Genomic DNA, 72,089 nt, shown 5'->3' with positions numbered 1-72,089 from the left:
TGCCCATGTGTGTAACAATACATCCAAGAGTGTTACAAAAAAATGTGATGACCCAACCTTAAGTGGCAGGAGTAGGGAGAGGAAGAAATCACAGCAGAGGTGTGGACTCCAGTTACATGACATGGACTAGAGTCTGACTCATCACAAATTTGATAACTTGAGACTCAACTTGATAGAAAATAAAATAACTTGAGACTTGAAGACTCAGGACTTTGACTTGATACTGATGACTTGAAATGATTTGTGGATTACTCTCCACGCAGCCAGATACTGTAGCCGCAGCATCGCATTTGCAAATAGTTTTTTTTGCAACAGATTCGCGAGTGAAACGCACACTCGGCCCTCTGATTGGACCAGCAAACTGTCAATCAACACAGGTCGGGTGAGCTAGCGAAGATTGCTGATTGGATCGGGTGCAGAGCAAACGCCAAATTGTAGGGAGAGAGGATTGCCATAAATAAATATGCAGCTCTATAAATTGTTTGGGGATCAATAATATGAACTGTTCACTTTGCAAGCTCACCAGAAATGGGTCATCAAGCAACAATTACTGGTCTTTTGGTATGTCAAAATTGCTTGAAATGTATAATTTACTTATGAAGCATTTGGAATTTGTTGTTAAAATTAATTATTGAAATGTGTTGTAAACCAAATAATGAAAAGGGCTGTATGGTAGCCTTAATAAATAGACAAATATTTGTAGTCATTGCACATATAGATTTTTTTTCTTACTTCACTTGAGACTTCACTTGATAAAAACGTGTGACTCGACTCGACTTGCTCTTAGAATGCACGACTTGGATTTAACTCAAAGTTCGACCCATTCTACTTGGGATTCAAACTGAAATTATAGTGGCAGGCAGGAAGAGGCATATGAACGTCAAAGACATTGGCTGCTGTGGACATACAGTATGTTATATTATGCTTGGCCTGCCAGTCCTCAACATGAAACAAAGCTCTGCAAATCTGTTCCCCGTGTGCCCATTATTCACCTCTCTCTCTCATTTCCCCCTCCTCACGTTGTCTGCCAGCTACACACCACTCCTGTATAATTTGTTATTTTCTTCATATTATTGTCAGAGAAGTGAGAGCAAGAGAGTGAGCTGCCAGGAGAGGCAACATTTCAAAGGCACGATGCGAGAAAAAAAATATCACATTATCTAGCTGCTATCTTATTCCATTGTTGGAAAACCACCAGTATCTTTACACCCAGACAAGCACCCGATTCTCACAAACACCTTTAGTGGCACAGAAAAGTCTTTCCGTCCGTCTGTCCGAGGTAGATTATGTCCTGTGAGATGTGAGTAGACAGGGCTTGGAGGAGCATCCGTCTGTGCTGTGGCATTATTGCTCTCCTCCAGTGCTTTTATCATCTCTATAAATCTCCACTGTCTGAGCCTCAGCCTCCCCATAAAGAGCCAACCTGTGAGTATCACCAAAAGAGAGAGAGAGAGAGAGAGAGAGAGAGAGAGAGAGAGAGAGAGAGAGAGAGAGAGAGAGCAGTAGCCCGTACCCAGACACATCCATCTCACACGCCTCTGTCTGGAACAGACAGACGGACACGCCTGGTATATACTGTAAGCTACAACTGAGATTTGAACTTTATAATATTGATCAGAAACATCCAATAGTATAACATTTTAGACCCCAAAGACTCATTGTCTTGCAGAAAAGCACATTTTGATCACTTGGACTGGTTATTACAGTGCAGAATCACTGGTATGAGGATGCTACATGGCAAGCTACAGTAGTACAGTGAAAGGGAAGTAGCAGATAATAACAGAAGAGAGATGGTGGATTCATACAGGGTTCAGAGGAAGTGCATTGCCACAGGATCTCTCCAGTGTCAGTCAATCAAAAAGACTGAGCTCTCTGAAAATGAGAATCCACAGAGATAAGTGACCCAGGTGCCGCCGAAGATTGTTTCGTCTCGCACAAAGCCGAGATAACTCTTACACAACGTGAACCGCAACCAAGAACATTGGACACAATCTACACCAAACAACTGTTGAAAACTACCTATCGCTGTATTGTGTGCGTCAAATATGTCCACCTTCAGTTTAGCAAGTAGGCCTACAGGCTACTCTTAGTACAGTATCACCTTTATGGAAAAAACACATTTGAGTCAATAACTAAAATGGACCAATATTGACCTCCAATAAAGCACAATGTTAGCTTTATGTCAACAGACGACTGAGTCCTTTTACCCCGTATTCATAACACAGCCCTGATGTCACTGAGATAACCTTAAGTAACCACTGACGTGGATCTGCTAGCTAGACCAAACACAAGGCTTGAGTTGACACATAGAATGTACTTTGCCCAAAGATGGCTAACTTGAAACATCTTAAAACATTCACAACTATTTCTTCATGCCATTTTGAGTCAGTTTGAACTTTTGAACAGTGAAATATCACTGCAAATATCCCTTTTTTCCATGTCATTCTGAGTCACTTTTGACTGTTGGATTCATAGTCTTCAGTCAGTTTCTTATGATTCCCCATTCAGTTCTGCCAAGGCTATTCAACTATTCCTCTGGCAGTGACAGATGGCCAGGGAGAATCATTTGATCACTTCAACAGTATATGACATATTTCTTCATTTGGCATCTCTTTACAAGGCACATTTAACTGGACAAGGAACTAACACTGTCCGTTCTCTAGCCTCACTCCCGCTCACCCTCTCATTAAATGGTCCTCCAGACAGTGACAGCGACTGTGTCAGATTGGAGACTTGCCGTGCAGCTCATACTGAAATAAATATAATCCACTCCACCTTCCCACCTTTGAGCCTCTTTATACCCTTCAATATCATAATCACACAACAATTTTCTGACAAGCACGAGAAAACATGTTTCAAAACATTGAACAAACCCCCTTGAGGTTGCAATTTGAATATCAGCCACTTGTACAGAGATTTAGGACTCCCTAGACGGGATACCTCAGTATCTGCCCATCTAAGCTCTCATCACCATGGTGATTGTTAGGATCACCATGGTGACGATAGACTGCCCTGCTCCCATCATGCATCTGTCTACCCATCATGCCCTAGCCTTTGTCCTCTCCCCAGGAGAGATGTGGCAACACCCAGAGGAGTGGTATTAGATTGATGCATCTATTTCCAACCATCATACAAGCCCTAGTCCCAATGACTGGAGGTCAATAGTCATTGGAGCGTTTCAATGTCCCTCACCCCGGGACTAAAAAGTAACAAACAACTAAATGTGACAGGGAGCCGAAGGGAGTTGACAAGTTCACAGCTCTTTCAGAGAACATGGCTTCATACTGCTTGATGGATCCTGGGCCTACAGAGGGCAAAGACAGTAGTAGTGCACTACTTTTGACCAGAGCCCAATGGGACAAGGTCTGGGCTCATGCCTCCCCAGGCCTCTGGCCTCCATTCTCCTTCCTCTGGCTCGGCATCTAGGGTGATGTTTAATGAGAAATCTTTATTGGAGTTCTCTGGGAAGAGTTGGGCCCCATGAGGTTTCTACTCATCCCAAGTTTAATTGTGAGCTGCTTGCTTGCTTGGCCCATGGCCTATGTGAGGCTACCCAAGTTTATTATTATGTCTAAAAGGATGCCAATGATAACTTTTACAACTGTAATTAAGCTTATGAGATAGAAAATAATGTCACATCTGAAAACATTCAGTCTAAATCTTTTAATTTACTCAAAATCACTGCTGTCATTTTATCTATGAAATGATTGAAAGATTGATCAAAAATCCTCTTGGCAATTCATCAGGCCACCATCATCCATCATATATCTACTGACAAATCTACTGACCAGGCAGGTAGCCTAGCAGTTAAGAGTTTTGGGACAGTAACCGAAAAGTCACTGGTTTGAATCCCCGAGCCAGCAAGGTAGGAGGGGTGTTATCGTAAGAGTAGGGGTGTTAACCCCGGTGTCCTGGCTAAATTCCCAATCTGGCTCTCAAACCATCACGGTCACCTAATAATCCCCAGTTTACAATCGGCTCATTCATCCCCCTACTCTCCCCTGTAACTATTCCCCAGGTCGTTGCTGCAAATGAGAATGTGTTCTCAGTCAACTTACCTGGTAAAATAACGGATAAATAAATAAATAAAAAAGGTGGTGGAAAAATCTGCCGCTCTGCCCTTGAGCAAGACAATTAACCCGACAGAACATCTGCTCTCTGTGGATGTGGATTAAGGCATCCCCTGCACCTCTGATTTAGAGGGGTTGGGTTACATTTCAGCTGAACATATTCAGTTGTGCAACTGACTAGGTATCCCCTAGTGTAGCTGGTGGTTCATAGTCAAATACTCAGTGTAAAGAGGACAACAGGGTGGTTCATAGTCAAATACTCAGTGTAAAGAGGACAACGGGGTGGTTCATAGTCAAATACTCAGTGTAAAGAGGACAACAGGGTGGTTCATAGTCAAATACTCAGTGTAAAGAGGACAACAGGGTGGTTCATAGTCAAATACTCAGTGTAAAGAGGACAACAGGGTGGTTCATAGTCAAATACTCAGTGTAAAGAGGACAACGGGGTGGTTCATAGTCAAATACTCAGTGTAAAGAGGACAACAGGGTGGTTCATAGTCAAATACTCAGTGTAAAGAGGACAACGGGGTGGTTCATAGTCAAATACTCAGTGTAAAGAGGACAACGGGGTGGTTCATAGTCAAATACTCAGTGTAAAGAGGACAACAGGGTGGTTCATAGTCAAATACTCAGTGTAAAGAGGACAACGGGGTGGTTCATAGTCAAATACTCAGTGTAAAGAGGACAACGGGGTGGTTCATAGTCAAATACTCAGTGTAAAGAGGACAACAGGGTGGTTCATAGTCAAATACTCAGTGTAAAGAGGACAACGGGGTGGTTCATAGTCAAATACTCAGTGTAAAGAGGACAACAGGGTGGTTCATAGTCAAATACTCAGTGTAAAGAGGACAACGGGGTGGTTCATAGTCAAATACTCAGTGTAAAGAGGACAACGGGGTGGTTCATAGTCAAATACTCAGTGTAAAGAGGACAACAGGGTGGTTCATAGTCAAAATATGTCTGTTATGCCACAGTTACCAAACAGCATGTTGATTGTACTGAAGCCATTGCTCATCTCTACCAAACCTTAGCCAAAGGGAGGTAATGATAGACACAGCTGTCAGTACCTGAGGGGCTTTTTTCATTAACTTTCTCTGTCACGACCAAAGGAAAGACTGACTTAAGAGAATGGAAGGGTGATGAAATAATGGCAGCCGAGAAGACAGTTGGTAGAGAATGGTTTTTCTAATGCTAAGAGTTATGGGTTCGATTCCCACTGGGGGCCGTCCATATGTAAAAAATGTATGCATTGACTGTAAGTTGTTGGACAAAAGCATCAACTAAATGGCATACAGTATATAGCTGGTGCAGTAGAGTAGTAGCACCACTTGTCCCACACTTCCTAGTGCTCTTGCACCACTCTCTGCCCAGAGACAGGCTGAACATACATTTCTCATCAAAAGGTTTCTCCAAAAATGTTAGTGAACAGGCGTCATAGTTTACTATGATATTGTCACGCCCTGACCTTAGTGAGCCTTTTTATGTCTCTATTTGGTTTGGTCAGGGTGTGATTTGGGTGGGCATTCTATGTGTTGTATTTCTTTGTGTTTGGCCGAGTGTGGTTCCCAATCAGAGGCAGCTGTCTATCGTTGTCTCTGATTGGGAATCATACTTAGGTAGCCTTTTTTCCCACCTATGTTGTGGGATCTTGTCCTTGTATTGTTGCTGTTGAGCCCTACAAGGCTGTATGTTTTGTTGGTGCTCTCTTTCTTGTTTTTCTGGTTATCATTAAAGAATATGATTAACCTGCATCTTGGTCCACTTCTTGGTCCACTTCTTCAGACGATCATTACAGAAGATCCCACCACAAAAAGACCAAGCAGCATTTTCTGGAGGAGTGGACATGGGAGAAGATACTGGGAGGAGATACTGGAAGGCAAGGGACCCTGTGCGCAGGCTGGAGAATATCGCCGTCCTAAGGAGGAAATGGAAGCAGCAAAAGCGGAACGGCGAAGATACGAGGAGGAGATTGGCGGAGTCAGGTTATAGACCTGAGCCAAGTCCCCGTGTTTACCGTGGGGAGCGTGGTACTGGTCAGGCACCGTGTTATGCAGTGAAGCGCACGGTGTCTCCAGTGCGCGTTCACAGCCCGGTGCGCTACATTCTAGCTCCTCGCATTTGTCGAGCGAGAGTGGGCATTAAGCCAGGACGGATTGTGCCGGCTCAGCGCTCCTGGCCTCCGGTGCTTCTTCGGTCCAGGATATCCTGCGGCGGCTCTGTGTCTCCGGTGCGTCTCCACAGCCCAGTACATCCTGTGCCAGCGCCTCGCAGTTGCCAGGCTAGGGTGAGCAGCCAGCCAGGATGGGTTGTGCCAGCTCTGCGCTCCAGACCTCCAGTGCGTCTTCACGGCCCAGTATATCCTGTGCCAGCTCCACAAACTAAGCCTCCAGTGATGATCCATGGCACGAAGCCTCCAGTGATGATCCATGGCACGAAGCCTCCAGGGATGATCTAGGGCACGAAGCCTCCAGTGATGATCCATGGCATGAAGCCTCCAGGGATGATCCATGGCACGAAGCCTCCAGTGATGATCCATGGCACGAAGCCTTCAGTGATGATCCATGGCACGGGCCCTCCAGTGATGATCCATGGCCCGGAGCCTGCAGTGAGGATCCATGGCACGAAGCCTCTAGCGTCGGTCTCCAGTCCGGGGTCTCCAGCGACGGTCTCCAGTCCGCAACCTACGGTGACAGTCTCCAGTCCGAAGTCTCCCGCGACGGTCTCCAGTCCGGAGCCTCCGGCAACGGCCTCCAGTCCGGAGCCTCCAGCGACGGTCTCCAGTCCGGAGTCTCCGGCGACGGTCTCCAGTCCGGAGCATCCGGCGACTGTCTCCTGTCCGGAGCCTCTGGCGACCGTCCCCTATCCGGAGGCTCCGGTGACTGTCTCCTGTCCGGAGGCTCCGGCGATGGTCCCCTGTCCGGAGGCTCCGGTGACTGTCTCCAGTCCGGAGGCTCCGGCGACGGTCCCTAGTCTGGGGCCTGCGGCGAGGGTTCCCAGTCCGGGGCCTGCAGAGAGGGTTCCCAGTTCGGGGCCTGCAGCGAGGGTCCCCAGTCCGGGGCCTGCAGCGAGGGTCCCCAGCCCGGGGCCTACAATGAGGGTCCCCAGTCCGGGGCCTGCAGAGAGGGCCGCCAGTCCGGGGTCGGCGATGAGGGTCCCCGCACCAGAGGCGCCACAAAAGTGGTGGGAGCCAGAGGTGGAGCGGGGTCTGCGTCCCGCACCGGAGCCGCCACCGAGGATAGATGCCCACCTGGACCCTCCCCTATAGGTTCAGGTTCTGCGGCCGGAGTCCGCACCTTTGGGGGGGGGGAGGGGGGGGGGACTGTCACGCCCTGACCTTAGAGAGCCTTTTTATGTCTCTATTTGGTTTGGTCAGGGTGTGATTTGGGTGGGCATTCTATGTGTTGTATTTCTTTGTGTTTGGCCGAGTGTGGTTCCCAATCAGAGGCAGTGGTCTATCGTTGTCTCTGATTGGGAATCATACTTAGGTAGCCTTTTTTCCCACCTATGTTGTGGGATCTTGTCCTTGTATTGTTGCTGTTGAGCCCTACAAGGCTGTGCGTTTTGTTGGTGCTCTCTTTCTTGTTTTTCTGGTTATCATTAAAGAATATGATTAACCTGCATCTTGGTCCACTTCTTGGTCCACTTCTTCAGACGATCGTTACAGATATACTGTACCTACCTCATATCTATGTAGTAAGAGAGGGCATATCTGTTAGATAATATTGCATCCTCCGTATGTCATTGAATTTCTGTCAAAGTGTGTATTGGAAAGCTACAACCATACCCACTATGAGCTTGGATTGAACTAAACATGCCACATACCTCATTTAGGAAAGGTCCTGAAATACTATCAACGTTACTTGTTGTCTGGAAATTCATAAAGAAGTGTGTACTTCTGTGCCTTATTTAATGAGTAAATAACAAGGAGGCTATAGGGTAATGTACACAATGTTCAACTCTACCAGCACTAGCTCTCTCTCCCCCTGGTGACATATTCTGCCCCAGTTCTAGAAGCATAAATTATAAATCTGGCAACACAATGTCTGTGGGGAGGTCACCACTGACACCAACCAGTAGCAAGGCATGAAACATGCTGGGATATACCTGGGTAGTGTTCATTAGGGCACACACCGGAAAACTATTTAAAAAACGAAATTAGCATTTCTTATGGAGGTAGTCCCGCTCCTGTTTCAGTCTGTTTTCTTCCATTTGATACCGAACGAACACGACCCAGGAATTATATCTTCAATATTTGCACAGCCAGGTAAGCTGCCTAATACTATGAACAGTAAAACGACAGGTTCATTATTGTATTCTTTCTCTCTGGTGATCATAACAAGATGCTGTTTATTGCTGCAATACAATGATTTCAGGGCGAAATATTCCACTACTATGTTGAAGTTAATGTAAAATTGTGAGAATAGAATAAAATAGAATGGAATAGAATTGGAATATAACATTAAGTGTGTGAAGATAAGTAATCTTTGAAAATGGGCAATCATTCAAGGCTGCAGTATGAGTGTCAGTATGCCAACTATGATCATTTGTTTCTTGACATCTGAATGCATGGTAGTGAATCAACAAAAACAAAAATGTACTCTACACTCTTAGAAAAAAGAGTTCCAAAATGGTTCTTCAAATGTCCCCATAGCGGAACACTTTTTGGTTCCAAGTAGAACCCTTTTTGATTCCAGGTATAACTATTTGGGGTTCCAAGGGTTCTACATGGAACTCAAAAGGGTTTTATCTGAAACCAAAAGGGTTCTGCTTGGAACCAAAAAGGGTTCTTCAAAGGGTTCTCCTATGGGGACAGCTGAAGAACCCTTTTAGGTTCTAGATAGAACCTTTTTTTCTAAGAGTGTATTGAAGAAGACCAGTTTTCCCTCTTTCAATGACCACTGTCAAATAAGATTGACCAGAGCCATGTACTATATCTCTACATATTGCTCCAACCTGCACGCCCACGCCGTAGTCATTTCTCACTGATTCTTCCTTTATTAAAACCCCTTGGCTTCGATCAAGACAGCAAGACAAATCTTTCTACGGCTAAGGCTCTGGACTCCTATTCCAAGTCTCTCCAAAAAAGGGTCGCATAATATGCTGTGGAAGAATGCAGGCAGTTAAACCAGTTACAGACTACAGTAGGTGCCACTCAGCAACACTGAAGGGCATAAAGAGAGTCCACGTGTCTGTCTGCTCACCCTGTAACATTGCACAATTCTCAACCAATAAATCCTTTCCAGGACGGTGCACCCTATAACACCACATTTCCACATACAAGCAAACATGAGATGAAATAACTTTTGACTGTGCAATAACCAGGAGAAATACATGAAATGGAAACTGCTGTCACTTGCTTGAGAACCTCATAGTACTGACCTTATCAGAAGACCACGGGTTTCTCATCTCTCCTTCCTGCTCATACTTCACACCAGCTCCCTCTTGCCTTTCTTTTGAAGTTAGTCCCTCCAGATCCACTGTTTCTGAGGCAAAGTTAGTCTGTTCATTTTCTTCTCTTCATTTTCTTGCTTCTTTCAGCTGTTTTGTCTAGTCTTCCTCCCTCAGCTATCTCTCCACACCAAAACAAAAAGGGGCAAAGAAAACGAAAGGAGAGAGCTGTGCAGCGAGAGAGCATGACAGAGACAGAGAATGTGTGGCACAAAAGTCTGCTCGGACACAGTCACCTCACAACTCTCCTGTTCAAATTTAGAGGCTGGACCTGGTAGAGCAGAGCCGAGCCCCACTGAGCATGCTCAGAACTGAGAAGCACACTTTTAAATTAACATTAGTTCCTTTCCAGTCCCTGGCTTCCCCTCCCCTCTCTCCAATATCTCTCTCTCTCTCTCTCCCTACCTCCTCCCGCATGCCTCACAGTTGAACAGGAATCAGGAATGCTACTCTTATACGAGAGTCAAGCCATTTTCCTTACCTCTCTGGATCAACACGTATAGCCCCCCTCTGGCTGACAGACAGTCAGACAGACAGCGGAAGCAGTATTTAGTAATATTGGAGCAAGACATGCTCTACTTACAGGAACTCACAGCTTCAAGCAAATTTTCAATCCAGATTCCTTGCAACAATCTTTTCATCTTTCTGTGAAGTCTAGACAGGAATGAGAGTTGATTTGAGGGTTTCTTATACTAGAACCAAAATGTCCAGTGTTCCATAGGTCAAGTCAGAAATAAGGTTAGAATGATGTCACATGTGACCTTTCTCATTTCCCCAACATATCTCCACACGCAGCACCTTGTCGGTCATCACAAAAACACAATTTCTTGCAAATGCTTTATGAAAACATGAAATGTTTAAACAATCATATATCTATTTAACACTCTCTTTCTCTCTCTGGTCCCTTATATCTGGGCTTGACTGATAACAACATAATCTCTTCCTATGTGTGAGCCCCTATTTGGCATCAGACTGGTGATCCAGCAGGACTTCAGCTTACTGTTCACTGTGTCCCACACCACTATCTCCCACAGATGGGTGACTAACTCCCACCACTTTTCACTGTTCCCACACACACACACACACACACACACACACACACACACACACACACACACACACACACACACACACACACACACACACACACACACACACACACACACACACACACACACTGTTTTCAGTGCAGTGTACTTGGCTGATTGCAGAGGCTTGGGAAATGGAGAGTCATTCTGTAGAGAGTGATTATATTGCACAGTGAGAGAAGCAGCCAGTTAGATCCTGAACAGGGGTGACTAACACTGACCAGTACATATGGCACATAATGTACTGACAACAACCTAAGCATTTTATAAACATTGAGCCACCTTAACACCATTACATAAAACACTCAACATGTCTTCCAGAACAAAATTACTTAACTGTCTAATACAGCCGAAAGGTAGAAATATTGGTTATTCCTTTAAATTGTTGATCTTCTGAGACCATGTTACGCAGTTAGGTGCCTGTGTAATCTCAAGACTCCATGCTGACCCAATTCCTCTTTTTCATGGAATCTGTATGTATTGAAACCAGGCTATGCAACCAGGACAGCAGTTGGAAGACAAAAACATTCCTTATACATCTGTCCTCTGGTAGTATACAGTAGCTAGGACCACATCACAAAAACATATACACTCAAATGGCAAAGCAAAGCTATTCAATGTTTGTAACACAGAAAGGTTCACTGCTTAATTATTTGGTTCAAGATGCACTGATAGTTTTCTCTAATAAGAAAATAGTATAAATGATTTATCTTTAATTTCATAAATAGAGTTTTAAAGGAATAGGAATATAGGAATATCTGTAAAACTAAAATAAATGAAATTTCAATGTAATCTTGTCGACATTATAGCATTGAAGCAATCTCTCTGAAACCTGTCCAATGTATTGGAGCTAACCTGACTGATCATGCTCTCAACAAGCTCGCACAGTCTCACATCAGAATTAAACGTTCATCCATGTTTCTCAAACGTCAAATTTTCGAAGTTGTTCAAAAGTCACATTTCGAAGCGTTTAAGGTTAAGTTTAAGTTTTAAGGTTGGGCATTAACTCTGAATGGTTAAGGTAAGGGTTAAGGTTTAGGATAGGCATAAAACTAAAATCTCAAAAACAACTTCCCATTACTGGATTTGAACACGCAACCTCTTGCATGAGAGGCAGAAGCTCATGCCCATCCACCATCCCCATTCACAACACCATAGCAAAACCAAAGCCTACTTGAAGGTAACAGCGCTCACTCTTGCCCGTAGTTGCCGGTTTCCACATCATCTCTCGACGTCCTCAGACATGGATGGACGTCTAATACTGACTTGTATCACGGCTGACCTGGCTGACCTGGCTAAATTTGTCTCTGATTGGGCTGACCTGGCAAATAACGGGGAGCTCAGATTCAAATTCACAAAAGTCTGTTAATATGGGGGGGGGGGGGGGGGACGGACAAGATGGGGGTGAGGATCGGGGGAAGGGGGTGTCAGTCAAGCTCCAGACGGTTATGGACTGGTCCTAGAGGTCAAAGGTCAATCAAAGGTCGTGGGAAAGCACAGGTCTATATGGTGATGTCAGGGTGGTGCTCCAACTGACCAGGGAGCAGACAGACAGGCTAGGGGGGAGAAGGGTCCTAGCTACTAATTCATTACCCCCCCACCTTCATTTTTGAAGGTGCGGTTTCGAACTGCGCGTCCCCCCGCGGTGGTCTCAGAGCAGCGTCACTATGTCACAATGGGATGCTGGACTATCGCGTCTCAGTGTCTGTGGGCTATGCTTTATGCTTTAGGGATTCCTTGGGAAAGCTGTTTGGGGCATTGTGAGGTTGTTTGTGGTAATTAACCGGACATGGGGAGAGAAGGAGGCGAATCATCAACAAAGTGACTAAAGCTAAGACCCTTTAGAGATAGGGCTTGCCATGCATATCTGAGCTTTAGGAGAGCCCCAGTAGGATAGTGGCCAGTCCCTCTTAGCTCCATGCTGCCTCATTAGCTTTCTTTTACGGGGGACATGGGGGCCGGAGGCCGAACATGACCTCTGACATTGTGTGCTGACAAGCTGTGCACCGAGAACAAAGCACTGTCATTAAGAGTAGCTCAGAAGGGGCTGAGCCTTACAATGTGCAGCAGTGTCAGTCTGTAATGAAATGAAATGGGCGAATGCATTAGTTCACTCAAACGCACTGCTTGTCAACTCAAGTCTGGCACTGAAAAGGGAAGGCAGGCGGCAACAACACGCTGTTAATGGACCACACTTAACTTCCACCTGTTCCTGTGCAAATACATGTGTAAACTCTATTGTTTGTTTGTTTTGACCATCAAGTGCCCAAAAACCCCATAATCATGGTAGTCCACGGTAGTATATTTCCCCTCTCTTTAAGTCAATAAATCAAGGAAGAAGAAAAAAAAACATGTCTCAGGTGCGCAGAGAATCTAAAGCCAAGAGCCATTCTGATCTTAAGAGTTTGTGAACCAACCTAGGGCTTGTTGTCGAGAGTGGTAGAGTAGTTGACTTGAAAACATTGAGGAGAAAAACATGTTTGGCCTGCCAAAGACCACTTCTACCATTAAGAGTGGGGGGGTCAGGAAAGGTTCACTAAGGTCTGCTGTGTTTTCTATGTGGAAAGTCTCCAAGGCAATAGCAAAATGAGAGAGATGGAGAGGAAATGCGTTGCATTCTCCTGATAATAGCTACTGTATGAGGACCTAACCTCAGAGACCACTTTATGTATTGACATAGCAATTAATGGATATACAGTTAATGATATCTGTGTTATCAATTAACTGCATGTATTGACAAAGCACAAACAATACCATCACCCACAGATCTCATGTCAACTTTCCCAACTTTAAATAACATTGATGCAATATTTACTTCTGGATCGATTTTGTGTCTTAAGGAAATATTATTTGCATTACCTTGATTTGTGAAAAACCAAGCTCAATAAAAAATTATTAAGTTGTTAGTTCAGGAATACATTCTTAATGACATTTGTAAAAAATAAAAACACTTAACTTAAAACTTGTAGTTATTATGCATTATTATGCCGTTATAATGCATTGCAAGACTTGTCAAGAGCATGTATAAGCCCATGATGTAAGGGATGATCAACAAGAGGCTATGTGTTCTATGGAAAATAATGAATGAGGAACGAGGAACTAACCTTCCACGGAGTTGCATTATTTTCCCTTTTATACCATGGCTATAATTGAAAATTTGCCTAGGTAACCAAACTAGCTTGCTATTATAAAATCTTATTCAACAATGACAATAATGTTTTCAATTCGGCTGTTGCTTTCAAAAGCAGCTCAAACACAGATCATGTAAGAATTAACTATAGCCTTTGAATTCCACTGTGCAAATATACCGCGCGTTATATGGAAATAATGCACGCTCTAGAATGCCCTTCAAGACATTTAGAAACGAGCACTGGTTGCCAATATATCCTCCAAACACCGGCTTCGAGGCCATTATCACCTTTACAGTATACAACGGGTTACCAAGATATTCAAATAATGATTGACATAATTTCATACAAAAATGTATTTATTCATACTATTTCATCCTTCCGGCTAACTTAGTCACGTCAAACAGTGCAGACAGAATAACAACAGTAGCTGCATTTGTTAAAGCTGTTTTCTAGTTACATTTATTTGGATACATCAATAACAATGAGTTAATGAGGCTCGATTTCGCCTGGCATAGAAAATGTACTCTCTCATCAGGACACTGTTGGTCAGAGGAGCTAGCCAACAACACAGCTAACACAATCACTTCAAACTGAAGCTGAAAAAACGTGTATATATTTTTTTACCTTTATTTAACTAGGCACGTCTTATTTCCAATGACGGCCTATGTTTTACTTTGTTTCCTTTTACCTTTTTTTTTCAATTGACATTTCTTTGTATATATCCATAAAAACGATGCCAGCTGATTCATGATTTCGACTGGCTGAGAAACGCTGCCTGCTTGTCTGTCTTGTCCCTACACGTTCATTACTATGGGACAGCTGGAGATCAAATTTGAATATTGAAACAATGTTGCAAATGTCGGAGAGACAGAAAGCAAGGTTTATACAAATCTCCACTGTTGAAAACTAAATGTTAGTCTAAAAGAAATGTGAGATAATGTCTAGATGCTTTTTATAATGGAGATCAAGTTTATAAATTGCCTGGCTGGGCTGTTGAGACAGTGGATTGTGCAGTCAGAGTAAAAAGTAATTTTAACGTCATAGATTTAGCCCGTGGTAACTTGTGGAATAGACACCGGCTGGAATGCGGTTTTAACCAATAAGCATTCAGGATTAGACCCACCCGTTGAATAAATGTAATTATAAACTGGGTGGTTCGAGGCCTGAATGCTGATTTGGCTGAAAGACATGGTATATTAGACATTATAAACTGGGTGGTTGGAGCCCTGAATGTTGATTGGCTGACAGCTGTTATATATCAGACAGTATACCACTGGTATGACAAAAAAGTCATTTTTACTGCTCTATTTACATTGATAACCAGTTTATAATAGCAATAAGGAACCTCCGGGATTTGTGATATACGGCCATTATACCACGACTAAGGGCTGTATCCAAGTACACTGTATTAATTATCTCGCAGTGATTCAAGCCATCTTGAGTCAGTTGAATTGTCAATCAGACTTATAGTATGCATATTACATACAGTGGTATGCCTTGTTATAAGATTATAACAAGTTATACACATTAATGCATACGTGCATTGAAAATAAAATGTTACAAAAAGAAAACAAGGCAACCATATGTTGTCCCCTGGAATTTTGGCCAATCAGAGCCCTCCACACGACCTCTCCAATCTGTCTTGCAAGAGAGAGGCCTTGATGACAGCTTGGTAATTGTTCTGTCTCCTATGACTGCTGGGTGTATTACTAACCATGATCAAAAAAGGCAAAAGTAAACATCTAGTCCCCCACAAATGATGCAGCACCTCCCTGGGCCAATCATTGTAATTTTGTTAATGATCGCTCTCTCTAGCAAGATGCATCATTCATTCACGTTTTGTCAAAATCGGGCAGGTGCTGTCTGAGATATCACCTGTGATTTTTGTAGAAACGGACAGACTGAGACAGATCCACAGTCCCTTCCCCGATTTCATTGTGGGTGACAATACAAATACATGCGTACTTACTGTACATTATTTCAAACAATATAACAACAACATTCACAGTTATGCAAGTGCAATGACATATATTACCATGAAATAACAGTTAAAAGATCATCAAAACATAGACCTACATCAAAGCCAATTTAACAACGTTTTCAACTGTAGGTCCTAAGGTCCAAGACAGATTACAACATAGTTCAAACCAGAGCAACCAACAACAGTGACTGAATTGTTGAGGGCGCTAGCTCGGCTAGAGGGGTTGGAGCATCATGTCTACACCTCATAAAATGGAGCTCTAGTGACCCTCACTGGATTTAAATTGCACATCATCTCACAGGTGTTTCGCTTTCAGATGTTCTATCACTCATTTGCCCAAACGTCCATGCCTGATCATGTATCCAAGTAATCGACAGTGAAAGCCACCAAGTTCATTCTAGGAAAAACTAGAAATAGAAATTATAACCTCTCACCCCTCACTGCACTAGAATACCATCTACAACCAGTCTCTCCACGGATGCAGTCGGCACCCAAACATTTGCAGAAAGTCCATTCAATAAGAGAGGGCCTTATGTGAAATGTATCCATGATTTACTGTATGTAAAGTGTACACCTTATTATTGTCAAACTACCCTTTTCATCTTGAAACCCATATAGTTTGCAAATATAAACGTTCCTGGAAAAATTCAGAACGTTAAACCACAATTAACTGGACTAATGCTGAATTGACCTCTTGAATATGTTTGCCATAAACAACTGAATTCAAACATTATCATTATCAGCATTATCATTATCATTAATATACTACTATTATTATTATTATTATTATTATAAGATTTGATAATCAAATTGGCCTATAAATCAAGAATGGTATAACATTACATACCTGGCTCTTATAGCCTATCGCGTAGCCTACGTGTCAAGTGCAGCGCATGGTTTGGTCCTCTTTTGGTCCCTAATTTTGTCAGAGAATGGTCAGGAGATATTCTTTGGTCACCTGTTACGGTAGACTAGCCTACAACTGAGTTTGCCAGCATTACTGATGCAGGCTAGCCTTTATGTGCTGCTTTAAAACGAAGTCCACTTTTATAGCCTGAGAATCGAGGCAACGCAATTGAGCAAATAGATTTCCAAGACAGACAAAAGCAGACCTCAATTGATCTAGCGCTGAAAACAAATACATTGTCATTGACGACACCCATTATTAATGTTTTTCTTAGAGGGAGAATAGCGATTTATATCCAAATAGCGCACATCAATTGCGCAAGCCATTGAGAGCACCTCGTGTCAATGTGCCTCCTGGAGAATGGAATAATTTCAGGGGTTCTTGAGACAACATTTTTGACTCACTCTAATCAATAGGTTGCCAATTTGGAATCGTTTCTTGTACTATTTCACTGTGATATGTGTACATGTTTAGCGATCTTCTAGCTCTAGGATATAAACCTAGGAAGCAGCAGTAGCCTAGGCTATGGAACCATATTCAACTGTAACAATATGGAACCATATTCAATTGTAATAATTTCATTCTAAATTGTTGTTTGTTTAGCAGTGCTTACCATTATTGCACCATACATAATGTAATATTGGGTGCCCGATGCTTTATTGTTGTGAAGCAGCCTTCTTTATTGGGAAAGAGCACAATGATTATTCAAACGTCTGGAAGTCTATTGACTCGCCCAAACAACGAACAGAGTCCACTGTTGGAAAGTTATAGTTCCTTCAATATGTGAAAAGGCGGGGGAGATGTTTGAGGTGGGAAGTATAGCTGTCTCGAGAGCCTCCGTCACCGATAATTAGCGATCAATCACGAATTAGTTTAAAAGCTTGAGAAGAACACCGAGAGCACTATTAGATTGCAAAGATTCACTGCTCTCCGATAATTACTTGTTTTTTTAGAGGAATGTAACCGCATCAGCCTCTTTGGTGGCCTATCACTCCATAAATCAAGTGGAAATTTAAGGCAACAAACACATTGGCCTACAGTGAATGAGACGTAGGTAGACCTATGGAAAACTGTTGCTTGCATATGGAGTAAGGGCTTAATAAAAACGTTCTAGTCCTACTGCAACTAGTTCATTAATTCATGAGGATCCTTTTTTTAAATTTTTTTTACAAGTATTATTTATTTTCTGATAATTAAGGCCCGCCTGAAAGACATCTGTACAAAAACCCTAAGTCAATATCCTTAATGTACGATCAGTACTTCATACTTCAGCTGCCGGAGCTTCATTTAATGGATAGTGTCGTATGAGAAAATGCACTGGAATTAGAAAAGGTCTGTAGCCACCAAAACCTATTCACTACATTGTCCAAATAATATGGCATCTCCAACATATATTGTGAGGAAAAGCAAGATAAACGCAGCGCATGGACAACTAGCAGGTCATGGTAGATTGGATATACAAGCTACCATGACATTTGGCTCTTGTCATTATAAAGTGTGTGACATGATGGATAATCAACACAAAGCTACCTACTACATTTGAATTCATACATATGATAGTACCATTATGTATATTGTCCCGGCGATAAGTGAACAAAAATATTAATCCTTTCATAAAAGCATGAAAATTGGTACAGGCCTGAATGAATACCGTTGCCATGACTCTATCTCAGTCGCACCTTCTCAAAATCATTATTTGGGGTGTAGGCCAATGCGATAATCAACTTACAACATTTTCCTTTTTTTAAATATTGGTCAATGAATGGGCATAGTGTATTCTTGTGGAAGTTCCATAAAAACAACACTCATCCTGTATCCTGTCCAATACAAATGAGGTTTCAGGCAATAATAGAAGCTAAACTGTGATGCATTTAATTGGGTCCCTCAGACATCCGTGAGGAATTCGTGTGGTTTAGAGCTTGGCATAAAACAAAAGGCTAAACAAATTAAGCAACATCAAACTAATGAGAGACTGGAATATAGCAATCACTGAGGATAGCTTCGGGAATAATACAGACAGCACAATCCAGCGGGGATAAGAGTTTCTTCAAAGTTGACATCTGCCCACGTAAACATTGGTATTACCAGAAACATGCAAAAATGTAGTTCTTCAGAGGAAGCGCAGGCCTACTCTTCCAGCCTGAGTTTGTGGAGATTAGAGTGTCTGGTAGGTCCCTGTAATTGGTTGTACAATGATGCCAAAGCCAGCAGCTACCTAAACTACCTCAGCTACCTCAACTACCTCAGCTACCTCAGCTACCTCAGCCACAGAAAACAACTTGTCGGTGAGTTCACTACAGAGGCATTGAGTGGAGTTTTCCTTATTCAACATTGCGCAACTTTGTTTTTTTTTAACCTTACTTCAACCCTTAACCCTAAAATGAACCAATCTCATTTATTGCCTGAATTTAATTAATCGCATTTGTTTCTGCCCTCAAAACAGATGTGCCCTCAGAACAAAACGGAATAAGGAAAACTCCATTCGGCAATAGAGGCTGGACATTGACAATGATGTGAGACAGACGTACCACACTCACACAGGTTTGGGGGTCGACTGCCCTTTATCTGCATGCTAGACAGCGTTTTCAACTCAGGTCTCCTTCTGGCTCCAGGCAGGTGGCAGCTGGGTGAAGGTGGTGGTGGTGTTTGTGTTGGTGGACTGGAAGCTCCATTTGAAGGAGCTCAGGGAAGCTTGTTAGTTAACAGGCACAGTTGTAGCAGACCTTGACCAACTCCCATCTCCAAGGTGACCAGCCAAGGGGCAGGAGTCTACAATAAATCAAGTAGGCAAAACAAAAAGAGAAGCACAGCAAAGCAAGTTAAATCTTGCAAAACTAAAAATACACCATTTCTAATAAAAAGTCACTGCAAACTCAAAATAATTCATAGACACACACAATAATTGCTGGTCTTCAATTCGGGGGGGAATGTACTACTGTAGATGGGGAATAGATGAAAAGGTATAGCCTGAACAACACTTTTGTTTTCACAAGAAGATTACTCAGACTGAACTGTATATTTACGTTGAATATCTACATAAGTATATCTAACTGAACCTTGAGATCAGTTTCTTCAATATTTTGTTGTTGTTGTTGACCTAGTTGTATATAGGTTTTCAACAAAGTTGTATATTCAGCAACAACAAAAAAAAATCATGCATCAATATGCATTTAAAATTCTGTCTGTCTGTCTGTCTGTCTGTCTGTCTTTATTTCTGTCTGTCTGTCTGTCTGTCTGTCTGTCTGTCTGTTCTGTCTGTCTGTCTGTCTGTCTGTCTGTCTGTCTGTCTGTCTGTCTGTCTGTCTGTCTGTCTGTCTGTCTGTCTGTCTGTCTGTCTGTCTGTCTGTCTGTCTGTCTGTCTGTCTGTCTGTCTGTCTGTCTGTCTGTCTGTCTGTCTGTCTGTCTGTCTGTCTGTCTGTCTGTCTGTCTGTCTGTCTGTCTGTCTGTCTGTCTGTCTGTCTGTCTGTCTGTCTGTCTGTCTGTCTGTCTGTCTGTCTGTCTGTCTGTCTGTCTGTCTGTCTGTCTGTCTGTCTGTCTGTCTGTCTGTCTGTCTGTCTGTCTGTCTGTCTGTCTTTCTGTAAGATGCAACCACTCACAGAGAGTCATGGCCACAGACCGAATATAAATAATATACTCATCAAATAAAAATACAAATAAAAAAATAGCTGGACAAAAAAAAGTTTACAATGCTTTAAAATAAACAAAAATTAAATGATTATTCATGTAGGCGTGAACAAAATGTAAAAATAACTGGGAAAAACAAGCTCACACTTCAGTCTCTGCCTGGGCAAGATGAACAAGGCATCTGCGGACCACAATCAATAAGCACATGGATCTTAATCCCCCCCCAGCAAAAACACAGAGAGAAACTCCCCCAACCCTTAAGTCACAGACTTATTTTAGTATTAATTGGAATGCCATCAGAGGATGGACTGTTTAAAGTAAGACCGGAAGATGAGGCTTTTCTGAGTGGAGATTTTAGCCCTAGGAAATAAAAAGTCTGTTTACATCCAAGTGGGTCAATGCTTCACTTCTCTCATTTCCCAGTCTACTTTAGGTATTTTAGTAGAAGGCAATCATAGCACAGACAAGAAATCCAACTAATATATTTAATTTGGCCTCCAAATTTCAGGTCTGTTGGGGATGGGGGAGGACACATTACAGGAGAGTCCAGGCTAAATCAGGACAAGAGTGGCAGAGATCGAATATCCCCAGCTCGGATAAACCCGTTGGCCAGGATTTTTAAGCTGCTGCTGGTGCTGAGACAGTTTCTGAAACCAGAGCCCCAAAGCCCCAGGTGTATTTATACGCTGCAGTAAATAGGGGTGAGCAGGCCACCAAATATAATTACAAGTCTGTGCAACAATAACTCAACGTCAGAGGTCTCTTTGGGTTTTCTTTTGGGGTATAATTATACATAGATAAGTACTCAACGAGCGAGAAAGATGCTATTGATGGAAGGATGCTGTTTCTTTCCCAAAATATTCAAGAAGATGATTGATACACAATTGACTCTCATTCAAGTTTTATGCACATAATCAGAGGTATGATTTGGCTGTCAAATTTGTAGTCATCATAGAGTATGCCAGTATGAGGAAATTACGTGTACTGCGAGCATGCAGGGACCAACTGGCAAGTGTCTTCACTGACATTTTCAACCTCTTCCTTTCCGAGTCTGTAATACCAACATGTTTTAAGCAGATCACCATAGTCCCTGTGCCCAAGAACACTAAGGTAGCCAGCCTAAATGACTACCGACCCGTAGCGCTCACATCTGTAGCTATAACGTGCTTTGAAAGGCTGGTCATGGCTCACATCAACACCATTATCCCAGAAATCCTAGACCCACCCCAATTTGCATACCGCCCTAACAGATCCACAGATGACGCAATCTCTATTGCACTCCACACTGCCCTTTCACACCTGGACAAAAGGAACACCTATGTGAGAATGCTGTTCATTGACTGCAGCTCAGCATTCAACACCATAGTACCCTCAAAGCTCATCAATAAGCTAAGGACCCTGGCACTAAACACCTTCCTCTGCAACTGGATCCTGGACTTCCTGATGGGCCGCCCCCAGGTGCTAAGGGTAGGTAACAACACATCCGCCACGCTGATCCTCAACACGGGGGCCCCTCAAGGGTGCGTGCTCAGACCCCTCCTGTACTCCCTGTTCACTTATGACTGCACGGCTCCAACACCATCATTAAGTTTGCCAATGACACAACAGCGGTAGGCCTGATTACCGACAATGACGAGACAGCCTATAGGGAGGAGGTCAGAGACCTGGCCATGTGGTGCCAGGACAACAACCTCTCCTTCAACGTGATCAAGACAAAGGAGATGATTGTGGACTACAGGAAAAAGAGAACAGAACATGCCCCCATTCTCATCGACGGGGCAGTGGTGGAGCAGATTGAGAGCTTCAAGTTCCTCTGTGTCCACATCACCAACAAACTAACATGGTCCAAGCACACCAAGACAGTCGTAAAGAGGGCACAACAAAACCTATTCCTTCTCAGGAGATTGAAAAGATTTAGCATGGGTCTTCAGATCCTCAAAAGGTTCTACATCTTCACCTTTGAGAGCATCCTGACTGGTTGCATCACTGCCTGGTATGGCAACTGCTAAGGGCTGTGTTTCGTGTAGGCTAAATATGGCGTAATGTTTTGATATCCGTGTAAATCTCTCTAGGACAAGGTGACTTTTTTCAATATATTTGCCTGTATTTACCCCCCAAAATAAAATGCTAATTAGATGCTAATGTGGCTATCAAAAAGAACTACAAATGCCATGATGATCTGAACAAGACAATACCTGAAGACAAAGGTGTCAGCTAGAGATGACATGCAGGAGCTTGCAGGGATTTGAAGTCTTGCATGATGTCTACTTTGAGTCTAGTATATTGATAAAAGTCACCTTTTCAGAGAGAGATTTGCATGGTTATCAAAACGTCACGCCAGGGTAAGCCTACACGAAATACAGCCCTTAATTTAAGTGTTTCTAAAATTCTCTATGGAATTTTTTTTTATTTGAGCCATTTACCTGTTTGACCACTAGGTTTTATGAGGTTTTATAGCCTACTTGTATGCATGATTATTTGTGTGGCAAGGTACGTTATCGGTGGTGCTGACATGCATGCATCATCATCATCAGGTGTGATAGGGTCACTTTGCCTGGTAAATCAGACTAACAGCAGAGTTCAGTCTGGTTTAACCAGGCTTGGGTCGCTTAACCTGAGGATTTTGGCAATGAGGCCCTTTATCTACTTCCCCAGATTCAAATGAACTTGTCGATAACATTTTTATGTCTCTGCGTGCCTTTTGAAGGAAGTTGCTAACTAGCGCTAGAGCAATTGCTAACTAGAGTGATACCCATAGACTTCCAGTCATTGCACTTTCGCTAGTTAGCATTGACTCATGAAACTACCTCTAACTTCCCTTATAATGGACACAGAGACATAAAAATTTTCTAAATCCTGAAGTATCCCATTAAAGGTCCAATGCGGCTGTTTGTATCCTCATATTATGTCATTTTTAGGTAACAATTAAATACCTTACTGTGATTGTTTTCAATTAAAATGGTCAAAAATAAACAAAAATAACTTCATGCAAAGAGCATTTTCTCAAGCAAGAATTTTGCTAGGACTGTCTAGGAGTGGTCTGAATGGGGAGGAGAAAACTAGCTGTTATTGGCAAAGATGTTTGGAGCTCTCTTTCTTATCAATCTATAACTAATTTAATTCACCAGGCAGGCCAAAACACCAACAATTTTTTTTACACACAATATTACAGTATCTTATTCCTTTCAGTTCGTTATTTATGTCTACTTACTGCATAATTTTCTAAGGATTTCTTTATTTTTAAATCACTTCAGGCCAGGGGTGTCATGGACCTATTATTTTATAGGGGGCACCAAGTACGTAATGATGGAGAATTTTGAATTTTTCAAACACCTGAAGCATATTTTTCCTGCAATCTAGAGCCATAAGTTTAGTAATTAATTTAACATCTGAAAAAAAATTACCAGACAAATCTGAGGGGTCGCGTTTCCGTGTGCCCCATGTGGGGATGTCGCCTCTGCTTCAGGCTAATTTTCTCCCTAAGATATGTAGTCAATTCCAAAGGTCTTATACCTACACCTAGTGGCTAAACCATAATACTATTGAACAAGGTGTTGAAGGAGTTCTCGATCTAATAAAATAAAAATAGATAACAATACAAAAATAAATGACCCGATTTGTTATTTATTTGATATGTATCTTCTACATATCTGAAACAGTGATCATGTCTGTATCATATAGAGGGGGGAATTCAGACAATTTTTGAATCAAAATAAAGAACACACTTCAGATATGCTCATATCTGAATAAACAAGTGGCAATCTTTTCAATCTTTTGCAAATCTTCGCCCAAATATAAAGAATATGTTTGACTTAACTTTTAGCATTTTGGTGAAAAACTTAAATTACTTAAATTAACGTTTATATACATTTGGAAATACAATATTTGAGACAATAAATGAACACAAATTGACACAGATGGCTTCCTCCTCAGTTTCCAGAGTTTCCTCAACAGTGCATGTGGCTAACCTCTGATGTAGGCCTGCTTTGTTCCTCACTGACACCTTTATCACAAATTTCGTAATTGTACTTGTAAGTATTGTACTTGTAAGTATTGTATTTGCATGCATCAATGGAAGAACAGCACCAGAGCATTGTTTTAGATCCTCCTCAATAATAAATGCATTATTTGCAGAAAGATTAGATCAGATAGATTTAGATGAGGCTACACAAAAGCATTCAAGTTGACATAATGAGCAGTAAACCTCCCCCTGATTTCACCACTGAGACGTCAGGAGAAATCAGGTTCAATCTTCAGAGGCACTCACAACAATTTTCATGACCCAATGAAACGCAAATACTGTATTAGGGCACAATGAAAACTGCACCTGAGAAACACTTATTTTCCTACCACAGGACAGGTCTTTTTAATAAGATTTGATAAAAGCTCTTCAATTGTTAAGTATCTGAATAAAATATAAATAAACTGGAAGACTGAAAGATATTTTCTAGTGCAGTGCTCGACAACTATTCTGCCGCAAGACCTTACATTGCGTAAAATAAACACATACAGTATAGGTTCCTAACTTCTGGTTATTAGACCTGCTTCACCAAGGCTCACCTGTGATTGTCAATAGTGCATTTTGTCCCATCGAGACTGTTTCAAACAAACCGGGTGAAAAGCCGCCCAGTGGAAAACATTTGGCCCATGCCGTCTTAATGACCTCATTTTCTGGTTGTAAACTGTTTTTCTGGTTGTGAAGAAGTCATAAAACCAGATTTTCAACTGGTCTCAGTTACAACCATGTAAAGATGCATTTTGTATGACGAGATCATGATGTCAAAGTAAATCCTTCATATGTTGGTTGCTATCTGGTCACATAACAACCAGGCAGACAGCTTTTTCTGGTTACCTTCGTTAACAAAATGTTTTTTATACAACCAGCATACAACGTGACCATAAAGTCATAAACCATGTCATACTGACCACATTGCAAGAGATCATGAGTTTTGCATGTTTTCTCCCACAATTAGTTAAACTTTATACACACAGAAACACAGATTCCACGCCGGGAAACATCCGAGACATGACTTGCGGCTACAATCAAGGGCTTTTGAGGATAACATCTGCAAGCGGGACTAGGGATACAATTGCTTTTCGAAACACAAACTACTCTGTTTGTTTTTTTAGGTCAATGTTCTCAACCTTGTGACTTCCTTCTGGCACGCTGTTGATGATATAATATGTAATGGTTCATGTGCTTAGCCTCCACGATCAACCAGGCCGAGACTTAGCCCTGCCCTCTCCACTCTCACTAACAACAATACTGTCAAATTAGAAATGTCAACAATACTGTCAAATGACAATATGTACAGTACAGTACATCCAGGCCCAACCACCCATTGACTCTGGTGGGGTCTTTCAGTGCTGTTTGACCAGAAACTACATCCTCGGGATGGGGCTGAGCAAGTCTGCTCTAAACAGAAGCGGATGTCATTCCTGGAGGAGGGTCTCCCTCCAGTTGAAGCTGTGGTTGGGTCCATGTGTGAGGGGCAGGATGGGTGGGTCCACCAGCTGCCAGACCCCCGTGTCACTCTGCTCCTCGCACGTACAGAAACCCAGGTAGGGGATCTACAGGAGGGAAAGAGGCTCTCGTCAGCCGCAATAAAGGCAGAATGAAAGTTAGGAAGTGGGGTGGAAAGGCAGAGGGGGAGAAAGAGAGAGAGAGAGAGAGGCAGACAAAGAGAGAGACAGACAGACAGAAACACAGATACAGAGAGATAGGCACAGAGTGAAAGTAAGAGTGAAAAAGAGTGAGGGGGAAGACACAATGAGATCAAAATAAAATATCACATTGAGCAAGTAAAATAAACTTCAGCTGACCTTCCTGACTACTTGGATGAAGTCCTTGGAGGTCTGGGGGCTGCGGCCCTGGAGCTGTCGGGTGCAGGCCTCCAGAGAGGAAGCATGGGCCACAATCAGTATGTTGTTTCCTACAGAGTGAGAGATGAGGAGATGAGGGAAGGGAAGATCAACACGGACCAGATGAATCCCAATGTCCATCCCACACAAGATGTTTCTGTATCACATCTGGGATTCAAATTGTATTGGTTTGCTTTCAAATGCCACGAGCATTTGATTGAGCCTGTCTAGCGTGGAGTGGGAGATGAACAGGATTTGCACTTTTGGGACTATTCCATTGATTCCATTGCCCCAGGCAAGCTCAATCGAGCACAGCTAAAGGATTTGAAAGATAGGTACTAATTGAATGCAGGACTGTTTTTTTTTAATACACATCCCATCCAAAGCCACAGCAGTGACTGAACCCTGCATCATAATTACCCATGTTTTTGCAGTCAGACAGAATGTCTTTGGTCACTTGGTAGCTCCGGCTCACGTACGTGTCATAGGACTCCGACACGCTAAGTTTGCATATTGGGATGAGAGGTCTGTGGGAAGAAGGAGTGAGAACATGAAAAGGCCCCGGCCCCGTCCAGCAACAACCCTTAGCCCCTACCTTTACCACTTCATGTACGTCGGTCAGAAGGAATTAAATAAGCATAGGCAACATGGTAGTAGCTCCATCATTTTCTTTGATAGGCTTAATGGAATGTTAACCATATTATTTGTACATATCTGGTTGTCTTTATACCTGTGCCTAGGCCCAAGGTTAAAGGGACTAGGGGTTGTTTCTGGATGGAGCCTAAATCTGCGTTTACACATGGAAGCGGCATCGCGCGGTGAAACATCGGCCATTCATCTTCAATGGAAGGAAAGCGAGAGAAGCGGAGAGTTGGCGAGGGACCGTTGAGCGATGCGAGCATGGGCGCGGAAGCTGAAAAGGGCAGGGCTAAAGCTGGGGAAAGCAGAATTTTCATTAAATCCTCCGTGATATGGTGAAACGACTGACCAATCGATTCTCACCATAGCTTCCAAACCCTACTGGATTGGCTGACAATGGCTGTTAATACATAGCACAACCCAGCTTGCTTGCTAGCTTGTTAGCACGAGGGCGAGGCTAGCGTGGCTAGGCAAGTGCCGCTTGTATAGTGTAAAAGGCCAGTAAGAGTACAGTATGGAGGTGAACCAGGAAACAGTCTTGCCTGTATCACCTGTATGTTGTGTCAACACTGAAGTGGGATGCAGCCAGGTCTGTGGGAGGGATCCAGGCAGGAAGAGAGCTCCCAGAGACCCACTTGGTCCATTCAAATAGCCCTGGCTCCACTCTGATCTTCAGCATGCCATCCTGCTGCAGACCTGCAAGGGGAGACAGAGAGGCGCATAAGCAAAAGAGCAAGACTGCAGCCTCTGCTGCACACACCAGCCCTGTCCAAAAACAACCCCTAGTCCCCTAGCCACTTACGTAGATCTGAAATTATTGGATTGAGATAAGCAATTTAGAGACAATTTCACTTAGCCTATGACAACATTTCAACCACTAAAGGGGCAATCCACAGTTAAAACAAAGCGTCCTCCCTGCCACTGTTTCGAGATGGGGCTGGAGAAATCTAATTCATAGACAGAGCTATGGATGCAAGAACTGACCATCCATGATATCAAATGATAGTTTTAACTATGTTTGTAGGCTATATAGTGTATTCTTAAATGGTTCTGATGGAGTACAACAGTTGCTAAACCTGTGAAGCATTTATAAATTAGATTGTTCAAGAATCAATGGGTACATATAATTCATTTGTAAATTAAATTGTTCTCGAATCAATGGGTAGATACAATTAATTTACAAGTCATATTCTTCTAGAATCAATGGGTACATATCATTCATTTATAAGCCCCAAAATGGATATAGAAACTGCAGATCGCCCTTTAAAGTCTTCATCAGGGGTTAGAGAGGCGAACATAATCGATAAGGCTGTTTATCCTAAGCAGGATTTGTGGTGGCAAGTAACTACATGCTGGTTACCTTTGAGGATGTTCTGAGCAGTCTGGACACAGCGCAGAGAAGGCGAACAGTACACAAAGTCTATCACTGTGTTGCTCTCCAACAACGCCTGACCTGCAACACAGACAGACAGATAGACAGAGGAATAGATTGTTATCACACTGTAATGAAACATTAAACATGGAATTGGGCAGATAACATATGTTTTGACAACCACCTACCCACTATTTGTGCTTGTGTGGAACCAAACACAGTGATGGGGGTGTCCATGTCGTAATCTCGGTGTCCTCCATTCCACATGGGCAGGCTGACTGGCATGTTCAGGTTAGTGCGCACATATCTACCTGTAGAACAGAACACCACAACCCAGCACACTGCTGTTATGGTTTCAAAATCTACAAACTATACTGCCGTTTTATCTATCCAATCAAAACATCAGATTCATCCAACTCAAATTGTATGACTCCTTTGAAAGCACAATTGCTTTTAGGATTGATGCGCAATGTCTAATATTAAAGAAGTCTCAAGGTATTGCTCGCCTGAGATAGAGTACCTTATGATAAGCTGTAGACCACACTATCTACCAAGAGAGTTTTAATCTATATTATTCGTAGCCGTCTATTTACCACCACAGACTGATGCTGGCACTAAGACCGCACTCAGCCAACTCTATAAGGCCATAAGCAAACAAGAAAATGCTCATCCAGAAGCGGCACTCCTAGTGGCCGGGGACTTTAATGCAGGCAAACTTTGAGAGCTGCATTGAGGAGTATACCACCTCCGTCATCGGCTTCATCAATAAGCGTATCGAAGGACGTCTTTCCCCACAGTGACCGTACGTACATATCCTAACCAGAAGCCATGGATTACAGGCAATATCCGCATCGAGCTAAAGGCTAGAGCTGCCGCTTTCAAGGAGCGGGACACTAATCCGGATATTATCCGCTATGCCCTCAGAAGAACCATCAAACAAGCAAAGCGTCAATACAGGATTAAGACTGAATCTTACTACACCGGCTCTGACGCTTGTCGAATGAGGCAGGGCTGTGAAAACTATTATGGACTACAAAGGAAACCCAGACGCGAGCTGCCCACTAAAGCGAGCCTACCAGACGAGCTAAATGCCTTTTATGCTCGCTTCGAGGCAAGCAACAGTGAAGCATGCACGAGAGCACCAGCTGTTCTGGATGACTGTGTGATAACGCTCTTGATAGCCGATGTGAGCAAGACCTTTAAACAGGTCAACACTCACAAAGCCACGGGACCAGACGGATTACCAGGACGTGTACTCAAAGCATGCGCGGACTAACTGGCAAGTGTCTTCACTGGTATTTTCAACCTCTCCCTGACCAAGTCTGTAATACCTGCATGTTTCAAGCAGACCACCATAGTCCCTGTGCCCAAGGAAGCGAAGGTAACCTGCCTAAATGATTACCGCCCCATAGCACTCATGTCGGTAGCCATGAACTACTTTGAAAGGCTGGTCATGGCTCACATCAACAGCATCCTCATGGATACCCTAGACCCACTCCAATTCGCATACGACCCCAACAGATCCACAGATGACGCAATCTCAATAGCACTCCACACTGCCCTTTCCCACCTGGACAAAAGGAACACCTATGTGAGAATGCTGTTCATTGACTACAGCTCAGCGTTCAACACCATAGTGCCCACAAAGCTCATTACTAAGCTAAGGACACAGGGACTAAACACCTCCCTCTGGATCTTGGACTTCCTGACGGGCCGCCCCCAGGTGGTAAGGGTAGGCAACAACATGTCTGCCACACTGATCCTCAACACCGGGATCCCTCAGGGGTGTGTACTCAGTCCCCTCCTGTACTCCCTGTTCACACAGAACTATTTAGCCAAACACGACTCCAACACCATCATTAAGTTTGCTGACGACACAACAGGCCTGATCACCGACAATGGAGAGACAGCCTATAGGGGGGAGGTCAGTGAACTGGCAGTGTGGTGCCAAGACAACAACCTCTCCCTCAATGTGATCAAGACAAAGGAGCTGATCATGGACTACCAGAAAAGGCAGGCAGAACAGGCCCCCAATAACATTGATGGGGTTGTAATGGAGCGGTCGAGAGTTTTAAGTTCCTTGGTGTCCACATCACCAACAAACTATCATGGTCCAAACACACCAAGACAGTTATGAAGACGGCACGACAAAACCTTTTTCCCCCCAGGAGACTATTATACTGTATATGCATAGTCACTTCACTCCTACATGTATAAATTACCTCAACTAACCTGTACCCCAGCACACTGACTTGGTACCGGTACCCCCTGTATATAGCCTCGTTACTGTTATGTTATTGTGTTACTTTTAATTATTTTTTATGTTTTACTTTAGTTTATTTGGTAAATATTTTCTTAACTCTTTTTGAACTGCACTGTTGGTTAAGGCCTTGTACTGTAAGTAAGCATTTCACGGTAAGGTCTCCACTTGTTGTATCCGGCGCATGTGACAAATAAAGTTTTATTTGATTCGATTTGACTCTGCTCACCTTTGGAGTCAGAGCACAGTGAAAGCCACTGTTTCCCAAACACCACATCCATCCGCTCACCGTGCCGACAGACAAACAGGGTCCGCTTGGGCAGCTGAGAGGGATTGCTACCGACCCGAAGCACCTAAGAAACAATACAGTGAATTGGGGCATCAAATCCAAAACATTTCCCAACATTTTCAAGAATTGATCAGTACACCAGAAAAACAGCTTTTGTATTGGCGCAAGGTTATTATAGTTTGTGTTTTTATATTCGTTTTTATTTACATTAGTTTGTATTTTTTTTATTTTGGACTTTCTTGGGCGCCCTGAAGCCTTCTTCACAACAATTGAACCGCTCTCCTTGAAGTTCTTGATGATCCGATAAATGATTGATTTAGGTGCAATCTTACTGGCAGCAATATCCTTGCCTGTGAAGCCCTTTTTGTGTAAAGCAATGATGACGGCACGTATTTCCTTGCAGGTAATCATGATTACAGAGGAAGAACAATGATTCCAAGCACCACCCTCTTTTTGAAGCTTCCAGCCTGTTATTGGAACTCAATCAGCATGACAGAGTGATCTCCAGCCTTGTCCTCGTCAACACTAACATCCGTGTTAACAAGTGAATCACTGACATGATGTCAGCTGGTCCTTTTGTGGCGGAGCTGAAATGCAGTGGAAATGTTTTTGGGGGATTCTGTTCATTTGCATGACAAAGAGGAACTTTGCAATTAATTGCAATTCATCTGATCACTCTTCATAACATTCTGGAGTATATGCAAATTGCCATGTATGGCCACGACTGTACATACATTCTAAAGTCAATCTCAATGAGACTTGGATTTAATATGAATAGCGCAAAGACTGGTGCAAAAAAATATGGTGGAAGGATTTGTTTTTGTTTTCATTTACTATGATAACCTTGATTTGAAGTCATTCTTCAAGAATAATAAGAATCCTGCTGCATATCATAACCAGGACCAGGAATTTTTCCTGATCAGGATTAGACGCTAGGCACTAGTTATCCTGGTTAGGAAAAGCTGTATGGTTTAGTTAAAGAAACTTCTTTCTTTTCTTTGGAAAAAGTGCCAGTACCTGCATGGGATGACAGATGAGGCTCGAAGTGGGTGTGTCCCCAGGGCTTGCGTTGTCGAGGCGACGGCTGTCCAGCAGCCCATCGAACAGGCCCCTTTCCCTGCTCTCTTTGTCGGAGGTGGCGGAGCAATTGAAGAAGGAGTGTGATCTGCACAGGGTAGAAGACAAGAGTTTACACACATACTCACTACTACTCATTCATCACTACTGACTACTGAGCAGAACTCTCCATGCTCTTTTACAGTGTTCTGGCCCTGGGTACGGGTCAATTCCAATTCAAGATGCAAACAGTTACTTCTGGATTGACTGAATTGAAATGGAATTGACCCCTGCCCCTATGTTCTGGACCCAGGACTGTAAAGTAAGAAGCACGCCAGGGGTGTAAGTAAGAAGCACATTCTGAGGGCTCACCCGTGGAAGACCCAGGTGTCACACTCGTCTGCCCGGCTGACGTAGTTCTCAGGTAATAGGCCCGACAGCCCCGTGGCCAGGGAGGACCCGTAGACCCAGCCCTCGCTGGTGTTTTTCTGCTCCAAGGGAGACGTGAAGACAAAGTCACCCAGGACCAGCTCCAGCTCGTCCTCATTCTGAGGGGCGTAGGGATACATCACGCGCAGCGTCTACAGAGGGAGGGAAGGACACAGCTTGAGCACACCAACGCTGTATCTAACACCAGAATACAGTACAATGCAAGGCTATAGGTCTAAATGGGCAAGCTCGTAAAGGGCCACTGTGACATTTACAGCTGTTTCTAAATGAATTATACTGTATATTCCCATTGATTCTTGAAGAATATCAATTATTATAAATGGCTCATGAGCTTGTCTTGTAGAAGGTACAAGGTCCATGTCATGGTGTTGATTAGTAGAAAGTACAAGAGTAGTATTGAATGTGAAATGAAAACAAAGTGTTATTATTACCTCATGATTGGCAAACCGAATGTCCCGGGAGAAAAGGACAGCCAGCCAATCACAGCCTAGCTTCACCTCGATTCCCTTGGCCAGCTTTTCCAGGGAGGTCAGGTGATTGGTGGGGAAGTAGTAGGCTAACGTCACATGGAGCTGCTTCTTATGGGGCTCTAAATGGACATCTGAGACAGAGAGAGGAGCATGAGTGAATAAAGGTAAAGAATATAAAGAAAGCCATTTCTGTAGGGCAAACTACTACGGTGGAAATCTAGCTAAGCAAATCATAGAACTACAGACTTGAGCAAAATGTCCCCATATTTTCCAAACAATCTTTTTTGACGTGTTGTAATCCACCATGCACAATTTGAAATGAAGCTCCAAACTGCCGGTGCTTTATGGTGAGGATAATCTCTTTAGGATTAAGCATTACAGTCAGGGCCGGCGCCAGAACGAATCAGTTGGACAAGCATTTGATTTTTATTCACGGGCACATCCTGTGTGCTTGCGGGCAAACACATTTTGTTAATGGGTGTTATGATAAAGACCATACACTCTTAGAAAAAAAGGTGCTATCTAGAACACAGAAGGGTTCTTTGGCTGTACCCATAGGAGAACAATTTGAAGAACCATTTTTGGTTCCAGGTAGAACCCCTTTGGTTTCAATGTAGAACCCTTTCCACAGAGGGTTCTACCTGTAACCAAAAAGGGTTCTCCTATGGGCTGAAGAACCGTTTTGGAACCATTTTTTCTAAGAGTGTAGGCAGCTCGTGAGTTTCAAGTTTGGGGAAGCTTACAATTTATCCTACCATTTCAACCTATCTGCGTGCCATATGACTATAGGGCAATACAGCAGTAGGCCTATAACATCCATCATCACCTAAATAAAATACATAGGACTAAAGCCGCAAAAAAAAAAGTGGAAAATATCCTGATGAAAATTCTGGTTCTTTCAATCACATTAATATCTCTGCCTCCCTTTCTATCTGTCTTGACTTGAGCTATCGCTAGCAAAATGTAACATTGTACCAACTCGGCAGTTTGGCGTACTCAGACGCGAACGCTCCCTTCATGTTGTCAGGACAGAGAAACCACACACATGCTCATTGCTCACATGGAGCACTCCAAACAAAAAAAATGGACAAAACTCCTAAACGATGGTTATGAAATAAACCAAATCGTGTTTCTCACAAGTGTAGCAGGTTGCGAACTCTGCAAACAACGTTTCCACTCCGAGAATGAGAATGGCAAATTACTGTAATACATGCATTAAACGAAATGAATGTAACTAAATGACAGAGATGAACGGTACATTTACTAGGACTACTGGTTACATATGTAATGTTGAATTGACAAAAAGAAACAATCAAAGGTCAAACAATTCACACAATGAAACAATGACTGTGCAAGATTTGGCGGGAGACACCGGAGAACATTCTGGAGTGCTGAGTGCATGTATTCTGGAGAGAGAACCCCATATCTTTGCCACACACCCAGCCCCTTCTTCTAGTCTCAACATTTTATACTCAAGACACATTATCTTCACACATTTTAGATGCTTTTCACTGACAGCCGCAACGCAATAATCAGCGAGGCCTATTGCCAAGCGCTCTGCCCAAATTGCTGCCTACCCCAATAGGAATAGGCCTATACACTTGTGATTTGAAACAATCCACAGCAAAAACCATTTTAAGAATATAATGATCCTCTGTGGCCAAGTCAAGCTCTCTGGTAAAGTATTTTTGAATGATTTTATTTAGACAGGAGTAATTATATAATTTTTACGTTAGGGGAAGCCAGCCTCCGAACAGTGCACTGTGCACCCGCCAACTTTCCTTTCTAATGTTCAAGTGGCTGAAATCAAGTGGCTGAAACCATCTCGTATATAATGACGAGATGCTCATGTCTCCGCCCTAACAATGTGAGTCGTTGTCCCAAAGGCCGGAATGCAGGTGACAAGTTTAGGTCTGCATATAAACGCAATGGGCTTATTCAGGACAGATTTGCGGGAGAGCAAGCCCTCTCACTTCGCCTCTTCCTCTTTGCTGAAACTAGCGAGCGAAACAGCACCCCTCTGTCTTACTATATGTAGCCCGTGTATCTGATGCTGTCTGGCCAGAAAAAGTATGACATGCCATACCCATTTTGTCTAGACAGCATCAGATACATGGTCCACACATACAGAGACAGAGACGAGCTGTTTCACTTGCTCAGATGCTTAATCTGAGATTGATGTGTCTTTCTTTCTTTGCGTGTCTCAGTCAAATAATTGATCAGTCGGTTGGGCCAGGCCACCTAGGGCCCGCCAATAAATTCAGCCCTGATTACAGTCATCCCTTACCAGCTTAAAATATGTAATTTTCTGACCAAAGCGTGTGGGGAGATAGACTGCCTGTAAAAAGGCAACGTGTGTATGCTTGTGTGTGTGTCTGGCGTGCTTGCGTGCTTGCGTGCGTGGGTGTGTGTCCATGTGTCACAGGTAGAGATAGTTCCTACCTGCTTTTCTGGCAGCCTCGGAAGCAAAGTCAGCAGCAAACTGCTTGAGGACATCTGCGATCTGCTCCTCGACGAAGAGGCCTATGAAGTTGAAGGAGGTGTAGAGCTCCAGGGGCAGAGGGCTAGGGAAACGACCCCTCCATTGGCCGACCGTGGCTTGCAGGGCCTCCAACAGGGCATCCACCTTCTTGTCTGCACACTGCGGGACAGGGTAGAGTCTGAGTACCGCACAAACACTGAGTCTTACATTAACATTTAGGGACAGTTTTCCAGACACAGATTAGTCCTAGTCCTTGGACTTGTGCTAAATGGAGAATCACCATTAAAAGCATGTTTTAGTCCAGGACTAGGCTTAATCTGTATCTGAGAAACTGGCCCTTACTAGACAGATGTTACAGTCTCTTGACCCCAATGGGACTTCCTGGATAAATGCACACTTAGAAAAAAGGTTATTCGGCTGTCCCCATAGAATAACTATTTTTGGTTACAGGTGGAACTTTTTTAGGTTCTACATGGAACCAAAAAGTGTTTTTCAAAGGCTTCACCTATTGGGACAGTCAAAGAACACCTTCAGCACCTTTTCTTCATAAGTCTTAAGTAATATAATTACAATACTTCATGGTTAGCTGAATTCGAGGGAGAAGCATCCATGTGTTGATGTATGACGTGAGGCGTGTCATTTCCCCCTGGGCTCACCATGAAGAACTGGCAGAGCGTGATGTGGGGGAAGATGTTGTGGGCCTTGTTCTTGCCGCAGGAGACGCGGGACTGCTGCCAGAAGTGATGGAGCTGATTCTGCAGGGGTCCACTGGGGCGCAGGTACAGGACATACTCTCTGGGCAACGGGTCATCCAGGAAGGGGTCATCCACATGGGAGAACAGCCTGAGGAAGAGCAGGAGAAGAAGAAGAGGAGGAGGAGGCTTATCAACGACTGAGGTAGAAGATGTGTGTGTGTGTGTGGGGGGGCTCCAATGCAGCTGTTTTGATCTCAATATGAAATCATTTCTGGGTAACAATTAAGTACCTTACTGTGATTGTTTCCATTTAAAATGGTAAAAAATAAACAAAAAAATTGCATCTTAGAAAATAGTCATTTCTCAAGCAAGAACTTAGCTAGGACTGTCTGGGCGTGGTCTGAGTAGGAAAACTGAAAAACTAGCTGTTATTGAAAAATAGGTTTGGAACTCTCTTTCTTATTGGTCTATTAACTAATTTACCATGATGTCACCAGGCAGGCCAAAACTCTATCCCACCAAAACATGCTGAAACTTTAGACGGTCTTTTCAAACAGCTCTTACACTAAAATGACATCCTTATACTTTTCACAATTTCACAGTATTATTCCAACCTCATAGTTTGGACATATATATAAAACCCAGGAAATGTTGACTGCACTGGGCCTTTAAAGAATTGTAGTCATTCACACATATGCAGCACAGCAGAGGGCAGCATAACACACATGGTTAATCTCTGGGAGTGTGTGTTTGTATACCTGTGCATGTGTGTGTTAGAACTCACCAGTCACATGCTGCCTGTACACTCCTGCCTCCTGTTGATACTAGTGCCTTCAATCTGCAAAGACAGAAACAGTGATGGCTACAATGCTTCCTTTTTGAAGGCACAAAGTCAGAGTTCACCATCTCTGTTCCCTATTTGTCTGAGATAAGTGACCCAGGCTGCGTCCCAAATGGCACCCTATTGCCTATTGGGCCCCCGTCAAAAGTAGTGCACAATATAGGGAAAAGGCTCCCATCTGGGAGGCACAGATTCACACAGTTGTAAGAAGCACTACTGAGGCAGAGTTCATACACTGTATCTTTAGTCATGTGGAGCATGGTTCAGCAGGAGTAACACAGCCTTTATTATAAACAGCGGAGCCTGATACAGTGGACAGTTATGCTAAGTTCATCATATCGTTTCAATAAGACACGCCAGAGGGAAGTGTGGAGGAGATTCCTTCGATACAGTATGAGTAGGAATAAAACATAAAGGTGTGAAGTGAACATCATTTCCACTAAGCCATTTCAAATGTCAAAACCAATTCAATCCATGAAAATAGACACACATGCTAAGTCACTCTCCAAAATAGCAGACAACCTAGAGGCCTGGTTAACAAGCAGTGGAGGGAGCATGCTGATTCTTATTAGGCCATCAAAACCTAATTGCAAACTATTTAAGGGAAGGAAAAAAACTTGGAAACTGCTAATGCGATTCACCGCTCTGGGGACTATAGTCTCCATGGCATCTGCAGCGGTGGAAACCAAGACAGCACCTAGTACCGAGACCTAGGGGACACCAGTAGGGCAGAGACACCCTCTCCAATGTAAATGTAGATGTTTGGTTTGGACAAGGCCTCTTGGCCTTACCTTTTGGCTCACTTATTAAAAGTACAAATACAATGTTGATCCAGTTTAACTTACTTCTGTATCCGCAAACACGTGTTGACGCAATAGAGTCAAAAGGTATTAACCAACCAGTTTAACATTTGAGCTCCACCAGATACCCAAGTCAATCTGTGGAAAAGGGTAGTACAGATGCGTAATGGTATATCTACCGTAAGAATGTAGGACATATTTCACCTTTCACCCAGGCCCTTCAACAGTACTAGTTTAAACTTGACAATACTAGGATTGTGTGAAGATGTAATGTTGCGGACAGGGAGTGTCCACAGAGGATTGATTTCATGCATTACATCAGCCAAACATACAGTGGGGCAAAAAAGTATTTAGTCAGCCACCAATTTTATTATTTATTTATCCGTTATTTTACCAGGTAAGTTGACTGAGAACACATTCTCATTTGCAGCAACGACCTGGGGAATAGTTACAGGGGAGAGGAGGGGGATTAATGAGCCAATTGTAAACTGGGGATTATTAGGTGACCATGATGGTTTGAGGGCCAGATTGAGAATTTAGGCAGGACACCAGGGTTAACACCCCTACTCTTACGATAAGTGCCATGGGATCTTTAATGACCTCAGAGAGGTCATGAAATCACTGCCCTGGAGAATTGGGATATTTTTTAGACCAGAGGAAAGAGTGCCTCCTACTGGCCCTCCAACACCACTTCCAGCAGCATCTGGTCTCCCATCCAGGAACTGACCAGGACCAACCCTACTTAGTTTCAGAAGCAAGTCAGCAGTGGTATGCAGGGTGGTATGCTGCTGGCAATTGTGCAAGTTCTCCCACTTAAAAAGATGAGAGAGGCCTGTAATTTTCATCATAGGTACACTTCAACTATGACAGACAAAATGAGAAAAAAAATCCAGAAAATCACATTGTAGGATTTTTTTGAATTTATTTGCAAATTATGGTGGAAAATAAGTATTTTTTTTCTAATTTTGTCTGTCATAGTTGAAGTGTACCTATGATGAAAATTACAGGCCTCTCTCATCTTTTTAAGTGGGAGAACTTGCACAATTGGTGGCTGACTAAATACTTTTTTGCCCCACTGTATGAGGCCACAGGGGAGCAGCTACATAGGAACAACAAACACTCTACCCTCACACAGGAAATGCTCAATACGTGTGCATGTATTTCTTTAATCTTTGATCATTCGCTCCAACTCAACATAGGGCTCCCATATTGAGTTCATTCAAATGTCTCCCTACATCAGAGGCAGTGTCACAGGTTACATGGCCTGAAGTTCGTCATTACACCAGTCACAGATATGAAGACATGGGCGAGTAACTACATAGGAACAGCAAACACTCTACCATCACACAGTAATGGGCGGCAAGGTAGCCTAGTGGTTAGAGTGTTGGACTAGTAACCGGAAGGTTGCAAGTTCAAACCCCCGAGCTGACAAGGTACAAATCTGTCGTTCTACACCTGAACAGGCATGTGTCTCTTGTATTTCAATATTAATATCTTTAAGGACCATTCCAACACAGAAAAGCTGATACTTCCTTAAAAATTTTTGGGAAATTATTTCACTCATATATTTTTTATTATATATGAATGATCATATTTCATAGAAATCTGGAAACACTGGACAGTTACTTTAAAGGAGGCTACAATACTCAGATCAACTGGGTGTCCTGCCACAAGACTGGCTTTAGCCCGAGATAAAACTGAATACAACTGAGCTAAAACCCAGGCATTAGTTTAGGTAGCTAATGCTAGTCTTCAGGCCTAAGGCGCAGTTACTCCTTAGACCAAAAGTGAGTGTGTATACAGTTGAAGTCAGAAGTTTGCATACACCTTAGCCAAATACATTTAAACTTTTTTCACAAATCCTGACATTTAATCCTCATAAAAATTCCCTGTCTTAGGTCAGTAAGGATCACCACTTTATTTTAAGAATGTGAAATGTCAGAATAACAGTAGAGAGAATGATTTATTTCAGCTTTTATTTCTTTCATCGCAATCCCCAGTGGGTCAGAAGTTTACACACACTCAATTAGTATTTGGTAGCATTGTCTTTCAATTGTTTAACTTGGGTCAAACGTTTCGGGTAGCCTTCCACAAGCTTCCCACAATAAGTTGGGTGAATTTGGGCTCATTCCTCCTGACAAAACTGGTGTAACTGAATCAGGTTTGTAGGCCACCTTGCTCGCACACGCTCTTTCAGTTCTGCCCACAAATTTTCTATAGGATTGAGGTCAGGGCTTTGTGATGGCCACTCCAATACCTTGACTTTGTTGTCCTTAAGCCATTTTGCCACAACTTTGAAAGTATGCTTGGGGTCATTGTCTATTTGGAAGACCCATTTGTGACCAAGCTTTAACTTCCTGACTGACGTCTTGAGATGTTGCTTCAATATATCCACATAATTTTCCAGTCCCTCCTGCAGCAAAGCACCCCCACAACATGATGCTGCTTTGTTTGTAGCAGTGACTTCTTCCTTGCTGAGCGGCCTTTCAGGTTATGTCGATATAGGACAGATTCTTACTGTGGATATAGATACTTTTGTACCCGTTTCCTCCAGCATCTTCACAAGGTCCTTTGCTGTTGTTCTGGGATTGATTTGCACTTTTCGCACCAAAGTACGTTCATCTCTAGGAGACAGAACGCGTCTCCTTCCTGAGCGGTATGACGGCTGTGTGGTACCATGGTGTTTATACTTGTGTACTATTGTTTGTACAGATGAACGTGGTACCTTCAGGCATTTGGAAATTCCTCCCAAGGATGAACCAGACCAGATTTCTTTTGATTTTCCCATGTTGTCACGCAAATAGGCACTGAGTCTGAAGGTAGGCCTTGAAATACATCCACAGGTACACCTTCAATTGACTCAAATTATGTCAATTAGCCTATCAGAAGCTTCTAAAGCCATGACATCATTTTCTGGAATTTTCCAAGCTGTTTAAAGGCACAGTTTACTTAGTGTATGTAAACTTCTGACCCACTGGAATTGTGATACAGTGAATAATAAGTGAAATAATTTGTCTGCATACAATTGTTGGAAAAATTAACTGTGTCATGCACAAAGTAGATGTCCTAACTGACTTGCCAAAACTATAGTTTGTTAACAAGACATTTGTGGAGTGGTTGAAAAACTAGTTTTCATGACTCCAACGGTAGTGTATGTAAACTTCTGACTTCAACTGTATATGACAAGCCCTGTTCCAGAGTGGAAGCTAAATGTGGCCCATGTACCAAGTGTGTATCAAATTCTGAATCAAAGGAGGTGCAGCGATCAGATCTCTGTAACTGAATATATTATATGCATAACCCAATCACACATAGAAAAGCCACAGTTGTGTGAGTTCAGCTACATTCAGCTCAGAATTGTTCCAACCTCAATGGAAAAAACAGGCAGCTGCTTTTGACTTGTGGCCTGTTCTCTGTTCTAGAGATCCTCTGTGAACCGCACAGGCCTCAGTCCAACATCCTGAAAAAGGTAGCGAAAGCATTCTCCCTGTCAGGCTGTCTATGCGCTGCGCTGAAGTGAACCCCTTAAGAATATCACAGTGCTTCCCCATCTACACTTCAGATGCTTCTGACAGGAAACACTTCAGAAGTAAATCAGCTGAGGACAATGTGGTCTGTCTTTCTCAGATCTGAACCAGTAAATCAGCTGAGGACAATGTGGTCTGTCTTTCTCAGATCTGAACCAGTAAATCAGCTGAGGACAATGTGGTCTGTCTTTCTCAGATCTGAACCAGTAAATCAGCAGAGGACAATGTGGTCTGTCTTTCTCAGATCTGAACCAGTAAATCAGCTGAGGACAATGTGGTCTGTCTTTCTCAGATCTGAACCAGTAAATCAGCTGAGGACAATGTGGTCTGTCTTTCTCAGATCTGAACCAGTAAATCAGCTGAGGACAATGTGGTCTGTCTTTCTCAGATCTGAACCAGTAAATCAGCTGAGGACAATGTGGTCTGTCTTTCTCAGATCTGAACCAGTAAATCAGCTGAGGACAATGTGGTCTGTCTTTCTCAGATCTGAACCAGTAAATCAGCTGAGGACAATGTGGTCTGTCTTTCTCAGATCTGAACCAGTAAATCAGCTGAGGACAATGTGGTCTGTCTTTCTCAGATCTGAACCAGTAAATCAGCTGAGGACAATGTGGTCTGTCTTTCTCAGATCTGAACCAGGCGTAAAAATAAGCTGTGGTATTTAAAGGTTTGCAATCAACCTAAATGGTTTGAATGAAGAGAGAACCAGTGTGACAGTTAGATCACTCCCACATGTGAACACATCATAGCCCAGGGTTCCCCAACAAGTTGGTTTTATTCATCCCTCCAAGTTTTTTTGTTTTGTTTTTTTAATGAAAAAAAAAAGAGTATATATTATTTTGGGGGCTTGGTGGGTTGTTTTCTTTGTTGGACATAAAAGACAGCTATTTGTTTGATGTATAACTTTTTACCCCTTTTTCATGATATCCAATTGGTAGCTAAAAGGCTTGTCCCATCGCTGCAACTCCCGTAAGAACTCGAGAGAGAGAGAGAGAGAGACGAAAGCCATGCGTCCTTCAAAACACAACCCTGTCAAACCGCACTGCTGGCTTAACCAGGAAGCCAGCCGCACCAATGTGCTGGAGGAAACACCGTACAACTGCCAGCTGTAGTCAGCATGCATGCACCCGGCCCACCACAGGAGTCGCAAGAGCGCATTTGGACAAGGATATCCCGGCCGGCCAAACCCTCCCCTAACCCAGACGACACTGGGACAATTTTGCGTCGCCTCGTGTATCCCAATCACGGCCGGCTGCGACACAGCCCAGGATCGAACCCAGATCTGTAGTGACGCCTTAAGCACGGCAGTGCCTTAGACCGCTGCACCACTCAGGAAGCCCTGCGATTTTAATTTCAGAAATCTGTTCCCAAGTATTCCCACACATAATAGAGAGATGTAATCGTACACAAATAATAATTAATAATAATTGATTGGATTTATATAGCACATTTCTACTAACTGAGGTACTCTAAGCGCTTTACATAGTAGGGGGAAACTCATCTCATCCACCATCAATGTGTAGCACCAACCTCAGTGATGCACAGGGACCATTTTTGTGCCAGAACCACACATCAGCTATCAGATGAGGAGCTGAGGAGTGATATATGTCAATTAGGAATGAAGGGGATGATTAAGTGGCCATGATGGAATGTGGCCAGATTGGGAATTGAGCCATGACACCGAGGTGAACACCCCTAATCTTACAATAAGCGCCATGTGATTTTGAGTGACCACAGAGAGTCAGGACACCCGTTTTAACGTCCCATCCGAAAGACGGCACCCTATGCACGACAATGTTCCTAAATGTAATTAAGGTTTGAAATTATTCAATTTTTGTCAAATATTATATCCTTCTAGGCTTCTTGCGGTCAGTTTGCAGTGGAAATGTTTTTATTTTATTATTATGTTCCGGCCCCCCGACCGTCCGCTTCAAGAACAAATTGGCCAGTGGCTGAATCTAGTTGATGATGCCTAAGTTGACAGAGACACAGAGCCAGCAACAGCAGGGCTGTGCTGTGGTCGTCCACCACAGCAGGATGAGAACTGCATCAAGTATGAACATGGTGTAGACACTGACTCTTAATTGAGCATAACTGCTGTTTTTCTGGTCCCTGAATTCATTTAAATTCAATTCAACTTTATTTGACCCTACGGCTATTACAATTTGAATGACGTTCCCAGAATAGACCTTTGTTTGAGCAGTAAAGTAGTCTTACCAGGGCTGGGGTGAATTTAGAAATGGAATTCAAATGAATTTCATTATGACTGAGCTACTGTAAAAGTGTTGTGTGTCTGTAGCATGGAACAGCTCAGCTTCATCCTGAGGTATTTATTTACACTATCACCCCACACACCCATGTCTTGCACTCAGTTTCTCAACCTATCACATCTGTCCAGCAATAACATGACATCAACGATCCATGTGCACTTGTAATTGACTACATTTTGGGTGCAAGGCTTGGACCCAGTTGGATCCAGTTTCCTCCAGAGTTGATGAAGTACAAATGCTGTACAACATTCTGTTTTGTGAGCTAATATAATTTTAGTCCAATCTCTCTGGGAAAAATAAAATAAATATGAACATTTCAAAACACACAATGTCGTCTGCAACTGACGAAATCTGGGGGAAATCAACGTAGAAGACCGTCCTTGAGAGCCTTCTCACCAATCGCCAAGTTATCACTCCCTAAGAGTCTACAGATCATATACCAACTTGAATTTGTGTAATAACAATCTCTCATGACAGCCTTAACATGTAGTGGCTGATTTGGTCGTGGGTGTAGAGTCTAGTGCAATAATAACTGTTCATATAGTGCTGAAATACTCTACTACAGTGTATGGAGCGACATGGGAAGTTAGCTTGTCTCAGTCCATGATCTATTCTAGTGTATTTCTATACCCATTGATCATTTAACCTTGTGTTACATGGATTGCTTGTTATTCAGATCACAGTCAGTGGTTGTAAAGGACTTTATCACACAAACTAAACATTCTTGAAGGTTAGAAAACCACTTGCTTTTTCTAACGCCCACTACGCTATGAAAGTGAGATTTTCCAACCAGAGAGTTCCTGTGAGCTTCTCAAGACAGGAAGAGGAACAGATGAGCCTCTAAGCAGGACACCCCCACAATCAGCGCACTCGTGTACGTATGTATTAGTACACCGAGTGTATGTGTGTGTCTGTGTGCACGTTTTTAAGGTGCACAAATAAACTAACACGTCCTTTTGTAGCACTGTAGACAGCATTATGTTCCTTCTTCTGAGTAATACAATGTAGGACTTCACACATAATTGGGCAGACATACAAGTACACATGGAGACAATGACTAATATTGTGCAAAGGTTCTGAAAAAGAACTAACTATGAAGCTGAGGAAACCAGGGGTTAGTTAGTCAACCTTTAAGCTGAACTTTAGTCACTTAATTTCCACGTAGAACAGGAATAATTGATACCCAAAAGGTGTTGTGAAGACCACGAGATGAACAAGGAGACAATTAAATGTCAAGTTGGTCAGGACAGGCTGAGATAGCAATAAAGGGCTACAACACCCCACCAGATCTGTGATTAAGCCCGGGTTTCAACCCAAGGCACGGCATAGGGCAGCCCAATAGACAACCGACAATTCACCTTTTAAAGGTAACTTATGTTTGAGCCAACGTTTCCAGTGTTGACCATGAATGCGATCTCTGCGAACATTGGGGAAATTACCTTTAAGAGGGTGTATTGTCAGCTGTTTAGTGTGCTGCTCTAGTAATGTGCCTTGTATTGAATCATGGACTAAGTCAACGAAAGGAGGTGGGGAAGGATGCAATTCTTAAATATTGGAACAGGGCCTTTGTTTCATGCCAAAGTTACCATGTGCACTAAAGCCTTCCAGTGTGATATTTACCGCTCAGAACACTACTGTGTGTATGATTATCACCCCTTGCTTCCTCTCCTCTCAGTCTACTCTTGGCCAACCAGGGCAGCAGACAGACGGTGTGAAGTCACAAATGCAGACACAACATGGAATGTCCAAGTCTTAAGACCCTGAGATATTTCTGAGCTCTCAATTCAACAGGCTTTATTGACATGGGAAACATATGTTTACATTGCCAAAGTCAGTGAAATAGACCATAAACAGAAGTGAAATAATCCACCAAACATGAACAGTAAATTACACTCACAAGTTTCAAAAGAATAGTCACCTTTCAAATGTCATATTATGGATATGCACAGTCTTGTAATGATGTGCAAATAGTTAAAGTACAAAAGGGAAACTAAATCAGCATAAATATTGATTGTATTTACAATGGTGTTTGTTCTTCACTAGTTGCCCTTTTCTTGTGGCAACAGGTCACAAATCTTGCTGCTGTGACGGCAAACTGTGGTATTTCACCCAACAGATACGGGAGTTTATCAGAATTTGATTTGTTTTGGAATTCTTTGTGGGTCTGTGTAATCGGAGGGAAATATGTCTCTCTAATATGGTCATACATTGGGCAGGAGGTTAGGAAGTGCAGCTCAGTTTCCACCTCATTTTGTGGGCAGTGTGCAAATACAGTAGCCTGTGTTCTCTTGAGAGCCAGGTCTGCCTACATCAGCTTTTCTCAATAGCAAGGCTATGCTCTCTGAGTCTGTAGATAGTCAAAGCTTTCCTTAGTTTTGGGTCAGTCACAGTTGTCAGGTATTCTGCCACTGTGTACTCTCTGTTTACGGCCAAGTAGCATTCCAGTTTGCTTAGTCTTTTGGTAAATTCTTTCAAATTTGTTAAGTAATTACATTTTTGTTGATTTGGTTGGGTCTAATTGTGTTGATGTCCTGGGGCTCTGTGGGGTGTGTTTGTGTACAGAGCGCCAGGACCAGCTTGCTTAGGGGACTCTTCTTCAGGTTCATATCTATGTAGGTGATGGCTTTGTTATAGAAGGTTTGGGAATCACTTCCTTTTAGGTGGTTGTAGAATTTAACGTCTCTTTTCTGGATTTTGATCATTAGTGGGTATGGGCTAATTATTCAGCTCTGTGTGCATTATTGGTGATTTACGTTGTACACTGAAGATGTTTTTGCAGAATTCTGCATGCAAAATCTTAATTAGGTGTTTTTCCCATTATGTGAATCTTTGGTTGGTGAGCAGACCCCAGACCTCACAACCATAAAGGGCAATGGGTTCTATAACTGATTCAAGTATTTTTTAGCCAGATCCTAAATAGGATGTCAAATGTTATGTTCCTTTTGATGGCGTAGAAGGCCCTTCTTGCCTTGTCTCTCAGATCGTTCACAGCTTTGTGGAAGTTACCAGTTGTGCTGATGTTTAGGCCGAGGTAAATATATTTTTTTGTGTGCTCTAGGGCAACGGTGTCTAGACAGAATGAATATTTGTGGTCCTGGCAATATGTGCTGAAGATCTAGGTGCTGCTGTAGGCCCTCCTTAGTTGGGGACAGAATAAACAGATCATCAGCAACCAGTAGACATTTGACTTCAGCTTCTATCCGGGTGCTGCAGACTGATTGAGTGACCTAGCCAATTTGTTGATATACAGTGCCTTCGGAAAGTATTCAGACCCCTTGACTTTTTCCAAATGATGTTACGTTACAGTCTTATTCTAAAATAGATAAGAACAAAACATCCTCACCACTCTACACACAATACCCCATAGTGACAAAGCAAAACAGTTTATTTTCAACGGAAATATCTTATTTACATAAGTATTCAGACCCTTTGCTATGAGACTCGAAATTGAGCTCAGCTGCATGCTGTTTCCATTGATCATCCTTGAGATGTTTCTACAACTTAATTGGAGTCCACCTGTGGTAAATTCAATTGATTGAACATGATTTGGAAAGGCATAAACCTGTCTATATAAGGTCCTACAGTTGCCAGCGCATGTCAGAGCAAAAACCAAGCCATGAGGTCGAAAGAATTGTCCATAGAGCTCCGAGACTGGATTGTGTTGAGACAGATCTGGGTAAGGGTACCAAAACATTTCTGCAGCATTGAAGGTCCCCAATAACACAGTGGCCTCCACCATTCTTAAATGGAAGAACTACCAAGACTACCAAGACTCTTCCTAGAGCTGGCCGCCCGGCCAAATTGAGCAATTGGGGGAGAAGGGCCTTGGTTACGGGGGTGAACAAGAACCCGATGGTCACTCTGACAGAGCTCTAGAGGTACCCTGTGGAGAGGGGACAACCTTCCAGAAGGAGAACCATCTCTGCAGCACTCCACCAATCTGGACTTTATGGTAGAGTGGCCAGAAGAAAGCCACTCCTTAGTAAAAAGGCACATGACAGCCTGCTTGGTGTTTGCCAAAAGGCACCTAAAGGACTCTCAGACCATGAGAAACAAGATTCTCTGGTCTGATAAAACCAAGATTGAACTCTTTGGCCTGAATGCCAAGCATCACGTCAGGAGGAAACTTGGCACGATCCCTACGGTGAAGCACAGTGGTGGCAACATCATGCTGTGGGGATGTTTTATTTAATGCCTATCGAATACACAGTGGGATATTGGTTATTTTGCACTTCCTAAGGCTTCCACTAGATGTCAACCGTCTTTAGAACGTTGTTTCAGGCTTCTACTGTGATGTGGGACCGTATGGGTGCTGTTTGACTAAGGGGTTCCATTGCTTTTCTACAGAAAATGGAATTCTCCGGTTGGAACATTATTGAACATTTATGATAAAAACATCCTAAAGATAGATTCTATATTTAGTTTGACAAGTTTCTTCGACCTGTAATATAACTTTTTGAACTTTTCGTCCGACTGGACCAGAACGTGCTTTTGGATTTGTTTACCAAACGCCCTAACAAAAGAAGCTATTTGGACATAAATGGACATAATTGATGGACATCATCGAACAAAACAAGCATTTATTGTGGAACTGCGATTCCTGAGAATGCACTGTATATGTTGAAGAGGGTGGGGCCGAAGCTGCATCCCTGTCTCAAAAGCTTTTTTGTTGCTCTCTCTCTCTCTGTCACTTATCTCTTTTCAAAAGGGTGACACGATCATTACTACACTATAAAACAGAAAACTGCATGGCTGGAAATGGTAAACTAATGAGAATGGAGGTTGAGTTAATATTTATTATAGCCTGTCAGTATCAGACAGACGAGGGAACTCTCATACAAATTTGTGAAAAAGTGCTTTACATTATAACCAGGATATCTCTGTGAGGGATGATCGGAGCAATGAGAAGGCTCCCGAATTCAGCTCTGACATCCCATTCAAAAGATGTGTGCTAGAAAATGTAACTAATTTTGTATATTCATTGGCCCCTCCTCCTTGTTTGACAACAGTTGTGCCCCATCACCCCCCACCCATTCACAAGAAATGTCCCATACCATTTCAACACCAGCTGACCTCCACCCAGACAGACACACTCTTACCCCTCCCATCTCAGCTCTGCGGGGAAATCCCATGGCTCTGGCCCCTGCATACGGACAGTTCCTGTTTACAAACCTGCCAGAGACCTTGAGGCCCTGTCACACTGAAGCTAAGCCACTGACCACTAGAGCATGACCAGAGTGAAACACCATGGGCTTGCACCCCACCCCCCCCCCCCCCCCTCTCTCTCTCTGATTATGCTCCTCTTTCAAAATCTCAAATTGTAAAGCCTGCAAAGATGACTGACAGCAACCATACAAATATAAAGAAAATAGTAATATCGGTAATGATAATGGCAATATATGAACTTGTTCATGATCTTATCTGGGACAGGTCAATGTGGGGGTGTAACTGCTTTGTTCTACTCACAGAAGGTTATATTTCTTCTGGGAGACTTTGTTTCCTCCTGCATTGTGCTGTGATGGTGGAAGAATTCCGTCCTCCTCACGTTAATAGAACGGATCATCTTTTTCCTGTTTTCCTGTACATTGTTACAGCCTCTATGTGTTTGCCTGCCTCTACTCTCACAGTCAAACAGACACCCGAGGAAGTAGTATAATAACTTGAGAGGAATTTGTTGATCTACTCCCAGGAGCAGTGAAGATGTGTTTTGAATTGAAAGTTAGGGGGCGGTAAATTTAATTGAACTAAATATCGAACTGCACAATTTAAAAGGCATTGGAACATTGGAATAACACATCTTATTGCACTGTGGCTTGCAGGAAGGTAGGCGGGCGGGCAGACAAGCATGTACGCACGCACGCACACATATTCTTATTAATAACATGTGTCAATGTAGAATATTTGTAAGCCCACTCTCACATGCAGACTCTTGCTGGATTCAGAGCCCCATGGAGCAACAACATTAAGGCTTTTACTGACGACTAATTCTCTGCTGTGTTTTCCTCTCATTATGCATTTCATTGACGTCTAGAGGAAGAGTTGAGGGGTAAATGAAGGACTTACTGTTCAGACAAAACTCCCCTCACTGTGCTCTACCACGCTGACTGCAATTATCTACCATGCTACAATTATGCTCAAATGATTTGTGAGGGAGGTCTTTACTTATCCACAGATCGAAGATCTCTGTAGAGACCTGAAAATAGTGTGCAGAGACGCTCCCTATCCAACCTGGCAGAGATTGAGTGAATTTGCAGAGAGAATGGGAAAAATTCCCCAAATACAGGCATGCCAAGCTTGTATCGTCATACCCAAGAAGACTCGAGGCTGAATACTTTAATGTGAGAGTTCTGTTGGTTTTTTAAATACATTTTCAAACATTAAAAAAAAAATGTTTTGCTTTGTCGTTATGGGGTATTGTGTGTAGATTGATGAGGAGAAAAAAAACAATTTAATACATTTTAGAATACTTTCCGAATGCACTGTACAGCATGCGTTATACATTTTAATGCTAGCCTCTTTGATAAAAATCCGATGAAGAGACTGCTGGTTAATGACAGATGCTCCACAGCTGTAAGTACCTTGTGCTTGCCAAACCAAGCCTCAAACACACTTGCCTTGTCATTACGGCTATAGTACAGAGTCAAGAAACCCCCTCTGGTTCAGTGCCTAGTCTACATTCACAGAAATCAGCGGAATGTCTGTCACTAATCCTAATGGCATTATTTAGGCTATAAAACACATTGTTGTTTCTCCAGTGAGTTGTTTCTGACTCTGGGTTGGTACACACCTTTGTTTTTCACATTGCTAGTAGGGAAGTAGGTGAAAACTGGATCCAGTATGCTACACATATGTATACATGTTTACAGTATACATACAGTAGCTATGTACTGTGTACATAATAATGATAAAGTAGGCTGCATCATATATGGACATCTGCATATCATTGCACGGGCACACAGTATGAGGGCAATTGCATTTTGACATAATAATTTTGTCATTCACGCACGCCTGTCATCATATCAAATTGTAATTAAAAGCGCATCAATTGTAACTTCATCTCGGATCATTTGGACCCAATGTCCAGCAAACTGACAGGGATTTGGAGCTCCCTATGTCCAAACATAGTGACTCCAGTCAGCGGTTTGGATGCCGCAGTATGCTGGAAGCATGAGGCTGGAAGGACACTAGCTCTTGAATTGGCTGTCATAGTTCTGGCAAAGATAGCACAGACACATATGGCGCAGCCACAACGATACAAACGAACACAGACACATACACAGCATATACACACACACACACACACACACACACACACACACACACACACACACACACACACACACACACACACACACACATACACACACAGAGTACACACACACACACACAGAGTACACACACACACACACACAGAGTACACACACACACACACAGAGTACACACACACACTCACAGAGTACACACACACATAAAGAGTACACACACACACAGAGTACACACACACACAGAGTACACACACACAGAGTACACACACACAGAGTACACACACACACACACACAGAGTACACACACACACAGAGTACACACACACAGAGTACACACACACAGAGTACACACACACACACACACAGAGGACACACACAAAGACAAATACATAAAGAGAGAAAAGGATGGCAAGCTAAAAAGCAGTTACCAATGGACCACATTGCATCCACACAAGATGGTGTATTTTCAAGCAGGATCAGCTCAGCTACTGCTAGTGCATGTGTGAGGTGAAGGTACAGAAAGGCTGGATTGTAAATGTGCTTTGTCTCCAATGTGTCTGTTGCAAAGCTCCTAGTGGTCTGTTGCTGATGGCATCACTGAACAGATGCAACGCCGTCAGTCTCACTCTGAGCGAACCCTTTACGACTTAATGCAAACAACAGCTGCCTCGCAGGCCAGGGGGACAGAAAGGGGCAGAGACGGTACTAGTAGCAGAGGGGACCGAAGGAGCACAGCTGTCTGTCCCAAAATATACCAGGGCGGGCACCTGCGGGTATGTCAGCAACTGTGGCCAGGCCTCGTCAGACTGGCGAGACAATAGGCAGCATTGAGGAGAGCAGACTGGCACACTTATCTCTTTGTGCTGGTCACCCACGGGATTTTAAAGAAGAGTCTTCTTAACTGACCATACTGTGTGATATTGGAGACAACAATGACAACATGATATGGTATCTGAGTGTCTGGACAGACCAAAGATACACTATGGAGGTTGAGTTGCTAATAATTTACGTTCAATGTTTGCTTGAATCTTGGCTGTGAGGTTCATGATATAATATGAATCAATTTATTATCTCATGAAAGCACACAAATCCTTTGGAACGTTTGCCACTTTGCCACTCTGGCCAGTGAAGTCATTTCAGGACAATACTTCTATCCAAAGGTCCTGTATAGCCTCTTTAACTGGTCTTGTTGCGTGATATTGGAGAACAATGATGACATTATGTGGTGTCCTGAGTTTCCAGACAGAACTTTAAAAGCATTATTATATTCAGTGATGTACCTCACTTTGGAATGAAACACATGACATTTACACACCCTAGGTTGATCCTCCTGCTACAGAGTGATGCAGTGATGCAGCGTTAATGTAACGTTAGTGCAAAGTTGGCATATAAATGTATCGTTTGCTCTTAGAATTGTAATATTTAAACTGCAAAACCCCACTGCACTTTGTATACCAGGGTTGGCTGGCCTTCTCTAGTCACTCGTAGGCTCAGTCACTGGTATATTTTTATTTACAAAGCCATTTTGGGTTTACTACCTTTTTATTTGTGCATTTTTATTGTTCAGAAATGTGGTGGGTACTCTCTTCGTTCGTTGGACTTTATCCTGCTAACTGTTCCCAAATGTCCGAACTGAATTTGGTAAAAAGGCTTTGTCCCGATTGGTGTTTTTAAATCACTGATGAAGGATTTTGAGGCTGATTCCCTGACCTGTCAATGTTTTTAATTTGCTGTTTTATACTCTTGTGAATTCAATGGTTTTTACTAGATTACTTGTAGTTTTTCCATGTTGTCTGTCTGTAATTTTTTTGTAATGACTTGGTGCTGCCTATCTTGGCCAGGGCGCTCTTGAAAAATATATTTTAATCTCAATGAGCCCTTCCTGGTTAAATAAAGGTTAAATAAAAAATAAAATAAAAAATATGTATAATAAAATAACTAATGGCTCCTGTAGCAAAAAAGTGAACCCCACTGATATGTTAAACAATATGCTAAAACAATCCAAGGAATCTCATTTACATAACTATTTCAAATACAGAGAAAATGACCTGAACAAAAACACCAAAAAAAGAATCACGCATAATAAAAGCACTATTCTACATCCAATGTTGCTGCTTAAGAAGGGGGAGGCAGCTAGAACAATTCCCTTTAAAATATAGGTTCCACTGTGTCAGCCCCTATGTCGTCCACTCATGCTCCAACACTTCAGACTTTCCAGCCACAGTTAACAGATATGTCCCACTCATCATCACAGAGGAAGACAAGACAGGAACAGCACATACTGTAGGTACCAGCATATTTACACAATTTTCCACAAACCTCTCCGGCAAATACTCAGAACATTACAGAGGTGTGGAGATAAAAAATGACAAACTAAACTGCTCAGAAACCGGGGGGAATGCTCTAAGACGGCATTGTAAGCATACTGTGTTACTTGAACTGCGACTAGGCTGCAATTTTCAGAGATGTCAAAAACAGTGTTTGCCTGCACTAAACCAAATCATATGAGCCAGAAATATCCCTAGAAGCTGCAGTGGATTGCAATTTTGGATTATGCGGTGAGCATAGTTAATTGGTGAAAGCCGCATTTACTACTACACACGAAATGTGTGGTGAACATCCCTGGAAAAGAGTCATGAGCAGAATAATGAGATATTATATACCTACTCTTTTCCAGCTTTTCCTTAGAGTAAATATAATCATAAAAACATATACAGTACACAGTTATACAGAATATAGATATAGAGTAAATATATTGTTAAAAATAAACTGTACAGGCTGTGTCTTCCTAAATATATTTTTGGTCATCATCAGCTTAAACCAAGTAGTAGAAGACTTGGAAGAGAATCTGAAAGCCTGCATCAGACCAAGCCATGGAACGCAGTATAAACGAAGTCCCCAGAGAGTATTGAAAACTCAGAGCCTGATTATGAGATAGCAGCTCAAGAACAGAGGAATTCAGATGGGAAGAACACTGTCCAATGCCAGACTAACTGTCGCCATTTGCGTCGGCTAATGAATCAAATCAAAACAGTACCAATGTGTTCCAATTAATGAACACTGTTTTAATCAGTCGTAGCAAATACTGAGGGAGAAACGACAAACCTCAAGGGCAGCATTTCACAAAAGCATCTCTGAGGCGTATTGTTTTGAACCCTTGGTGTAAATGCAAACCAAAAGAGTAATTTGTTTGTAGACTGTGAGAATGATGTCAGTCAGTGGCAGCAAATAGGGTATCTGGTCATTGTTGGAGTCTAAGCAAGTGCCATAAACATTTTCTTTGCTAAATGCCTTAACCATTTTAATTGATTGTCTTGTCTTGAAACAATTAGGCACTAAACATACAACACAAGAATAGAGCACTTCATACCCTCTATTCAGGGTTTCATAGCCTCTATTCTTGTGTTGTATGTTTAGTGCATTATTTACCATCAACCAAATAAAAAGGAACTGATGCCAAACAGACAATGAAGTGAAATGAGAGAGGGCTTTTTCCCCTAAGGGCAGAGTTGTACATTAGACACAACTACACCAGTATACTGAGTGCATGGCACAACCAACCGAGAAGCCTCACGTGCAGGGTCAAATCATTGGCCCTTGGGGTGCCCTAAAAAAATGTACATTCATTAGTGGTTCAAGCAGCGAAGCTGGCTGAAACACTATTATGTTTGTAGGCTTTCATTATTCAGGTTCTCGTTGGATTTACAATGGTGCCGGAAGGGCTCCTAACCGACTGTGCTATTTTTTGTGATTTTACGCATTGTTTGTAACTTATTTTGTACATAATGTTGCTGCTACCGTCACTAAGGACCGAAATCAGAACAGAGATTACTCACCTCGAACTGGACAAAGATTTTTTCTTTTATGAGTCCAACGCGAAGGATATACTGCTTCTCCGAGACAGGCCCAAATCCCTGTCATTCGCGTGAAGAAAATATGGAAATATAGGGGGCAGAGATCAGCATGCCTTGTGACAATTTGTCAGCGAACGACAGATTTTTACCTTGTCAGCTCGGGGATTCAATCTTGCAACCTTTCCGTTACTAGTCCAATGCTATAACCACTAGGCTACCTGCTGCACTGTGGTCGAAGGCACTGCATCGCAGTGCTATCTGTGCCACTAGAGATCCTGGTTTGAGTCCAGGCTCTGTCGCAGCCGGCCACGACCGGGAGACCCATGGGGTGGTGTGCAATTGGCCCAGTGTCGTCCGGGTTAGGGAAGGGTTTGGCTGGCAGGGATGTTCTTGCCCCATCACGCTCTAGCAACTCCTGTGGCGGGACGGGCTCAAAGCACGCTGACACGGTCGCCAGGTGTACGGTGTTTCCTCCGACACATTGGTGCGGCTGTGTTCCGGGCTATGCGGGCATTGTGTCAAGAAGCACCGTGGCTTGGCTGGGTTGTATTTTGGAGGATGCACGGCTCTCGACCTTTGCCTCTCAAGTCCGTACAGGAGTTGCAGCAATGAGACAAAATTGTAACTACCAATTGGATAACCACGAAATTGGGGAGAAAAAGGGGTAAAAGTTTGTTTTTTTTATACAAAAAAAATACTAAAAACTGTGATGTCTTATGTTTCACTGAGTCAGGGCTGAAAGATGACATGGATAATATACATTTGGCTGGGTTTTCCGTGCAGCGGCAGGACAGAACAGGGGTGGGGGTGTGTGTCTATTTGTCAATAACAGCTGGTGCGCGATGTGTAATATTAGTATCGCGTTATTGCTCACGAGGTTAAGTACCTCATGATAAACTGTAGACCACATCAACCAAGAGAGTTTATGTATATTTTTTGTCGTCGTCTATTCACCACCGCAAACCGATGCTGGCACTAAGACCGCACTCATGGGGCCATAAGCAAATAAGAAAATGCTCATCCAGAAGCGGCGCTCCTAGTGGCCGGGGACTTTAATGCAGGCAAACTTAAATCCGTTTTACCTCATTTCTACCAGCATGTCACATGTACAACCAGAGGGGAAAAAAACTCTAGACCACCTTTACCCCACACACAGAGATGCATACAAGCTCCCCCTCATCCTCCATTTGGCAAATCTGACCATAGTGCTATCCTCCTGATTCCTGCTTACAAGCAAAAACTAACGCAGGAAGTACCAGTGACTCGCTCAATATGGAAGTGACCAGATGACATGTATGCTACGCTGAAGGATTGTTTTGCTAGCACAGACTGGAATATGTTCAGTGATTCATCCAATGGCATTGAGGAGTATACCACCTAAGTCACCAGCTTCATCAATAAGTGCATCAATGACGTCATCCCCACATTGACCGCACATTCATATCCCAACCAGAAGCCATGGATTACAGGCAGCATTCACACCAAGCTAAAGGCTAGAGCTGCCGCTTTCAAGGAGCGGGACACTAATCCGGATGCTTATAAGAAATCCCGCTATGCCCTCAGACGGACCATCAAACAGGCAAAGTGTCAATACAGGACTAAAATTGAATCCTACTACACCGGCTCTGACGCTTGTCAGATGTGACAGGGCTTGCAAACTATTATGGACTACAAAGGGAAACCCAGACACGAGCCTACCAGACGAGCGAAATGCCTTTTATACTCACTTTGAGGCAAGCAACACTGAAGAATGAATGAGAGCACCAGTTGTTCCGAATAACTGTGTGATCACGCTATCCGTAGCCGATGTGAGCAAGACCTTTAAACAGGTCAACATTCACAAGGCCGCGGGGCCAGACGGATTACCAGGATTGTACTCAGAGCAATTGTTTTACCTTTATTTAACTAGGCAAGTCTGTAAAGAACAAAATCTTAATTACAATGACGGCCTACCCCGGCGACGCTGGGCCAATTGTGTGCCGCCCTTTGGGACTCCCAATCACAGCCGGATGGGATTCAGCCTGGATTCGAACCAGAGACTGTAATGACGCCTCTTGCACTGAGATGCAGTGCCTTAGACGACTGTGCCACTCAGGAGCCCATGCATGGACCAATTGGCAAGTGTCTTCACTGACAGTCTGTAATACCTACATGTTTCTAGGAGACCACTATAGTCCCTGTGCCCAAGAAAGCGAAGGTAACCTGCCTAAATGACTACCGCCCCGTAGCACTCACGTCAGTAGCCATGAGGTGATTTGAAAATCTGGTCATGGCTCACATCAACACCATCATCCCGGAAACCCTAGACCCACTCCAATTCGCATACCGCCACAACAGATCCACAGATGATGCAATCTCTATTGCACTACACACTGCCCTTTCACAAATGGACAAAAGGAACACCTATGTGAGAATGCTGTTCATTGACTACATCTCAGCATTCAACACCATAGTGCCCACAAAGCTCATCACTAAGCTAAGGACCCTGGGACTAAACACAGACTCCCTCTGCAACTGGATCCTGGAGCTTTAACCTCTGCACATCGACTTGGTACTTATACCCCCTGTATATAGCCTCGTTATTGTTATTTCTTACTTTTTATTTTAAAAAATTACTTTATTTTATTTAGTAATTATAACTCTATTTCTTGAACTGTATTGTTGGTTAAGGGCTCGTAAGTAAGCATTTCACAGTTAAGTCTACACCTGTTGTATTCGGCGCATGTGAGAAATAAAATGTTACTTATTTGGTAAAAATGCTAATTCCCGTGAGATGGTAAGGTTTAGGAGGGTGCAACTTGGCATGATGGTAAAGGCCCATGGGCCACACTCCCTAATGCAATGTCATGCCAATTGGCCAGATGGTGGCACTATAACAAGCAATTGAAACTGCAAAATTTGAAAGGTTGGTGCTAGGGTTGCACATTTTGGGGAATATTCAGAGGTGGAAACTTTCCGTGGGAATTAACGGGAATATATGGGAATTAACGGAAAATATATGCAAATTAATATTAATACCATTTAAATGTAGATGTTTTTTGCATTGGATATATTTACCATATCATATGGAGACAGAAACATAAACATATTACCTTATCAAAAGTAGACATAATTGCCAATGATTAAATCCTTCCAATAGAAATAAAAAAAATGTTTAGTTATGAATTGAACTTTAATTAAATGAGTTGACTATTCACATGGGATTATTTCACTGAACAACAAAAGAAAGGGAATATTGAATGATCCCCAATGACCCATCGCATCTCCCAAAAATGTTTTCAACATACATCTGTAAAATTATAGTCCAGAAACTAAAGCTTTGGTTGTCCTCCTCTCAGGCTTCCATGTCTTCTCCCTGAACCTCCTCAATGTCCACCTCTTAAACATCAGACTCTGAGGCCTCATCTTCAGTTACTTTCCAAACTTGTTGATAATGTCTCGTTGTCAGGCTCAAGAAGCCTCAAAATTGGATGGCCACCATTTTTTTCGACCCTTGAATTGATCAGCCTGTTGCATGCTTTGGTGTGTGTGTTCCCAAACAAGGACCAGTTGCGCTCTGAGGCGGCTGATGTGGGTGGGATTTGGAGGATGATGGAGAGGCAACAGGAGAAAGAGCCTCAGATCCACAAAGTTCATTCCACCAGGTGGCTGATGAGATGTTGACATGACTGCCCTATTGCATCTCCATCCCAAAGCCCTTGCTTGGATGTGTACTTTGCCAGACTGCCAAGAGCCTTGCCCTCATCCTGGCCAAGGTGGCGAGACACGGTAGTGATGACACCATAAGCCTTGTGGGTCTCTGCACCAGACAGGATGCTCTTGCCAGCATACTTGGGGTCCAATATGTACGCTACGGCATGTAGGGCTTCAGGCAGAAGTCTTCATGATTTTTTACCTATTTCACAACTGCAGTTTCCTCTGCTTGGAGCAACAGTGAAGTGGGCAGGGCAGTACGGATTTATTTGCTTATATCTACAAGCAGAGTCTGAACATCAGACAGGATGGAATTGTCTCCCTCAATCCGTGCAATGGCTACTGCTATAGGTTTCAGGAGTTTCAGGCTGCTTACCACTCTCTCCCAAAATACATCATCCAGGAGGATCCTCTTGATGGGGCTGTCCATATCGGCAGACTGTGATATGGCCATTTCTTGGAGAATCGTTCCCCTACAGGAGACTGTCAAACATGATGACCACACCACCCCAACGGGTGTTGCTGGGCAGCTTCAATGTAGTGCTCTTATTTTTCTCACTTTGCTTGGTGAGGTAGGTTGCTACTATAACTTCATGACCCTTCACATACCTAACCATTTCCTTGGCTCTCTTGTATACTGTATCCATTGTTTTCAGCCCATGATGTGCTTGAAGAGCAGATTCAATGCATGAGCAGCACAGCCAATAGATGTGACGTGAGGGAAGGACTCACATTACCTGTGAGCATCAGAGGTGAACCAGTTGCATACACAGCTCAAGCAAGACATTCATCAGCATTTCTCTGACTACGTTCCTCCATTGAGTCATCTGATTCCAGGAGGACCATGAGCTGTTGCTATCAATCAGTCATCTGATTCATCATTTTCACCTCGAATAGAAGTAGAGGGACTTTTGTCAGAGGTTGCTTGTCGTGAGCGCTGGGGGAATTTTATGCACTTGGCCAGATGATTCTGCATCTTTGTTGCATTCTTCACATATGATTTGGCACAGTATTTACACATTTACACCACTTTTTCTTCTCCATTAGCTGCAGTGAAATGTCTCCACACATCATTTAGTGCCCGTGGCATTTTCCTGTAAAGATTAGAAAAAAAATATTTAAAAATATAATACAATTCCATGTACAGATACATAGTTAAGCAGTTAGGTTAAACAACTCCTTTGTAAGATACATTTTTTAAATGACACTTGTATGGAAACAGGTGAATTAACAATCCTCGGTTAGCAGTCTCAAGCAAGCTAAAACCCACATGGTAGCAAAACATGGTAACAAGTTAGAGATTATTTAAACACACTTTGCTGTAGGCTATTATTTACTAATTAACAAAAAATAATGTATGTCATATAAAATATATTCACCCCACCCAGTATTGTAATCAAAACTTACCAGAAAGCACGTAGTCCTTAGTTCATACAGTGTAGTAGTGTGGGCTCAATAGCATCTCATTAGTGTGCAAGATCTTGAGAATCAGCTGTACATGTGATGGAAGAATGCACTGTGCATGCAGAGGGTTGCAATTCCATTGAAATGAGGATAGTTTAACCAAAATATGCCACAAGACCTAGAATTGCCTTATGTGTATCCCATAAAAAAAGGTTCACTGTTATAAGCAATTTTGATGAATTTAAGCAAAATTCCCCATATTCCAGGGCTTTACTTCCCATGGAAAATTTCAGCAAAATTTACCAGAAGGTTTCCGACCCTTTCCAACCCTAGTCGGTACATAGGTCCCTCTCCTCACAAGGAACAAATGAGCCTCAAGAATGCATAAGGTCCGCAATGATGGATTTTCTGCCATTTGTAATTCTTTGTTAAAACACTACTCCTCTGGCAGCGAATGACCGATTTGCGTGAAACATGAATTATATTATGTATGGACCAAGGTCTCTCAACCCAATATTTTCCAGGCTAGCATCTCAAACAACATGGCCGCTACTGACCAATAAATATTAATGTGGGCGTGGTCTGGCACATAAATGCATATAAATCACACACAGATATTTGTATTGTAACAAAACTTGATAAACTTGATGTTCCAATCACTGTCTATACTCAACGTATGCAAGCACATTCAGGTCAACCACACAGTGGCGCTATAACGGGCACATGTTGATATCTCTTGATCTGTTTGACTTCGAGTGATACATTTTGCACACATGCTCAGGGATATGAGTCCAGCTAATCTGTACTGTATGGTTCAGTTTGGCCACATGGCGGCGCCATTTGACAGGAAAAACATTCATGCAAGCTCATTGGCTCATAGCAGACATATTGTTTAAAGGTAGAGTCCTGGAAAAACGTGTATTTAAAGATATCGGTACATAGATGCTATATACCAAATTTGGTGTGAATCGGTCTAGCAGTTGTGGAGAAGATGTTTAAAGTCGTCAACATCATTAAAATTGGTCCAAAAACCAACAGAAGCATATTGCATGATCTTTCGATGTTGAGTTCTGATATTTGGCAAGCGTGGTAAGGAGTACAGTTCATCCTAGGGAAATGTTGAAATTTCTCCTGGTGGTGGCGCTATGGGGCCAAAGTGTGAGCCCTGGCATGGCTGTTTGCAGCTATATTTATCTTTATTTTGGGAGTGCACAGCACGCACCGCCAGGTATGACTGGAATCAAATCCCTGCTGAAGGGTTGTATGTTTGGTAAAATGCCAATGTGTAGAAAGCAAGTCTGAAAAACAGCACCTCGTGACTGAGTTTCATCATCCCAGATGTTATTCGGTACATTGTTGCCTTTTGCTCTTTCACTCCTCAGTGATATCTCTCACACACTGTAGCTACTGTGGTTCATCCCACCATAGAATATCTAGTAAATGTCAGTTGATGCTGACCCAGCTTTGTTCCCCTTCTGCATTGTCATTCTCCTAAGCATCTAAGTGAATATCCGACTGCTTGACTATTTCAGTCCATTCACAGCGTCCAGTGATTCCAACATGCTCTCAGGCAGCCCCTTCTCCCCCTCCCTGGACCAAAACACTAGTCAGTGACAGAGGTGGCAGATATGATGAATCTCCTAGTGTATGTCCCTTTAAGTCAGCCAGGAAATGTAGTGGGGTCAATACTTGAGTGAGGGAGATAGAGAGAGAAAGAGGAAGAGGTTATTAATAACTTGCTCTGTCATGGCCGAGCAGTCACGGGCTGTCTAATGTAAAAGAGCTTGTGGCTTCTCTCACAGCTTCTAGGCATTCTCTCCCCCTCTTTCTTTCTCTCTCTGCTGACAAAGGGAGCCTCGGGGCATTCCTACTGCCATGTGTGTGTGCGCATGCGTAATGTCTGTGACCATTCAGCATGCAAGTCACAACAGACTCCCTATGACATCTGACCTCAATGTCTAGGAGGTAATACAGATTTGAGACTGGGACTTAAAAGTGTGAGATGTAAAATAATACTATTGTGAATAGCTATGATAATAATCACTGGGATGCATATTTACTATTTTACTGAACAATGATGTGGGTTGTGATCCTGATCACATAGAAATTATGCAATTGATATAAGTTTGAAAAGTTAACAATGTATTTACTCTCTATAATGGTGACATGAGGACAACTGTAAATGCTTCCTTACATGGTGGGTCTGTCTGAGTCTGTGAGTCTCTCCAAGTTAGGACCCAGCTGACATAACAGTTGTATACTGTGCTGCAGTAATTTGGTCACATCAAGAACAGTCAATCCATTCAGCTCAAAACATAAAATTGAGCGTGATCCATATGACACACAGTCTCTCTCTCTCAAGGTCACGTAATTTCAGTTTCTTCCAGACTTAAAAACGTTTTCTGTTGGCTATCATATCTGTGTAGGTGAAGTGTATATCTCATCTCATCAATACCATCAGCATTTATAAGAATTCCAGCTTACATACAGTCTCCACCAACTACCATTAATGTCTATTGAGCACCAAACTCCAACCCAGACCAAGAGCAACATTCATGATTACAGTAGCCTATGACATGACCTATTGAGACAGCCCGGTTTCATAGAGTAGACGTTACATAGTAAATAAAAATCTGGGGCACTCAAATTAATATGATATGTTATGTTTTGTATGTTTTGTATTGTTACATAAGACAACCTGGACTCAGGGATAGACGCGATACAGTAAAAACAAATCCGAGACACTGAAATTAGTATAATATGTTATGTTTTGTATAGTATGTATTAATATATGATATGTTACAAATTCCAATTTGTACAATATATTACACATTTGCAATACGTATAATAAGTTACGAATTCCAATTTGTTGTGGCTAAAGTTAGCTAGGGGGCTAATGTTAGCTAAGCAAGGGGATAGGCATTAAGGCTAGGGTTAAGGTTAGGGTTAGGTGTTAAGTTAATGGGTTAATGTTAGGGGAAGGGTTAGTTAACATGCTAAGTGGTTGCAAAGTAGCTAAAAAGTAGTTGCAAATTAGCTAAAAAGTAGTATGTAGTTGCAAAGTTGTTTGTTAGCTAAAATTGTCTGCGATGAGATTCGAACACGCAACATTCGGGTTACTTGTTTTAATGGTGTTGGTTGTTTGTCTTGATTTTCTAGTGTTGATTTTAGTTTTTTGAACAACAGTTAATGGTCACATGAAATTACTTATGGGCTGCTTGTAAAACCCATACAGCGCTGTGAAGCGCAGAGCTAGAGATATGACGTCATGTAATAGCATGTACGGCCACTAACTTCCAATTTAGGTGTTTATTAGTGCCCAAATCTTCCAATTTCAACAAGTATACATACGTGTAAGACTGTAAAGGGCTACCATATCATACTAATTTGAGTGGCCCAAATTGCCCAGATTGGCAATTACATCTAATTCTATGAGGCCAGGCTGTTACTTAAGGTAAAAACAAAAAGGTAGGTGGATGGTCGTATAACGTGAACACAGCCTGAATCTCATCACGGACAACTTCAGCATTTTGCAAGTATTTACTACTTTTTAGCTACTTAGCATGTTAGCTAACCCTTCCCCTAACCCCAATCTTAACCCTTTAACTTAACTCCTAACCTTAACACTAACCCCTAGCCTAGCTAACAGTAACCACTTAGCTAACATTAGCATTACCCACCTAGCTAACGTTAGCCACAACAAATTGGAATTCATAACATATCATACAGTGCCTTCAAAAGGTATTCATACCCCTTGACTTATTCCACATTTTGTTGTGTTGCAGTCTGAAATCAAAATGGATTAAATATATTTTTCCTCGCCCATCTACACACAATACCCCATAATGACGAAGTGAAAACATGTTATTAGAAATTTTTGCAAATGTATTGAAAATAAAATATAGAAATATCTCATTTACATAATTATTCCACACCCCTCAGTCAACACGTTAGAATCACCTTTTGGCAGGGATTATAGCGGTGTCTTTCTGGGTAAGTCTCTAAGAGCTTTACACACCTGGATTGTACAATAATAGTACATTATTCTTTTTCAAATTCTTCAAGCTCCGTCAAGTTGGTTGTTGATCATTGCTAGCCAGCCATTTTCAAGTCTTGTCATAGATTCTCAAGCTGATTTAAGTAAAAACTGTAACTAGGCCACTCATTAACATTCAATGTCATCTTGGTAAGCAACTCCAGTATATGGCAGTATACTCCAGTATTTGGCCTTGTATTTTAGGTTATTGTCCAGCTGAAACGTGAATTTTCCTCCCATTGTCTGCTGAAAATTTTACCTGTGCTTAGCTCTATTCCGTTTATTTTTATCCTAAAAAACTCCCTAGTCATTGCCAATGACAAGCATACCCATAACATGATGCATCCACCACCATGCTTGGAAATATGAAGAGTGGTACTCAGTGATGTGTTGGATTTTCCCCAAACATAACACTTTGTATTCGGGAAAAAAAGTTAATTTAGTTTCCTAATTTTTGATCAGTTTAACATTAGTGTGTTATTGCAAACAGGATGCATGTTTTGGAATATTTTTATTCTGTAAACGCTTCCTTCTTTTCACTCATGTAGGTTAGTACTGTGGAGTAACTATAATGTTGGTGATCCATCCTCAGTTCACAGCCATTAAACTCTGTAACTGTTTTAAAGTCACCACCATGAAATCCCTGAGTGGTTTCCTTCCTCTCCGGATGCCTGTATCTTTATAGTAACTGGGTATATTGAAACACAATCAAACGTGTAATTATTATCTTCATCATGCTCAAAGGGATTTTCAATGTCTACATTTTTTTTTACTACCAATAGGTACCCATCTTTTGTGGATGAACCTGTGTTTGAAGTTCACTGCTCGACTGAGAGACCTTACATATAAATTGTATGTGTGGGGTACAGAGATGAGGTAGTCATTCAAAAATCCTCAAGACTATTATTGCACACAGAGTGAGTCCATGCAATTTATTATGTGACTTGTTAAGTGGTACATTTTTACTCCTAAACTTATTTTTCTCCTAAACTTTGCCATAACAAAGGGATTGACTACTTATTGACTCGACATTTCAGCTTTTCATTTTTTATTAATTTGTAAAAATGTCTAAAAGCATATTTCTACTGACATTATGGTGCAATTTGTGTAGGCCAGTAATAGAAAATCTAAATTTAATCAATTTAAAATTCAGTAACACATCATACGAATTGTAATTCGCAACACATCATATGAATTGTAATTCGTAACACATCATACGAAATGGATCCAAAAATAATATATACCCTACCAACGTAACATATCATACTAACTTGAGTATCCTGGGTTTTAGTTTTGTATAATACGTCTACCCCTACCCCTGAGTACAGGTTGCGTGAGGGTTTCTGGTCATGAGGAAAAGTAGGCAACTGCCAGCCAATTGCGCATGGCGAGAAAGAGAATGGGGATCAATACTTTGCCTTCAAAGGTGAAATACGACAGTGCGTCAGAAAACATTATTTTTAACAATGCAAATTGTCATTTTAACACATGCTAAAACTATACCTAAAGAGCTAGTGTTCATCTCTACGAGTGACTCGGATAAAGTACACAGTAGCCTACTTACGCCCTGGCTTTGGGGAAACCCATCGATAAGAGGACGTCCAAATTCGATCCATATTTCACAGTGCCCGATACTTTCGGCCGAAGGCTTCGCGGGATGATTTTGCTGAAGAGATCCTCTTTTGCAGCCATGATTCAGGATTCCATTGGTTTCAGACTAGATCCAGTCTACGATACTGTAGCGAGTGGCGGGGAAAGATATCTAATAGTCTACAACCGATCATTTTTGTGAGCAAGTGCGGTCGCTCCCTCCCCGCCCCCAGAAACTCAAATTATGTCTGCTGCTGCGATTTGAATTTTAAAAGGAAAGATACGTGCAGAGCGCACGGGATTTATTATGAATTTTCGCCTCTTCTCTGTATGGGACCCATTGCGGTATGCTAAATTATAGTAGCCGAATAATAATAGGTATACTAGCATAATAATAGACTATTCAGTATAGCTTGAGCCAAAAATAAAAGAGAATTGTAGATAGTGAGCAATATGTAATACAGAGTAACGTTAGACCCAGTCTAATATGGAACAATAAATAAATAAGTGAAATTAGGCTACTAATAAACTGCATTTGCCTAATAAATTAATAACCCATATTTATTCAATGTTCATAAAAAGACAATGTGTTACATTTATAAAATGACTCACAAACCATTACCTGGCACATTAATTTCACAACTGTCTCATCATATACCATTCATACAGGATATCATGGGCTACAAATCTGCCCACGTGAATAGAAAAATATAATGCTGTGTTATCTTAGCCCCAGATGTTATATTTGATTAATTATAATGACGTCCATTATAGATCATTTAAAATCATACTTGGCTGTTGGTTGCAATGGTACCAGATGGGTTATATGGTACAATCACACAGAACGCTTTCCTCATCTCCACCTAGTGTCAAAGCAAAGACATGCACAACATTACTACTGTATGGGTAACACTGGATTTGGATAGTCCTCTATAATAGAGCCTACAGATTTACCCGTTTATAGATGCTCAAGTACTATCAACAAACTTTAGCACTAACCGTAGGAAGCTGTGGTGTTTCAAGTTAAGTCAAGTATTATAACAGAGTTGCAGTTGATAGTTTGAGCATCAATTAACCATTTATGCGGGACTATCAAAATAAAGTGACCAAAGTATGACAAACAATTCAGCTCTTTTACATTGATTTCACTGCGTACACAGTATACAGTTTTGTTTAAGATGTGAAAGTATAAGTCTTATCAGTCTTCCTTGATCCAGATACAAGCCCACCACAGCACCACCACTGCTGGGCAGTTTCGCAGCTGAACCAGACTGCATTGACAAGCAATGTAAGCAAACACAACGAATTATAAATAAAAAAGTACAAAGAAACATAGTAGGAAAATATTAGATCATCTTGAAAATTGTAACTCTATACTGTGCCTGTCTTGCCATTTGCACCATCTTGAGATTACCTGGTCCCAATCAGTCTTCTGTGTACACAGACCAATAGGACAGAGATCGTTCCAGTATTAGTGGTTTCCTGTGTGAAAATTGCCCTTACATCTTACTATGTAAACTCATACGGTTCGTTGATGACAATCAACTCTTTAGGACCATGAGTTTTTCCTGATCAGGTCATGTGGTCAGGAAAATCTTTCTGGCTCTATAACATTTGGCGACCATGTTTTATCTTTCCAAGGTCACAGATATAAAAGGCTAATTCATGGGAGCGAAGAGATGAACTTCCTCAAATCAATGACAGACTCAACGGATGTCACGCTTGTCTTTATCGTCACAGCTCTAAGTTCTCACCCATCAACTGTGCCAGCCTGCTCCAGTCCATTCCCTGCAGTGCAACCCTGGGGAGGACAAGAGAACCCAAACGTTACATTACCAGGTAATGCTCACTTAAAGATGCACTCTCAAACGTTTGTATAACTCAGCCAGTAGTTTTGAGTGGTGCTTACGAGCCAAAAGGGGTCCCTGTTTTTTTGTGTACTCTGTCATCAAAATGTGTACTACATCATCCATTTCATATATGTTACATCCTGCAAATACATATATACTTTTTAAACATTACGAATTTGTTGTGCTTAAGATCCTAGATTGGATCTTTAAGCAATATCGCAGAGACAGGCAATAACTCTGTGGGGGAGGATGTAGACAGAGGTTAGAGGGGTAGACCAGTACCGGATGGCTGCTGGTTCAAATTCAATAACTACCATCCACTGATGTTGTGCCTTTGCTATCGCACCAGGGGCACTATTGCCACTGAACCTGTGCGCCTCCAAACATCTCACACAAATCTGTCTTGATCTGTGAGCTCAGCAAAAGACTTCATGGCCTCAACCACTTCTGCTTCTCCTGAAAAAAAGTGGAGGACAGAGGGCCTAAATACGAATAGAGAACAAACGTATCCCTTTTCATTATCATCTGATTCGTCTAGCCTACCGTTTAACATCGACGAAGTGATAATTCCATCAGTACAGGAAGAAAAACTGCAATTCCCAATGGAATTGAACTCGACCTTGGTGAACATTGCTGCCTGCCAACTGAGCTTACCGTGTGTGTGTGTGTGTGTGTGTGTTTTACAGTTGAGCCAGCGCTGTCAGACAAGCTAACCAGAACGGTGGCAGGTTGCTCATGTCCATAGGAGTGTAATCCCCTGTGTACAGTCAGCACACAAACATGAACATTTAAAATGTTCATTGTAAACTCAGTTACATAATGTATACATAAATGTTCAGCTCTAGATATATGTAAGAGGATGCACAAAGATATCCACAAGTGCCTTTAAAAACACACATGCACAATCTCCCATAAGCCTAAAGAAATGAATTACCTTTCAAAAATCATTAATCAATCATTAGACCACACAGGAGGCGGGGGGGGGGGGGGGGGGGGGGGGGGGGGGGGGGGGCGAGTGTCTGCGGGGTGTTCTCTCCACCCTTGTATTTGACTTTTGAATTAAGGTAATCTGGTTGTCTAGGTATAAATTGAAAGTAAAAAACAAAAACTTGCAGACACTCAGCCCTCCATGGAATGAGTTTGACTCCCCTGCAGGGGTTCACAGTTGTCAAGCGTAGACTGGTAACTTTTATTATTTATTTGGCGCACGGAAACTAGAGGCCATGAATGACTTGATCCAAAATAAATGCATCGATTGGCCTATAGGTGGCACTATTATAAGCAGTCTAACTTAAACCCTCATATCCGTTGCCCGGTTTGACATAAAGACGTGAAACTTTGTATGTCGGTGTCTTTCCTCATGTTGAACAAATTTGCTTCAATGTTCATCTCTTCGCTTAGTTTGAGAAAATATAAAGGATTGGTTAAGAGATGGATGAGTTATTGATAAATCAGAAAATATTTTTTTATGGGTCCATCCTTCGTAAATCCACTCCACAATGGCCTATCAACTTGCAACATTGTAGGGTCATCAAAGCCATTACCATGATGTACCATGTTAAGTTTGCATTGATATCTTAAAAAATAATGAAGCTATTAGCACTTTCTTGACTTTGTAACGAATGCGAATGCATAAAATCGTAATAAAAAATCTTCTCATAGACAAAGTCAGATTCACTCCAAATTTGCTCTTTGGACTTACAATCGTCCATAAAGAGTTTGAGAAATATATGGCAACGGTATATGCATATTAGCACATATGCTAATATGCTACAATACGCAAGATATACTTCAAAAAATCTTCTTCTAGTGAACCATAGGACCAAATGACACCAAATGTGAAATTTAGGCCCATGGTTCATGTCTTAACTAGTTTGAGAAAAGCTAAGGGATTGGTCAAAAGATGGCTAAGCTACTGACAAATCAAAAATCGGATTTTATGCGTCAACATGTCCTATCAACTTCAAACTTGTCGTCACTACCATGGATGTCCTTAAAATGAACCACACTGAATTTGGTATTGATATCTCAACATATAAGTCTTTCATAGTTTTGAGAGAATAAATAGTTGCATTCAAATATGGCCGCACTGTACCTATAGATGACCGTTAGCACATATACTAATGCTAAAAAACATAGTTTAAAAATATTTTTCTCGTGAACCATACGTCAGATTGACTCCAGATTTGATAAAAAACGAATTGAACTAGCCTCTAATGAATTTGAGAATGATTAGTTGCTGCATTCAGTCGGCCACGCCACACCACTAGACATTTGGAATGTAAACCTTAAGAACATTTCCTCAGAAGCTATGTGAATATAAAGTCACGGCCACCTTAGATTGCTGCACCAGACTAGTTGGTGGCACTATAGATGTCATTGGCACCGGTACTAGATACAGTTGAAGTCGGAAGTTTACATACACCTTAGCCAAATACATTTAAACTCCTGACATGTAATCCTAGTAAAAATTCCCTGTCTTAGGTCAGTTTGGATCACCACTTTATTTTAAGAATGTGAAATGTCAAAATAATAGTAGAGAGAATGATTTATTCAGCTTTTATTTCTTTCATCACATTCCCAGTGGGTCAGAAGTTTACATACACTCAATTAGTATTTGGTAGCATTGCCTTTAAATTGTTTAACTTGGGTCAAACGTTCGGCTAGCCTTCCACAAGCTTCCCACAATAAGTTGGGTGAATTTGGCCCATTCCTCCTGACAGAGCTGGTGTAACTGAGTCAGGTTTCCAGGCCTCCTTGCTCGCACATGCTTTTTCAGTTCTGCCAACAAATCGTCTATAGGATTGAGGTCTGGGCTTTGTGATGGCCACTCCAATACCTTGACTTTGCTGTCCTTATGCTATTTTGCCACAACTTTGGAAGTATGCTTGGGGTCATTGTCCATTTGGAAGACCCATTTGCGACCAAGCTTTCACTTCCTGACTGATGTCTTGAGGTGTTGCTTCAATATATCAACATAATTTTCCGTCCTCATGATGCCATCTAATTTGTGAAGTGCACCAGTCCCTCCTGCAGCAAAGCACCCCCACAACATGATGCTAACACACCTGTGCTTCACGGTTGGGATGGTGTTCTTCGGCTCCCTCCCCCTTTTTTCTCCAAACATAACAATGGTCATTATGGCCAAACAGTTCTATTTTTGTTTCATCAGACCAGAGGGCATTTCTCCAAAAAGTACGATCTTTGTCCCCATGTGCAGTTACAAACAGTAGTCTGGCCTTTTTATGCAGGTTTTGGAGCAGTGGCTTCTTCTTGGCTGAGCGGCCTTTCACGTTATGTCGATATAGAACTCGTTTTATTGTGGGTATATATACTTTTGTACCTGTTTCCTCCAGCATCTTCACAAGGTCCTTTGCTGTTGTTCTGGGATTGATTTGCACTTTTCGTACCACAGTATGTTCATCTCTAGGAGACAGAACGTGTCTCCTTCCTGAGCGGTAGGCCGGCGCGTGGTCCCATAGTCTTTATACTTGTGTACTATTGTTTGTACAAAGGTACCTTCAGGCATTTGGAAACTGCTCCCAAGGATGAACCAGAATCTTGGCTGATTTCTTTTAATTTTCCCATGATATCAAGCAAAGAGGCACTGAGTTTGAAGGTAGGCCTTGAAATAAATCCACAGGTACATCTCCAATTGACTCAAATTATGTCAATTAGCCTATCAGAAGCTTCTAAAGCCATGACATCATTTTCTGGAATTTTCCAAGCTGTTTAAAGGCACAGTCAACTTAGTGTACAGTGGGGCAAAAAGTATTTAGTCAGCCACCAATAGTACAAGTTCTCCCACTTAAAAAGATGAGAGAGGCCTGTAATTTTCATCATAGGTACACTTCAACTATGACAGACAAAATGAGAAAAAAAATCCAGAAAATCACATTGTAGGATTTTTAATGAATTTATTTGCAAATGATGGTGGAAAATAAGTATTTGGTCAATAACAAAAGTTTATCTCAATACTTTGTTATATACCCTTTGTTGGCAATGACAGAGGTGAAACCTTTTCTGTAAGTCTTCACAAGGTATTCACACACTGTTGCTGGTATTTTGGCCCATTCCTCCATGCAGATCTCCTCTAGAGGAGTGATATGTTGGGGCTGTTGCTGGGCAACACGGACTTTCAACTCCCTCCAAAGATTTTCTATAGGGTTGAGATCTGGAGACTGGCTAGGCCACTCCAGGACCTTGAAATGCTTCTTACGAAGCCACTCCTTCGTTGCCCGGACGGTGTGTTTGGGATCATTGTCATGCTGAAAGACCCAGCCACGTTTCATCTTCAATGCCCTTGCTGATGGTAGGCTTTGTTACTTTGGTCCCAGCTCTCTGCAGGTCATTCACTAGGTGTGGTTCTGGGATTTTTGCTCACCGTTCTTGTAATCATTTTGACCCCACGGGGTGAGATCTTGCGTGGAGCCCCAGATCGAGGGAGATTATCAATGGTCTTGTATGTCTTCCATTTCCTAATAATTGCTCCCACAGTTGATTTCTTCAAACCAAGCTGCTTATCTATTGCAGATTCAGTCTTCCCAGCCTGGTGCAGGTCTACAATTTTGTTTCTGGTGTCCTTTGACAGCTCTTTGGTCTTGGCCATAGTGGAGTTTGGAGTGTGACTGTTTGAGGTTGTGGATAGGTGCCTTTTATACTGATAACAAGTTCAAACAGGTTCCATTAATACAGGTAACGAGTGGAGGACAGAGGAGACTCTTAAAGAAGAAGTTACAGGTCTGTGAGAGCCAGAAATCTTGCTTGTTAGTAAGTAACCAAATACTTATTTTCCACCATAATTTGTTACATTACAGGCCTCTCTCATCTTTTTAAGTGGGAGAACTTGCACAATTGGTGGCTGACTAAATACTTTTTTGCCCCACTGTATTTAGCAGATGTTATTGCGGGTGTAGCGAAATGCTTGGGTTTCTAGCTCAGACAGTGCAGTAGTATCTTAACAATTCACAACAATACACACAAATCTAAAAGTTAAAGAATTGAAATAAGAAATATAAATATTAGGACGAGCAATGTCAGAGTGGCATTGACTAATATATAGTAGAATACAGTATATACATATGGAAAGAGTAAAGCAGTATGTAAACATTATTAAAGAGACTAGTGTTCCATTA

General features: G+C 42.3%; 1 protein-coding gene across 2 annotated transcripts; it reads right to left on the bottom strand.

Annotated features, from left to right (window-relative positions):
- Nucleotides 1–23,853: 23,853 nt before the first annotated feature.
- Nucleotides 23,854–65,356, bottom strand: LOC139385557 (ubiquitin-associated and SH3 domain-containing protein B-like). Of its 2 annotated transcripts, none has more exons than XM_071130727.1 (14): nucleotides 65,079–65,356; nucleotides 36,609–36,662; nucleotides 35,786–35,972; nucleotides 35,090–35,288; nucleotides 32,609–32,778; nucleotides 32,100–32,308; nucleotides 31,689–31,836; nucleotides 30,672–30,735; nucleotides 28,311–28,433; nucleotides 28,111–28,203; nucleotides 27,302–27,446; nucleotides 26,532–26,638; nucleotides 26,073–26,182; nucleotides 23,854–25,820 (listed from the first exon to the last, which is right to left on the bottom strand). In XM_071130727.1, exons 1-14 carry the CDS (start codon nucleotides 65,204–65,206, stop codon nucleotides 25,683–25,685), a joined length of 1,875 nt encoding a protein of 624 aa, XP_070986828.1. In that variant the 5' UTR covers nucleotides 65,207–65,356; the 3' UTR covers nucleotides 23,854–25,682. The 2 variants fall into 2 exon arrangements, with proteins under 2 accessions (XP_070986828.1, XP_070986827.1); XM_071130726.1 differs by having other exon boundaries at nucleotides 30,612–30,735; nucleotides 65,079–65,354.
- Nucleotides 65,357–72,089: the final 6,733 nt, after the last annotated feature.

The sequence above is a fragment of the Oncorhynchus clarkii genome, chromosome 27, assembly GCF_045791955.1.
Source record: "Oncorhynchus clarkii lewisi isolate Uvic-CL-2024 chromosome 27, UVic_Ocla_1.0, whole genome shotgun sequence".
NCBI classification, from domain to species: domain Eukaryota; kingdom Metazoa; phylum Chordata; class Actinopteri; order Salmoniformes; family Salmonidae; genus Oncorhynchus; species Oncorhynchus clarkii.
Note: the sequence above shows the minus strand (reverse complement) of the source record. Positions and strands in the feature narration are given on the sequence as shown.

Coding starts and splice junctions, on each gene's coding strand:
- LOC139385557 (XM_071130726.1), bottom strand. CDS start 65,206: ATGGCTGCAAAAGAGGATCTCTTCAGCAAAATCATCCCGCGAAGCCTT. Junction 32,309..32,608: donor TTCGGTTTGCCAATCATGAG/GTAATAATAACA, acceptor CTCCCTCTGTAG/ACGCTGCGCGTGATGTATCC. Junction 31,837..32,099: donor GACACCTGGGTCTTCCACGG/GTGAGCCCTCAG, acceptor TACCCTGTGCAG/ATCACACTCCTTCTTCAATT.